At 38.8% G+C, this 67,094-nt stretch overlaps 2 pseudogenes; one reads left to right on the forward strand and one right to left on the reverse strand.

Annotated features, from left to right (window-relative positions):
• Positions 1-35,403: 35,403 nt before the first annotated feature.
• On the forward strand, positions 35,404-50,037 carry LOC126708450 (plastidial pyruvate kinase 2-like; annotated as a pseudogene).
• Positions 50,038-51,686: 1,649 nt separating this feature from the next.
• On the reverse strand, positions 51,687-52,347 carry LOC126708451 (hevamine-A-like; annotated as a pseudogene).
• Positions 52,348-67,094: the final 14,747 nt, after the last annotated feature.

A 67,094-nucleotide genomic window follows, 5' to 3' on the forward strand; every position in this document is an offset into this window, starting at 1 on the left:
AGACCTTTTGCCTCCCTAGTAATAATGTCTCAAAAATATTATGGGAGCGGCCGTGTGAGAGAGAGCATCTCATGTGTTTGGTATTTTGTGTGTAGTGGGATTGGGATTTTTTTTTTAATATTCCTGTGAGAATGTGGGTTTTGGATTTGTTGGCCCCAATTGAACTCTTTTTTTTTTCGGTACATATATTTGTCACTCACCCTTTGGGACTACCCTCTTTTCTTTTTGTTCTTCAGTACATGTATATATTTTGTCAACTCACCCTTTGGTCTGGTTTGAACTTTGAAGTGATGTGATGTCCTACTTTAGTGGTGCAGAGTGGTTGAAGGAAGAATGGAATGAATGAATAATATTTGACAGTAAAGTATGGGAAGCCACCATGACCATGAGTGAGTTTCATTGGGTGGATTAAGGGTTTTATTGAAAGAAACAAATCAATAACTTGATTGATTGGATGGCCAAAACTTTTTTACTTGGAGACAAGGAATTGTCTCCCGATTTCATCAAATCGTCGGTTATTATAATTTTTTATTTATTTTGGGTTTTATTTTATATGATTCCTTGGTAATAATAATTTTAAAATGTTTTAACCAAAAAATAATAATAATAATAATTTTAAAATGAAGAAAATATCTTAATTAAGAAATATGTTAAAACTACAAATTTTAGAATTAAAAGCTTAGAACTAGTTTAAGGCTATGATTAATGACATTTTTTTTTTTGAATTCATAATTGGTGCCACTTTAAATAACATAATAAATAAATGTATGACGTATATTTTTTGTGATTCTCACATTATTTTGTAAGTCTATATAATAAAAATTTTATAATCCTTAGTACTACTTCAAAATATTTGATGGTAAAATTAATTATAATAAACACATATAAATTCAATTTACACCTAGTATTTTAACTCGTGTTATGCACAAGATATGATAAGCATGTAAAAATGTAAACTTGTTTTAATTGTTTGTTTAAATAGAATGGTACATTGTATCAAAAAAGAGAGAGAGAGAGAGAGTGGTACATAATATTGCTCAAGATTTTGAAACCAAGTAGGTTGAGAAAAAACACCCAATTTTGTTGGTAACCTTTTGTATTAAATTTTTATTCTTCAAAAAAAATTTAAAAAAAACAAACAGATATAGCAAAAATTCTATCAAAAAAATTTTGTGAATTTTGTTGTATTGCTTTTGTATGACAAAATGTTTTGTCTAACGGTTTAAAATTGGTTGAATCTACAAAATGTACACATATAAATTATAATTAAAAACAAAAATAAACATTAGAAATAACTAATAAATGATACCAATAAACAAGTTTAGCAAATTTTATTGAAAAATATTTACCTATTAATTCAAAAGAAGCACCATGAAGTTAATATTTGTGACCCCATTTTACTCATTTTAATGACGCAGAAAAAATTTAGGATACAATGTTCTTTCGAATCCCCAATAGACAATGTATCAATTGTTTCCTTCTATATTCCTTAAGAGCATATTCCACATTTATATGTTTTTCTACGTTCTCAACATTCAAATTTTCCACCCAAAAAAAAAGTTCCCTAAATAAACTTCTTCTTCATAATCCTTTCCAAGCTGCCTGAAGACTTCGATATATTGAAAAACAACACAAATTCCTTCATGAACCACTGTTAACAATTGCAAAGGAAAAGCCCTCCCTAGGCCAAAATTGGCAAATGCCTTTTTTCACACAAATTTTTCAGTATTTTGCCATATTTTCTAAACTAATTAGGGAAATGTCCCTGTTTTGAAACTCAATTTTCTAAAAATCGAGTTCCAAATGTAAAACTCGATTTTTAGAACATCGAGTTATAGCGAATGTGGACTTAGAGAATTTTTTTTTTTGAAACCCAAGTTCCATTTAAATTTTTTCAAGGAACTCGAGTTCAATGAACTCAAGTACTTCACATGGAACTCGAGTTCCAAAAAAAAAAAATTAATTAAATTTTTTGGTTCGCTATAACTCGATTGTCCAAAAATCGATAAATTGAAACTCGATTTTTAGAAAATCAAGTTTTAAAATAGGGGCATTTCTCTAATTAGTTTGTGAAATGGGATAAAATGCTGGAAAGTCTGTGTGAAAGGGGCATTTGCCAATTTTCTCCGCCCTTCCTATTTGAAGCCTATATAGTATTCAAAGCAAGGTCAACCATCATAATTAAACAATGGTTTGGGGGGGAAATTAAATGCAAAAGAAAATACTAACTACAATGTTTCTCCAATGGATTTGAACCAAATTGTTGATTATAAGACCAACAAAGAAAGTAAAATAATTGAACTCAAAATTTACTTGTAGTTGTTGGACTTCACATACTTCTAATAAGAAAAGGGAAATTTTAACCAATAATCTAAGGGCATTAGTTTAGGAACTATTTTTTTAAACATTTTATTGGGAGAATGATAAAACAATAAATGTTGTTGACAGTGTCCCTAAAAAAATATATATATTGTTGACAGTTTTTTATTTTCCCATAAAAGTTGTATCAAAATTTTTCTACTATAGTTTATTAACAATCGTCTTAAGGGCTAAGAGTATCCATTAACATGACTCAAGAAAATGATTAATGCAAGAAGTCAAAATTTTCTACAAAGAATGAATGAAAGTAATACTCACCAATAGTCACCATGATGGATGAGCTAAAAACAAAAGATTGTATGTAGTAATGGGAAGAATATGTTCTTGGCCCACAATCTATAGGAAGTAATTAAAAATATACAGGGCACAAAACCAAAGCATAAATACAATTATATGAGCATGTCAAAATAAACATATATTGGAGAATCTGGAGAGAAATATACGAGAAAATATGCCTTATTATAGGTGTATGAGTCTTCTCTTTTACAGCTAAATGGAACCCATTAGCTTTAAAGGAGAGGACTCATAACAAGATATATTTTTCCTTTATCTATAGCATGTTGGTTGAGACTTCAATTCCATCGTCATTATTTTAGCTTATAGGGATTAAAAATTTAAAACAAATTAAATAAGAAGAGAAAAACTTCCATCTAGTACTACATTTGCAATTCATCCAAAAAAAAAAAAAAAAAAATCCTTCTAGTACTTTTTACACGTAAGATGACCCAACTTGTCAAACAATCAGATTTTGAAGTTTTTAGCACATTCAAAACAAACACAAACATATCATGGCTTTTGAGTGGGATTTTTTAAAAAAAATAACATCCATTTTCAAACAATTTTGTTAGTTAGTATCGTTTCTAAACTATTTAGGAAACTAACATCTCAAGTCTTTTAGACTCGAGTTCATTGTAGCAAATTGAGTTTGTAGGAATCGATTTCCTGTGGAACTCGATCTGCATAAAAAAAGAGAGAAATAGAGGGAAAACGACCTTCGTCTAAGGAATCACACATTCGTGGGTTTAGTCCGAGCTTGGATTCATGGGTTTCGCCTCTTGGGTTTGTGGGTTTGCCGCCTGGGTTTGCTGGTTCGTGGGTTCACTGACTGGGTTCATGGGTTCGTCGACTGGGTTCGTGGTTCACTGCTGGGTTCATCAATTGGGTTTGTGGTTTCTGTTTTCAGTGTTTTGATCTCTTGTTTTCAATGTTTTGCCAACTAGGTTTGTTGTTTCTTTGGTTGTCGTGGATTTTTTTTTTCAAAGGAAGAAGAGGAAGAAGAAGAGACTGAGGTTTCTTGGGTTTCTTTTGTGGAAAACTCGAGTTTCACATGAATTTTAATAGAAATCGAGTCTATGATACTTGATTTGCTACAGTGACCTTGAGTCCTTTAGCCTCGAGATGTTAGTTTGTTAAATGGTTTAGAAATTATGCTAATTAACAAAATTGTTTGAAAATGGGTGTTATTTTGAAAAAAAAAAAAAAAAAAACATTTTGAGTGGAGTTATGATATGCCTCTGTGTTAGATTTCATTTCCCTCTCCCTTGTGTGTATTTGTTTCTCAAAAAAAAAAAAAAAAAACACTAACATAAAAGATAGGTCCATCTTCCCACAAAATTTATCAAGAATTTTCAATTGTAAATCAGATGGAGAGAAAGGTGCACCTAACAATTGGTTCCAAAAAAAAAAAAAAAAGACAAATCAAAAGAAAATCCTTTTTTTTTTAATTATTAAATACAATTAGAGCTCAATAGAGAGAGAGAGAGAGAGAGAGAGAGAGAGAGATACTGAAGAAGCGGTGGTGCATGGAGTTGGGAGAGTCTTAAATCTTAATAAGACTTGAGACTTCTTTCGCTCTCTCTAATCTCTATTTTTTATACTGTATAAGACAAATAGCAAGTCAACTTAATATTACGGGTTGATTAAAGAGAAAAGGAAAAAAATAAAACAATGTTAGAAATCAAATTTCACTCATTATTTTCAATGCACCAAATATACAGTCAACCATGAAGGTATAGATGTGATATGAATCGCATACAATTATTTTATCTTTTGAGAATCTAATCGCATACAATTGATAATAATTGTCCTTTTTGGCAGAATAATTAACAATTATAACTTATATAAGCCATACACGTGACCCTTCAAAGTAATCCAATATTGCCTATGTCACCAATCAATTATTATAATTGAAAAAAAGGATTGCGTCTCTCATTGCACAGTGTAATTCATTATGCAACGAGATAATTTAAGACAGTTTTGTAAGAGATTTTTAATAATATTGTTATTATTTTATAGAAATATATGTAAAAAATATATAAAAATACGTGTAATATTATTTAAATACTAAAAAATGTTATTTAAATAAGAAAAATGCTAATGAGAGCTCTTAGAGTATTGGTTAAGAATCCAATTAAAGAAAGTTTTTATGGGAAAAGGGAAAAAAAACAATTAATATTTTGACAGTTTTTTTTATTTCCTATAAAAAATGATGTCAAAACTTTTATAAAATGAATTGTTAACAAATGTTCTTAGGACACTTGTTAACATGACCCTTTAAATAACAGTACCAAACATCCTGATATTTGAAACTTGCTTGGAATCTTTATGTATTGAGAATAAGAATGGGCAAACATTTAAGAGTTTTTTTTTTTTTAAAGATTTAAGAGCATTGTTAGGAATACAAAACTTTTTATTTTTATTTTTTTCAGAATCTCCATTTTTAAAAAAAAAAAAATTTCTTACAGTAATATATTAAAAACAAGAGGGGAAGTGAAACCTCTAGTTCTTTCTTTCATATGAATGTGAAAGAAAGAAGGATTTTGATGACATCTGTATCAATCAAAGAGGGGGGGGGGACCATGTGAGTCGTACGAAAACTAGAATTGGTGACCCAGATAAGACTTAAAGTATAGATGAAATGTCTATTTCAAGAGATTACCAAAAAAGTCTATTTCAAATATCCAAATATGTCGAAAGGTTTTAGTACCCAAATGGTAATCTTTCAATTGAATCAGACCCACTTTTGTACATATATTCAGAGAACTTCATTGGCTATTTGATGGTGAAGCTTATAACAGTCCTGACTTCTGACTTCTGAGCCCTGAGCAACAATATTTATTCATTCAAATCGGTTGCGCAAGTACCCCAACTCATATTCGCTGCAGAATATCAGTTGGCAATTTTCGGAATTACAGGCATTGAAGGTGTCAATAATTAAAAGGTTCTGTGTGGCATTCATTAATAAATTATTTTAAGAAAATGTCGATATAATTTTTATAAAAAATATATAAATTTTTTAAAAGAATCAATTGTTTTTTTTTCCTTTTTTTAATATTATAAAAATATTTTCTAAATAAATTTCTTTAAAATATCTATTAACAAAATTCATAATTAAAACTCAATGTCAGTTATTTGCGCCACCATTAAATTATTGCTTACTATATATTAGCAAAATCCTTAATATTGCTTACTATGCTTAATTGCATCAATTGCTTTAGCCATTAGCTAGCAAAATAGGAAATGATAAGGGTGTGCAGTCAACCCACTGATTCACTAAAATCAATCCGATCCAATCCAATCCAACTTGTCAAGTTGGGTCGGTTTTTAGGAGTTAGTGGGTTGGGTTGGATTGTTAAAATCTTTTTTATAGTAAGTTTAGGTTCAGTGCAAACCAGCAAATTCACAAATCCACCAAATCCAACCTGACTCACCTATATTTAAAATATATATTATATGATTTTATTATTTACTTTTTTGTTTATCAATTAAGTTGGGATAGAACTATATAATATCCTACTAATTATAGAATAATAAAACTAGTTCATATTTATTTTGTTTCTCAACTAAGTTGAGATAGAGCAATTTGATATCTTACTAAATAAGTGAAGTGTCATTTGATTTATTTATTTATTTATTATTTTTATTTTTTGTGTTGGTTTGATGCACTACCAATATAAATTTGTTGTTATTTGTGTTAATATTGTATTAATGCTCAATTAAAAAAAAAATTGTCTAACTCAATCTAGGTGGGTTGAATTGGGTTGAGTTAGACCCCTATGATGGGTTGGATTTGGTTAGATTTTTTTCAACCCAACAATAGTGGTCAAATTGAAAAAACCACTTAACCCGCCCCATGCACACCCTAAACAGGATAATTAAGGGAAACATTTCTTTTTCTTTTCTTTTTTTTCCTGATAGCATTGTTGGAGATTTTTTTAAAATTTTTTTTTATAGAAATACTGAAATTTTATTAGAAGAAATTAAAAGACATTACATCATTTTGAGAGAACATATGTTAAAAATAAGAGTTTCCTCTCAAGTGACATATGTTTAATATTTTTTGTCAAAAAAATAGTATTCGAAATTTTGAGCATGTTTTGCTATGGGTGAATGTATTGATGCTATATTAATGTGTGTCCTTAGGACACACATTAACCATCTATTTTAAAAAAATTATTATAAAAAATTGAAAATAACTATTAATTAGGACACACATTAACCATCTATTTTAAAAAAATTATTATGAAAAATTGAAAATAACTATTAAAGTAATTAATTACCTTTTTGTTTTTTCATAAATTTTTTTTAAAAATAATTTACTAATATATGCCTAAGTGCACACATCATACATCTCATTATATATACAACTCACAAGTCACAACGTCTATTCTGATAATAATGTTAATTAATGACCCTTCAATTCAATGTCTTTCTATTTATTAAGTTGATAATGACTGAGCGTTTTGTTGCGATGGTGTGGAAAGCTGAAAGTGGTAGTGCCTCTCACTGGGACATTTTCCTTCTACTTGTTGACTTGATGATGACTGATCGTTTCATTACAACTTTTAAGTTACCTGCTCTTTTTTCATTTATCGAGGAGCATTGTCACCTTTGAATAATAATATAATATATATATGCTTTATATTTATATATCCTTCGAATTATATGCTTGAAACTTAAAAGAAAAGAAACAATAACAAATAACAAATAATACTACTTCATTAATTCTCAAAATGTACGTTTAGTGCCAATGTGCCACAATCATGACTACAGCGTCCAACAAAAAGAATACAAATTGTAATAATTAACTAATTAATAACAATAACGTAAATGTACACAACATGGGATTAATAAGATAATACATGTGATGTACCAAATAACCAAATCCCCCTTCCTCAGCTTCACCCCTCGCATACGTTATCTTTGGTATATAATCGATTACTTTCTCTCTCATTATCGCGTCCTCTTTATTATACCTCTTTAATTAGCAGATCCTTGACTAATGTACCATTTTAAACCGTGTTACGGTCTATAAAAGCTGAGTAAATCGTTGATTTACTGCATAAAAACCAATTACATTGGTAAAAAGTGGTTTGCTTCTCCAAAAAAAAAAATCCAATTGGCAACATGCAATCAAAATTCAACCCATGGGTGAAACTATCATCCCTCGGCTATAAACAAAAATTGGACCTCAAATAGCCGAGGCATTGTTGGAACATTTCAACCCATCGTCATTAAGCCCATTTGGTTTGGACAAGTGGTCTCCGCTCCCAAGTAATTATTAAAAATATGAGTTTATTTGTCAAGTTTATACCAAATTTATTATCATGCCCATAAATGAGTTTAAACTCAGTTTTTTTTTTTTTTTTTTTTTTTTTTTAATTTTTTATTGAGCTATATTCACAAGCATGTTCATGAACAATTTTTATTTGCTTCAGCTTGTCTCATTTATTAAACAAGCCTAAAAATAAGACTTAAGCTTAACTTGTTAATAAACAAGCGTACATGAACAAGCTTTTTATCAAGATAAGTCCAAGTTGTTTATAACCAGTTTGATTCATTTATAATCACTTAAAGTTTTAGTAAGATATGAGTTTAATTGTCAAGCTCACATCGAGCTTATTAACAAGCCTATAAGTAAATCTAAGTTCAAATTGATTTGTATCGAGCCCTAATCTTCGTGAACACTTTTTTTTTTCATTTGGGATTGGCTCGTTTATTAAACAAGTTTAAAACTAAGGCTCAAGTTTGGTTTGTTTATAAACAAACAAACATGAATGAACTTTTTAGATGGCCAAAACTTTTTTACTTGGAGACAAGGAATTGTCTCCACATTTCATCAAATCGTCGGTTATTATAATTTTTTATTTATTTTGGGTTTTATTTTATATGATTCCTTGGTAATAATAATTTTAAAATGTTTTAACCAAAAAATAATAATAATAATAATATTAAAATGAAGAAAATATCTTAATTAAGAAAAATGTTAAAACTACAAATTTTAGAATTAAAAGCTTAGAACTAGTTTAAGGCTATGATTAATGACAATTTATTTTTTTTTGGATTCATAATTGGTGCCACTTTAAATAACATAATAAATAAATGTATGACGTATATTTTTTGTGATTCTCACATTATTTTGTAAGTCTATATGATAAAATTTTTATAATCCTTAGTACTACTTCAAAATATTTGATGGTAAAATTAATTACAATAAACACATATATATTCAATTTACACCCAGTATTTTAACTCATGTCTTGCACAAGATATGATAAGTATGTAAAAATGTAAACTTGTTTTAATTGTTTGTTTAAATAGAATGGTACATTGTATCCAAAAAGAGAGAGAGAGAGAGAGAGTGGTACATAATATTGCTCAAGATTTTGAAACCAAGTAGGTTGAGAAAAAACACCCAATTTTGTTGGTAACCTTTTGTATTAAATTTTTATTCTTCAAAAAAAAAAATTTTAAAAAACAAACAGATATAGCAAAAATTCTATCAAAAAAATTTTGTGAATTTTGTTGTATTGCTTTTGTATGACAAAATGTTTTGTCTAACGGTTTAAAATTGATTGAATCTACAAAATGTACACATATAAATTATAATTAAAAACAAAAATAAACATTAGAAATAACTAATAAATGATACCAATAAACAAGTTTAGCAAATTTTATTGAAAAATATTTACCTATTAATTCAAAAGAAGCACCATGAAGTTAATATTTGTGACCCCATTTTACTCATTTTAAGGACGCAGAAAAAATTTAGGATACAATGTTCTTTCGAATCCCCAATAGACAATGTATCAATTGTTTCCTTCTATATTCCTTAAGAGCATATTCCACGTTTTTATGTTTTTCTACGTTCTCAACATTCAAATTTTCCACCAAAAAAACAAAAGTTCCCTAAATAAACTTCTTCTTCATAATCCTTTCCAAGCTGCCTGAAGACTTCGATATATTGAAAAACAACACAAAATCCTTCATGAACCACTATTAACAATTGCAAAGGAAAAGCCCTTCTTAGGCCAAAATTGGCAAATGCCTTTATTCACACAAACTTTTCAGTATTTTGCCCTATTTCCTAAACTAATTAGGAAAATGTTCCTGTTTTGAAACTCGATTTTCTAAAAATCGAGTTCCAAATGTAAAACTCGATTTTTAGAACATCGAGTTATAGCAAATGTAGACTTAGAGAATATTTTTTTTGAAACTCAAGTTCCATTTAAATTTTTTCAAGGAACTCGAGTTCAAAAAACTCAAGTACTTCACATGGAACTCAAGTTCCAAAAAAAAATTAAATTAAATTAAATTTTTTTGTTCGCTATAACTCGATTGTCCAAGAATCGATAAATTGAAACTCGATTTTTAGAAAATCGAGTTTTAAAATAGGGGCATATTTTTAATTAGTTTGGAAAAGGGAGTAAAATGCTGGAAAGTTTGTGTGAAAGGGGCATTTGCCAATTTTCTCCGCCCTTCCTATTTGAAGCCTATATAGTATTCAAAGCAAGGTCAACCATCATAATTAAACAATGGTTTGGGGGGGGGGGGGGGGCCCAAATTAAATGCAAAAGAAAATACTAACTACAATGTTTCTCCAATGGATTTGAACCAAATTGTTGATTATAAGACCAACAAAGAAAGTAAAATAATTGAACTCAAAATTTACTTGTAGTTGTTGGACTTCACATACTTCTAATAAGAAAAGGGAAATCTTAACCAATAATCTAAGGGCATTAGTTTAGGAACTATTTTTTTAAATATTTTATTGGGAAAATGATAAAACAATAAATGTTGTTGACAGTGTGCCTAAAAAATATATATATATTGTTGACAGTTTTTTATTTTCCCATAAAAGTTGTATCAAAACTCTTCTACTATAGTTTATTAACAATCGTCTTAAGGGCTAAGAGTATCCATTAACATGACTCAAGAAAATGATTAATGCAAGAAGTCAAAATTTTCTACAAAGAATGAATGAAAGTAATACTCACCAATAGTCACCATGATGGATGAGCTAAAAACAAAAGATTGTATTTAGTAATGGGAAGAATATGTTCTTGGCCCACAATCTATAGGAAGTAATTAAAAATATACAGGGCACAAAACCAAAGCATAAATACAATTATATGAGCATGTCAAAATAAGCATATATTGGAGAATCTGGAGAGAAATATACGAGAAAATATGCCTTATTATAGGTGTATGAGTCTTCTCTTTTACAGCTAAATGGAACCCATTAGCTTTAAAGGAGAGGACTCATAACAAGATATATTTTTCCTTTATCTATAACATGTTGGTTGAGACTTCAATTCCATCGTCATTATTTTAGCTTACAGGGATTAAAAATTTAAAACAAATTAAATAAGAAGAGAAAAACTTCCATCTAGTACTACATTTGCAATTCATCCAAAAACAAAAAAATCCTTCTAGTACTTTTTACACGTAAGATGATCCAACTTGTCAAACAATCAGATTTTGAAGTTTTTAGCACATTCAAAACAAACACAAACATACTATGGCTTTTGAGTGGGATTTTTTTTAAAAAATAACATCCATTTTCAAACAATTTTTTTAGTTAGTATCGTTTCTAAACTATTTAGGAAACTAACATCTCAAGTCTTTTAAACTCGAGTTCATTGTAGCAAATTGAGTTTGTAGGAATCGATTTCCTGTGGAACTCGATATGCATAAAAAAAGAGAGAAATAGAGAGAAAACGACCTTCGCCTAAGGAATCACACATTCGTGGGTTTAGTCCGAGCTTTGGTTCATGGGTTTCGCCGCTTGGGTTTGTGGGTTTGCCGCCTGGGTTTGCTAGTTCGTGGGTTCACTGACTGGTTCGTCGACTGGGTTCGTGGTTCATTGCTGGGTTCACCAATTGGGTTTGTGGTTTCTGTTTTCAGTGTTTTGATCTCTTGTTTTCAATGTTTCGCCGATTGGGTTTGTTGTTTCTTTGGTTGTCGTGGATTTTTTTTTTCAAAAGAAGAAGAGGAAGAAGAAGAGACTGAGGTTTCTTGGGTTTCTTTTGTGGAACTCGAGTGTTTAAAACTCGAGTTCCACATGAATTTTAATAGAAATCGAGTCTATGATACTTGATTTGCTACAGTGACCTTGAGTCCTTTAGCCTCAAGATGTTAGTTTGTTATATGGTTTAGAAATTATGCTAATTAACAAAATTGTTTGAAAATGGGTGTTATTTTGGAAAAAAAAAACATTTTGAGTGGAGTTATGATATGTCTCTGTGTTAGATTTCATTTCTCTATCCCTTGTGTGTGTATTTGTTTCTCAAAAAAAAAAAAAATAAAAAACACAAACATAAAAGATAGGTCCATCTTCCCACAAAATTTATCAAGAATTTTCAATTGCAAATCAGATGGAGAGAAAGGTGCACCTAACAATTGGTTCCAAAAAAAAAAAAAGACAAATCAAAAGAAAATCCTTTTTTTTAATGGAGAGAAAGATTCACCTAACAATTGGTTCCCAAAAAAAAAAAAAAGGACAAATCAAAAGAAAATCCTTTTTTTTAATTATTAAATACAATTAGAGCTCAATAGAGAGAGAGAGGGGGAGAGAGAGAGATACACTGAAGAAGCAGTGGTGCATGGAGTTGGGAGAGTCTTAACTCTTAATAAGACTTGAGGCTTCTTTCGCTCTCTCTAATCTCTATTTTTTATACTGTATAAGACAAAAAGCAAGTCAACTTAATATTACGGGTTGATTAAAGAGAAAAGGAAAAAAATAAAACAATGTTAGAAATCAAATTTCACTCATTATTTTCAATGCACCAAATATACAGTCAACCATGAAGGTATAGATGTGATATGAATCGCATCCAATTATTTTATCTTTTGAGAATCTAATCGCATACAATTGATAATAATTGTCCTTTTTGGCAGAATAATTAACAATTATAACTTATATAAGCCATACACGTGACCCTTCAAAGTAATCCAATATTGCCTTTGTCACCAATCAATTATTATAATTGAAAAAAAGGACTGCATCTCTCATTGCACATTATAATTCATTATGCAACAAGATAATTTGAGACAGTTTGGTAAGAGATTTTTAATAATGTTATTATTATTTTATAGAAATATATGTGAAAAAGTATATAAAAATACGTGTAATGTTATTTAAATACTAAAAAATGTTATTTAAATAAGGGAAATGTTAATGAAAGCTCTTAAGATACTGATTAAGAATCCAGTTAAAGAAATTTTTATGGGAAAAGGAAAAAAAACAATTAATATTTTGACAGTTTTTTTTATTTCCTATAAAAAATGATATCAAAACTTTTCTAAAATGAATTGTTAACGAATGTTTTTAGGACACTCATTAACATGACACTTTAAATAACAGTACCAAACATCCCTGATATTTGAAACTTGCTTGAAATCTTTATGAATTGAGAATAAGAATGGGCAAACATTTAAGAGTTTTTATTTTATTTTGTTTTTTTTTTTAAAAGATTTAAGAGCATTGTTAGGAATACAAAACTTTTGATTTTTATTTTTTCAAAATCTCCATTTTTTTTTAAATTTCTTACAGTAATATATTAAAAACAAGAGCGGAAATGAAACCTCTAGTTCTTTCTTTCATATGCATGTGAAAGAAAGAAGGATTTTGATAACATCTGTATCAATCAAAGGGGGGGGGGGGGGGACCGTGCGAGTCGTACGAAAACTAGAATTAGTGACCCAGATAAGACTTGAAGTATAGATGAAATGTCTATTTCAAAAGATTACCAAAAAAGTCTATTTCAAATATCCAAATACGTCGAAAGGTTTTAAGCCGTGTTTTATAAATGCGGCTAAAGTATGTCCTATAGCCGCGTTTTTAGAAACGCGGCCATTGGTCCTGGCTTATAGCCGCATTTGTAAAAACACGGCTACAGACCCCTCAGGACTATAGTTACAGGTTTTAGGCCATGGCCACATTTTCGAGAGCTATAGCCGCGTTTTAAAAACGCAGCTATATGACTTTTTTTTCTTTTTTTTTTTGTAGTGTACAAGGAAAAAAAGAAAAAGATTGCAAATAAGTGAAAAAAAATATTTCAAATCAAATTGTTTCAATGATATCTTCATTGTAATAGATAATTGCTTTATATTTGTCATTGCAATAAATTATAAAATAGTTGATATCTGGTTATTGCCATAATATCTTATTGCAATTTTGTGTTTGCCATTACAATAGATTTTAAAATAATTTATATTAAATTATTATTGCAATAAGCTATTAGTTCAAATTTTTTGTTGCAATAAGCTACCATTTCAGAATTTTTGTTGCAATAGATTGGAAAAATAATTGGTATCAATTTATTGCAATGATTTTCAAGGAAGCTACTAGTGCACTTACTAATAATACGATCATGTAAATTTCAGTAGCAATCATGATTATTTTGTTCCAAGTTCAGAGATTCGGGACAGATAAAATTGGCTATAGTTTTGCTCCAGTACTAACAATTTGGTTTCTTTTCATCGAAACTATTGGCATGTACAACTTTGTGAAACATGATCCCGGGGTTATCAAGATAGTCAATCCAATGTATATTGTTGAATATTTCATTAGGAATAAGAAGAATGCATGGATTTCTCTTGGAGGTGTGACAATGGTATTGTGCTTGTATGAATGCTTGTGAAATGTTGTCTATTGTGCTATGGCTTGCATGTTGTCCATCTTAAAGTTTTGTTGTTCAACTAGTTTTTTATTTGATTCTCGTGATTGTGGTACATACTTATAATATTTCTAGATTGTTGTTATAGTATAGAACACAAATTATAGAAGTGGCATAAATACTTATATATCCAATGCATTTGCCATCTGGCCAGGAAAAAAAAAAAGGTTATAGCCGCATTTTAAGATGTGGTTGTAGCTGTCCTCTATAGCCGTGTTTTATAAATGCGGCTAAAGTATGTCCTATAGCCGTGTTTTTAGAAAAGCAGCCATCAATCCTAGCTTATAGCCACGTTTGTAAAAACACGGCTACAGACCCCTTAGGACTATAGTTACAGGTTTTAGGCCATGGCTAAAAAAAAACGCAGCTATAAGCCGAATTGTCCTATAGCCACATTTTTGAGAGCTATAGCCGCGTTTTAAAAACGCCGCTATATGATTTTTTTTTTTTGGTAGTGTACAAGGAAAAAAAGAAAAAGATTGCAAATAAGTGAAAAAAAATATTTCAAATCAAATTATTTCAATGATATCTTCATTATAATAGATAATTTCTTTATATTTGTCATTGCAATAAATTATAAAATAGTTGATATCTGGTTATTGCAATAATATCTTATTGTAGTTTTGTGTTTGCCATTACAATAGATTTTAAAATAATTTATATTAAATTATTATTGTAATAAGCTATTAGTTCAAAATTTTTGTTGCAATAAGCTACCATTTCAGAATTTTTGTTGCAATAGATTGGAAAAATAATTGATATCAATTAATTGCAATGATTTTCAAGGCAAGCAAGTTTTTAATCGTTGTGTATTTGTTTCGTGTTTTCGGGTTTTATGTTTAGTTAGTACACCATTTTGCATAAGTAAGTGGGTTTTGGCATTTCTTGGATAAAAACTGACAATTGCATATTAACTAAATGTTGAGGAGGCTAGTTGTGATTTGTGCAACATTACTTTTACATGGGTACATCGCTGACACGACTTTTATTGTACACTGTGAGAGTGCCCTTTTTCGTGACACTCAGGCCCAAGGATCCCGGGCCTAAATGAAAAGGAGGATTTGGTGGACCGGGCCTTGACTCACCGCAGCTAACGAGCTGTTTAAGAATCAAGTGAAATGCAGAGAGTACTCCTGACAATATAAAGAAAATGACAAACAAGGATATCGTAGAGTGCCAAAAATTAACAAGGTAAATTCAGAAGGAAAGAAATAGGATTAACAAAGTGATAAAAATTAGTGCTGTGGGGATCCTGGGAAATATGAAGCAATGTTTCATTAATACATTATCTGTTTGATTACAGAAAGCTCACTAGGACGTGATACAAGGTTCAATCAAGCTCAAAAATTGCAGTCTTGAATGACTATTTCAGCCTTCAAAACTTGCAAAGTTTGATTCTCGTTGAATCCGAGTATGTGCAATAGTGGCTTTTACAGGATACCGGGAAGCAATATTTGTTTTCCCTTAATATTTTCTCTTCACTCTTGATTTTTCTGATAGTTCTTTTTCTAGAGAATTTCTTCTTTCTTTCTCACTCTTTTCGTCGTTTTTCTTCACAACCCATCCCCTCCTTTTATAATAGAGTTTTCTGGGCTTCTCGGGGAACCATTGGTTCCCCTGTTTTGCTCTTTTGCAAACAGAGCATGTCCTGTCTCCATCGTCTCGGTAAGTCCCTTTTCCGTTTCTTATCATTCTTTCCTTCTCTCAGTTCTGATTCTTTTGAAAGCTTCTGGTTGGCCATCTTCTTTGGGACGTGCTGAGGTATGCCCTTCTCGGCATCCCCATTTCTGGGGTCTTCCACTTTTCTTTTTCTTTCCTATTTGGGCGGAATCCTGTTCTGCCATTTTTGAAAGTCATTTTGTTATCATTCTTCTTCCCTGTCTTGGTTCCCCAAGGCCTTTTCTGTCTGTGCCATGAGAAGTTGCTCGCGTTTTGCTTTTATTTCTTGTTTTCTTCTTCTGTCTTCTTTCTATCGATCTGTCCCATTCTTCCTTTTTCTTTGTGCCTGAAGGGATCCGTGCTTATTGATGGTTCCTGAGGATCCTTGCTTCTTATACTTTGCCGTGGTCCTCTTTTTTTTTGGATGCTTCTTTTTTTCTGGGCTTCAGGATCCTCTGGGCCTTTCTTTTATTCCCTCATGGGTCTCCCGTATCTATTTCTTTGGGCTCAGCTTGAATTTTCCTTTTGGGCTGGACTTGTTCTTTTTTGGGCTTATTTCACCTATGACCCCTTTTTTTTAGACCTCAACATACACCATTCACAAAGTGCAAGTCGTGTATTCGTTTCGTATTTTTCACTTTTATGTTAAGTTAGTACACCATTTTGCATAAGTGAGTTTGGCATTACTTGGATAAAAAACTGATAATTGCATATTGTTGAGGTCTAAAAAAAAGGGGTCATAGTGAAATAAGCCCAAAAAAGAACAAGTCCAGCCCAAAAGGAAAATTCAAGCTGAGCCCAAAGAAATAGATACGGGAGACCCATGAGGGAATAAAAGAAAGGCCCAGAGGATCTTGAAGCCCAGAAAAAAAGAAGCATCCAAAAAAACAGAGGACCACGGCAAAGTATAAGAAGCAAGGATCCTCAGGAACCATCAATAAGCACGAATCCCTTCAGGCACAAAGAAAAAGGAAGAATGGGACAGATCGATAGAAAGAAGACAGAAGAAGAAAACAAGAAATAAAAGCAAAACGCGAGCGACCTCTCATGGCACAGACAGAAAAGGCCTCGGGGAACCAAGACAGGGAAGAAGAATGATAACAAAATGACTTTCAAAAATGGCAGAACGGGATTCCGCCCAAATAGGAAAGAAAAGGAAAAGTGGAAGACGCCAGAAATGGGGATGCCGAGAAGGGCATACCTCAGCACGTCCCAAAGAAGATGGCCAACCAGAAGCTTTCAAAAGAATCAGAACTGAGAGAAAGGAAAGAATGATAAGAAACGGAAAAGGGACTTACCGAGACGATGGAGACAGGACATGCTCTGTTTGCAAAAGAGCAAAACAGGGGAACCAATGGTTCCCCGAGAAGCCTAGAAAACTCTATTATAAAAGGAGGGGATGGGTTGTGAAGAAAAACGACGAAAAGAGTGAGAAAGAAAGAAGAAATTCTCTAGAAAAAGAACTATCAGAAAAATCAAGAGTGAAGAGAAAATATTAAGGGAAAACAAATATTGCTTCCCGGTATCCTGTAAAAGCCACTATTGCACATACTCGGATTCAACGAGAATCAAACTTTGCAAGTTTTGAAGGCTGAAATAGTCATTCAAGACTGCAATTTTTGAGCTTGATTGAACCTTGTATCACGTCCTAGTGAGCTTTCTGTAATCAAACAGATAATGTATTAATGAAACATTGCTTCATATTTCCCAGGATCCCCACAGTACTAATTTTTATCACTTTGTTAATCCTGTTTCTTTCCTTCTGAATTTACCTTGTTAATTTTTGGCACTCTACGATATCCTTGTTTGTCATTTTCTTTATATTGTCAGGAGTACTCTCTGCATTTCACTTGATTCTTAAACAGCTCGTTAGCTGCGGTGAGTCAAGGCCCGGTCCACCAAATCCTCCTTTTCATTTAGGCCCGGGATCCTTGGGCCTGAGTGTCACGAAAAAGGACACTCTCACATTTTGGCGACTCCACTGGGGACTGGGCAAAGAAGAAGGAAGAAGCAACCCCTTCACAGAGAATGCCTCCAAGACAAAGAAACAGCAAAGGAACTAATGTGCCACCTACGGCCTCTGAGCCCGTAGGAGAAAACGAGGTAGCTTCCAGGCAAGGAGGTGGGATACCCTTGGTAGAACAGGAGGTTGTGTCAGAACAAAGACACGCAAGGCAGGAACCAGACCTTATGGCCAGGATGACAGCAATGTTAAAGGATCTGGAACAAGAAGTTCGTCTTCTCAAAGAGGGCAGGACACAGGAAATCAGAGACAATGTTCCCCCTACTGGCCACCAAGACGGGACGCAGCCAGAAGGAGGGTCAGCAGTGGGAGGAAGAGCCAACCCTCAATACTTGACACTGGCAGATGTCAATGCCCTCCTGGAGCAAGAAAGGGAAAAACTCTCAGGGATCCCCAAGCAATTCTCTCGGGATCCCCCGTTCCCTCCAGAACTTCTTGGCAAACCATACCCTAAGGGATACGAACCCCCAAAGTTCCATCCTTTCGACGGGAGGAATGGAAGTGCCGTGGAACATGTGAGTAGGTTTGTCCACACTATGGGCCCCTATGCAGGAGACAGAGAATTATGTCTGAGGGAATTCGCCAAATCCTTAGTGGATAGGGCATACACTTGGTACACCACGCTGAGACCCGGGTCCATCAAAACCTGGGATGAGATGATGGAAAAATTCTGCGCCAAATATTACCCTGGTGAAGACAAAATCACTTTCCAGAATCTGCAAATGGTGAGGCAGAGACCTGGAGAAGATCCTGTTCAATTCATCAAAAGATTTAAAGATGTGTCCCTAGATTGCTATGGGGACCATGAAGAAAAGGAGCTCGTGGAAACCTGTATAGCCAACATGCTTTTTGATTATAGGCTCAACCTTGAAAACCTATGTATCGCGCAGTTTGCGGACCTGTTGCAGAGAACCAGAAGGACGGCACAAACCATGAGGTCAAAAAGGCTGCCCGCATCCCAAGCTATGACAGCATCAGTAGGAGAGAAAAGGAAGAGACCAGATGGGAAGGTGTTCGAGGAACCACCAGTGATCCCTTGTACAGCTGAGGAGTTAAGCCATGTCCTAGACAAATGGATTGGAGATGGGGTTGTTAGGCCATTCACTGTGTCCAGACCACCAACTGAAGAAGAAAGGAAGAACCCTTTATTTTACAGAATCCATAATTATGTCAAGCACTCCACCAAGGATTGCTGGACCCTTCGCAGACTCTTCCACAAAAAGTTGAGAGAAGGAACCCTGGAGCTCACTCAGAAGGAGCCGTGGAAACCTGTATAGCCAACATGCTTTTTGATTATAGGCTCAACCTTGAAAACCTATGTATCGCGCAGTTTGCGGACCTGTTGCAGAGAACCAGAAGGACGGCACAAACCATGAGGTCAAAAAGGCTGCCCGCATCCCAAGCTATGACAGCATCAGTAGGAGAGAAAAGGAAGAGACCAGATGGGAAGGTGTTCGAGGAACCACCAGTGATCCCTTGTACAGCTGAGGAGTTAAGCCATGTCCTAGACAAATGGATTGGAGATGGGGTTGTTAGGCCATTCACTGTGTCCAGACCACCAACTGAAGAAGAAAGGAAGAACCCTTTATTTTACAGAATCCATAATTATGTCAAGCACTCCACCAAGGATTGCTGGACCCTTCGCAGACTCTTCCACAAAAAGTTGAGAGAAGGAACCCTGGAGCTCACTCAGAAGGAGCCGTGGAAACCTGTATAGCCAACATGCTTTTTGATTATAGGCTCAACCTTGAAAACCTATGTATCGCGCAGTTTGCGGACCTGTTGCAGAGAACCAGAAGGACGGCACAAACCATGAGGTCAAAAAGGCTGCCCGCATCCCAAGCTATGACAGCATCAGTAGGAGAGAAAAGGAAGAGACCAGATGGGAAGGTGTTCGAGGAACCACCAGTGATCCCTTGTACAGCTGAGGAGTTAAGCCATGTCCTAGACAAATGGATTGGAGATGGGGTTGTTAGGCCATTCACTGTGTCCAGACCACCAACTGAAGAAGAAAGGAAGAACCCTTTATTTTACAGAATCCATAATTATGTCAAGCACTCCACTAAGGATTGCTGGACCCTTCGCAGACTCTTCCACAAAAAGTTGAGAGAAGGAACCCTGGAGCTCACTCAGAAGGAGCCGGAAGTGCAGAGGAACCCCTTGCCTAACCACAAAGGAAAAGGGGTGGTAGCAGTAGTAATACATGGGAACCCGGCAGAAGCAGGAGAATCTGAAGGATCCTTCCACCCGAGCACAGTCAGGACCCCCCAGAAGAATCCTAAGTTCAGGTCACTATTCAATCAATTAGGATTCGGACCAGAAGTAAGAAGGGTGGCCATAGAGTCTCTCATGAGCATAGCAGCAGATTCAGGGATGGAATGCTTTACAGCTGAGTCACATGCTAGTCGAGCTTTCCTGGAGACAACCAATGCAATAACCTTCACTGATGAAGACATGGAGATTGAGCACCCAGACCACCGTAGACCCCTTTATCTAATGGCCACCATAAACGGTGTTCAAGTCAGAAGAGCACTGGTGGATACAGGGGCATCACTCAATCTCATAGCCTTGAGTACCCTGGAAGCTGTTGGCTTAGTTGACAGAAGGATCCTGGGGGCTCCCATGGAAATAACAGGATTTGGAGGATCGGTGGAATCAACAGAAGGATACGTGCAGCTAGCCTTAAGGGTAGGACCAATAGTAGCTTTGACAAGGTTTCATGTGATTAATGCAGAAGTTTCTTATCACGTGTTGCTGGGACGCCCGTGGCTTCATAAACATCGCCTTATTTCATCCACGTTCCATCAATGCATTAAAGGGAGACTGAATGGAAGGCCCATAAGGATCCCTGCCAACCATAATCCTTTCAGCCAGGGAGAAGTGAACTTTGCAGAAACAATATTTTATGATAAGTTGGAGCCAGATGATGAGAACCCCGCCCTAGGGACCCTAGGGGCACCTATTCTAGAAGAAGAAGAAGGAGGGAGGGACACCCGTGACCTGAGGAACCTTTTAGAAAGAAAAAGACAAAAGAGGGAGCCCAGCTCTTCAGGATCCCGAGAATGTGTGGTGGTGCGGGAACCTGGGGGAAGGCTGATCTATCGTTTGTGAAGGTGCGCGGAACCCGAATGCATTGTGCAGGAAGGTCCCGGACCACCAAGCTGCATGATGGCCCAAGAAGTAATCCCAGAAGAACCAGTTAAGGAGGCCCAGATTCAGCCTGAGGAAGAATTAAAGGAAATAGATTTGGGGACAGAACTAGGATCCCGAAAACCTGTCTTCATTAGCAGTCAATTGGTGGTTCAAGAAAGAGAACAACTGGTAACCTTGCTTCAAAAATACAGAGATGTGTTTGCATGACCTATGATGAGATGCCTGGTCTAGACCCAGGGTTGGTAGTCCATTCTCTTAATGTGGACCCAGGAATGAGGCCAGTAGTCCAACCAGCTAGGGTCTTCCACACTGAGGTAGAAGCTCAAATAGTTCAAGAGATCAAGAAATTGCTAACAACTGGTTTTATCAAACCCATCCAACACCCAAAATGGCTTTCCAACATTGTACCTGTGAAGAAGAAAAATGGTCAGATCCGTTGCTGTGTAGACTTTCGTAACTTGAACAAGGCATGTCCTAAAGATGAATTCCCCTTGTCCAATATCGACCTCCTTGTAGATTCAGCTGCAGGAAACTCAATGTTCTCATTTATAGATGGGTACAGTGGATACAACCAAATCCGCATGGCAGCCAAAGATGCAGAGAAGACGGCATTCAGAACTCCGATTGGGAACTTTTACTACACTGTAATGCCCTTTAGCCTTAAAAATGCGGGGGCTACATATCAGCGGACCATGACAGCCATTTTCCATAACATGATGCATGAGGAGATGGAAGATTATGTAGATGATATTGTGGTCAAGTCAAAAACTAGAACAGGACATTTCCAAGTACTTGAGCAAATCTTTGAAAGATGCAGGAAGTACAAGTTACGTATGAACCCCATGAAGTGCGCCTTTGGAGTGTCTGCTGGAAAGTTCCTTGGGTTCCTGGTACATCACAAAGATATAAGCATGGACCCAGCCAAGGCCACAGCTATCGCCACGATGAGAAGACCAACTACTGTTAGGGAACTCAAAAGCTTCCTGGGAAGGGTCTCCTATATTAGGAGATTTGTGCCTGGTTTAGCCTCAGCTACCGTAGGCCTATCCAAACTGTTGAAAAAGGGGAATGAATTTACCTGGGGGACAGAGCAGCAGGAAGCTTTTCAAAGAATTCAGAGCATCATGAATCATCTGCCCACCCTCCAGGCACCAGTACGTGGGCGACCTCTGTTGCTATACTTAGCATCAAACTCTCAGGCAATAGGAGCTTTGCTGGCACAAGAAGATGACCAAGGAAATGAGCAGCCTATATATTATGTAAGCAGAACACTTAAGGATACCGAGACCAGGTACCCCAGAATAGAGAAAGCTTGCCTAGTGATCATTTATGCATCCCAAAGGTTGAAGAGGTACTTCTCAGCTCACCAAATCCTCTTGGTAACCAAGTCCCACCCCATAAAAGCGCTCCTGCACCACAATATGATATAGGTATAAGAACTCCCAAGGCTGTCAAAAGCTAGGCCATAGTAGATTTACTAGCTCAATTCCCAGGAAAGGAGGAAGACCCGCTGAGCGAAGAAATCCCTGGTGAGGTAGCAGTGATGGAGATCCCAGGGAAGAAATGGACCATGAGGTTTGACGGGTCGGCTACAGCAACTTCAAATGGGGTAGGAATTGTACTAAGCTGTGAAAATGGGGATATCATGCCCCTGTCTTTCAAGCTTGGTTTCTCATGCTCTAATAATGCAGCTAAATATGAGGCATACTTAACTGGGTTGAATATAGCACTCAGCATAGGAGTGAAACATATGAGAGTGTTGGGAGATTCCAATCTTGTAGTCTCCCAAGTGAAAGGTGACTTTGCATTACGGGAACAAAGTTTAGCAGCCTACAGGACTTGGGCACAAAGGCTGGAGATGAAATTTCACACCTTCAGCATAGAATACACTCAAAGAAGTGAAAACAGGTTTGCTGATGCGCTCGCCACCATGGGATCCCAAATACCGCTTAATGGGAGGGATACGCTGATAAAAATAGGAAGGCAGGAACATTCTATTGTAAGGATCCTCCAAGGGATGTACCCCGGAGAGTCCAAACAGTGGGACTGGAGGGACGAAGTCAAAGAAAAGATGAAAGAGGTAGGTCCTAGAGGGAACATCAAAGAACTAATATATTACACTCAGATAGAAGGAGAATTGTATAGAAGGCTGCCAGGAGGGATACTGTCCAGATGTATCACCGAGAAGGAAGGAAAGTCGAAACTAGAAGAATTACACGCCCAAGTATGTGGAGTTGCAGAAAATGTTAGCCTATACAGAAGGATGCAACGCATGGGGTATTACTGGCCAGATATGGACAAGGAAGCAGCAATCATACAGGGGAAATGCCAGGAATGTCGTTTGGCAATTGATAAAGAAGAAAGCTACGCGGTGTTTATTGCAGAAGATTGGCGGGTTCCTTTCATAGGATACCTGGCTCAGGGGATCTTGCCAACTGACAGGAAACTGGCCCACAAGCTCAAAAAGTTAGCGTGCAGGTATTTCCTGCAGAATGACATTTTATTCAAAAAGGGATACCATGGGGATCCCCTCAGGTGCCTGGGACCAAAGGAAGCTAGAGAAGTAGTCAGAAAGGTACACTCTGGAGATTGTGGAAGTCACCCAGGGAAAAGAAGGCTGTACAAGCAGTTACTGTTGTTGGGATATTACTGGCCAACGATGAAAAGGGACTCTGAGGAGCTGGTCAAAACATGTCATGCTTGCCAAGTCCTGGGAGATGCAATTCACACTCATCCAAATGTCCTACAGGATATGACAACGCCATGGCCTTTTCATACTTGGGGGCTCGATCTCATAGGGCCTATAAACCCTCCATCCAACGGTTATATATGGATCCTGGCAGCCACGGAGTACTTTACAAAATGGGTAGAGGCCATCCCCTTGAAAAAAGCTATTGGAGCAGCTGTGGCAAATTTCATTCCAGACCACATCATTACAAGGTTCGGGATCCCCAGAAGATTGATCAGTGACAATGGAACCCCATTCATAAACAAAGATATGAAGGGATTAACTGAAGCATACCACATCAAGCATAGAAGATCTACCCCATATTACCCACAAGGAAACGGCCAAGCTGAAGCTACTAATAGGGTAATGTTGAAGATCCTTAAGAAAATGAAGCATGAGTATGGAAGGAAATGGAGTGACCATCTGGCAGATGTGCTTTGGGCATGTAGAAGCTCTGTAAAGACAGCCACAGGATTTTCCCCATTCTCCTTGGTCTATGGAACAGAAGCCATCAGCCCCGTAGAGTTAGTTATTCCTACACCAAGGGTAATTCTAGAGGAAAATCAAGGAGAAAGTGAGGACGCAAACAATGAAAAGAGGCTAGCAGATCTGGAAGGGGTAGAAGAAGAAAGAGAGCTGGTCAAGAAAAGGAGCCAGAGATACCAGCAAAGAATAACCAGAGCATATGCACAAACAGTACGCCCAAGAGTGTTCACTGAAGGGCAATTAGTACTAAGGATGGCGGAGCACGTGAGGAGGAACCTGCCAGGGCCTTCCAAGTTCACCCCAAAATGGGAAGGACCCTACATCATCAATGCAGCTCATGAGAGTGGGTATTATTACCTTGCCAAAGAAGACGGGACAGTCCTGACAGAACCCATAAACGGGAAATGGCTGAAGCAATACTATGCATAAGGACAAGGGGATCCCGGTACCTCAGGGTCCTTTTACCAGCTTCACTATCTGCTAAGTTCTTTTTTTTTTTTTTTTTTTTTATCTTTTTTTTTTTCAGCCTTTATCATGAATTCTGGTCTAAGATAATTTTGTTCAGGAACATGTGATAGATTGACACTTTGTGGTCAATATTGCACCAAATGATTTTTTTTTTCTTTTGTTCCTTAAAAATGACCATGTTTTAGTGAAGTTCCTGTTTCTTCAACATTTAAATCTTTCTTTAAATACTGCAAAGACCAAATTTGGATAGATTTAAGGAAGGATACCTGAGTAAAAAAAAAAGGGAGAGTATGTAATGCCCTTTTACATATGGCCCAGGATCCACCTCACAAATAATTTCAGATATCCCACAAACAGTTCTAAGTGCATAGGTCTAGGATCACAGAATAAAAGCAAAGTATCTAGGATACCTAGCCTAGCACTTGGCAAAAGGGGAACCTGTCAAAGTTCATGAACTGGGACCATATCTCAAAAAAAAAAAAATACATAGGAAAGGATACCAGCGTACCCAGTTCAGTACTTGCATAATAGATTGCCTGGTACCTAGACCAGAACTTACAGTGAAGCATGTGGAAACCATGGTCCAGGACTCAGGAAAGAAAAGAGTCATAGGAAAGAAAAGGCAATATATCAAAGAAAAAGGCAGATTCACATACTAAGAAATGAGAAGCAGTTTTGAAACACAAAAAAAAAAGAGAAAGCAAAGAGTAGAGCAATGTTCAAAAAAAAAAACTTATACAACCCCAAATTGTTTATGTAAATCTAAAATAAGCTAAGGAATGAGGCCGGCCAACAGGGAGGCATCCGGAGAAATAACAGGCACAGTCAAAGTAGAAAGGATCCTCTGCCGCTTGACCTTCAAGTCTTGTAAAATCTTGTGAGCATGAGCCAAAGCTTCCTCAGCAGCAGCTATCTCAGTGTCTATACTCTTGAATGATTGCCTCTGAAACAGCATATGAGCCAGCAGACGCAAGTGATCCAGCAGAAAAGACAAATTGAACTTGGCCTTCAGAAGGTCTTGCACCACACCTCTCCACTCCAGAAGCTTTTCTTCAGACAAAGAATCTACAGAGGAATTCCTCAGGGAAACCAGCACGGCACATAGCAACTCCATCAAAATATTGCTTAGAAAGATGCCTCCCCTAAAGCCACTGGTGAAATCCCCGCGACTCTTGAGCAGACTCTCTAGTAGCGGCAGGCCTTCCACAGGAACAGAGAAGCGTAGGAATCTGCCATAAGAAGACCCAAAAACATGGAAGTGGCTGGCAGGAAGACTGTTAAATTCCAAGAGATCAAAGTGAGCCAGGAAGGAGAAAAGCCCTGAATCAAGATCTGAGGCAGCCACTTTTGAGGCATCCCCCATCACTGTGTCACCACTTGCAGAGACAGGGGGACTTGCAGCCTTTCGCTCTGGATGAAGGTCAGCAACTTGAACAGGTCTCACAATTCCTTCAGGGATAACAGGCTCAGAACCTGCAAAGCCTGTATCAATATTCAAAAAAAGAAAAGAAAAGGAAGAACAGATTTATTCTTAAAAAAAAAAAGGAAAAAAGGAAAAAGAAGGACAAACCAGTTCTGGCTTCTTGGGACAGAGCCTCTTCTTCCTGATCCCCTGACTTCCCCGAGGATTCTGGGAAAGAACATAAGGCAAGTTGAAGAAAAGGTGAAGGACCAACGGCAAAATGGCTAAAGGAAGGAATAGATGCAGGGGGCTTCGCCATAAAAGAAAAGGAAAGAGAAGGGCGAAGGGAAGGAAAGAAAAGAAAAGGAAACACAATGGGAGCAGCTCGCACTCACCTTCTAAGCTTTCTGATTCTAAAGAAGAGGCAACACTAGGAGCGGATTTCTCACTGGTTTGACCTAAAAGGGAGAAAGAAAAGGAGGAACTCAAAAAACTGGAAAAGAAAATAAAGATATAACGCTATTTCAAGGAAACAAGGCTTACCTGTTTGTTTGGATAAAGGAGTGTCTCCCAAAGCGCCTTTATCTGACAAGGATTGAGGAAACACAGTCCTGATAGGACTAGGAGTACGTTCAAGATGGGGACTTTGAGATGAAGGGATCCTAGAGACTTTGGGATCCTGAGAATCCTGGGAATCTTGCATCGGTTGCCCGGTTTCCTCAGCTGAACCACCAGTAGGGGACTCCTCCCCCACAGCAGGAAAAACAACAGAAAGAGCTGTGATAGCTTCCTCTCCCAGAGCCTTGCCAATCATAGGAGGGGATACCTCCACCTAAAGGAAGAAGAAGAGGAAAAGGCAGCGCCAAGTAAAAAAAAACAACAACGGGAAATGCTAACAACACAATGTTAGAACAAAAGGGAGAAAACAAAAAAAAAGGGGGACACACATACCACATCGTCACCAGAAGATTGGCTTTTACCCTTCTTGTGATCAGACTTGCGCTTGGACTGTAAAGGAAATCACCACTCGTCAGCAAAATAGAAATAAGTGCAACAAGGTGAACAGGTAAAAAAAAAAAAAGAGAAGAAGGAAAGAAGTCTTGCCCTTCTCTCTCTCTCTACAGATTCTCTGGAAGTCTTTTGCTTACTACGAGTACGCCCAGAGGGTCCTAAAGGAGGCTGGGATACCAAACCAGAGGATCCTAAAGAACCATGGACTGAAGCAGTCACAGGAACCTGGGAAAAAGAAGACTCTACCTTGGTCTTCTTCCGAGTCTTTGAAACCAAAGGTTCCCTGACATCCTTGCCTTCCTAAGATGCCAAGTGTGCTTGAGATTTCCCAGTTTTTCTTCTTTTCGCCTCAAAACCTATCTCCACACCCCCTATACTTTCGCCAACATTAACAGCTTTCATTTTCTTCGGCCTGACGTCCTTACCTTTACTCGGAGCAGTGGCAGCACTTATTGTCTCCATTGCACCTTTCTTGATGGGCACTCCAGAAGAAGCGCCAATAATGAGACTATCACCCAGCCAAGTCTCAGGAAAGTCCTGTCCATAAGCCACCCAACCTCCCCTGGAGGCATGCCACTCTGCGAACCCAGTCTTGCTGCTTACAGCAGCAGAAACAATCCCAGCAGTAGGAAGGGATAAACGTCTATTGGATGTCGGAGCAGAAACAATGCTAGGATTCGGGGCTTCCCGAACTGTACGAGAGCCAACATAATCAACAAAAGACTTTTGTACTCTTCTCCAATAACTGGTATAGCCGCTAGAAGCAAAGACTCCTCTCTGGGAGTTAGGCACTGCAAATTGGGGGCTCCTCCGTGACCAATAAGAAAAGGCCTGCAACCTCAGGAAAGGATCCAAGGAAGGAAGGGATGGCACCACGTCCTTAAAGACTGGAGGAATGTCTTGGTCAAAACCAAATTGTCGAAGCACCCGGTGTGCTGAATAATGAGTATATTTTGCGCCACTTGAAGAAGGCACAGGAAGCCAGGAGGGGCTAATGCAGGCAAGATAAGCCAGACTGCCTTCATCACCACGGCGCAAGTCAAAGGTATTACCTGTAGAAGATAAAAAGGAAGACAACACAGAATCACACGCGAAGCCAGGACCAAACTCACGAGGGGATCTCCAATGTAAGCTCCCTGCTTGATCAAATAACTCCACAAGATTAAGGCCACCACCTTTCAAGCTAATCCAACGAAAAATGATGGGAAAGGCATCGGTAGAATTGCCACAAAGACCCTTCACTATGTCGGGGGATCCTTGGAACTTGTCCTTCACAAATTTCAAATTCCTGCACTTGGCCAAAGTAGCTGCAGAACGGTCCCACATGAAAATCTGAAGAATGGCACAGTGAAGAGATGAAGTGATCACATAACAAGAATCACCCTCAGTCTCATCTCCATGAAGCTGGTCCAATTGAGAGTAAACATGACCCAAAAACAGAGGGGCCAAAGGATACTGGGTGCCTCGAGCCAACTTGATTGCCAACGGAAAAAACGAAGACTTAACACCTTACCCAGGGAACTCACTAAACAAAAACTTACTAAGCCAAAAAGCCAGAAAACCGGCCCACCTCACTTCCTTATCCTTCTCACGAGAAAGGGTCATCACCCATCTCCCCATCCTAGCCGGCTTACCACCAGAAGAGGCAGCGCGACCACCAAAATGACCAAACAATTTATCCTCTACCACGAGATCCTCACCAGAAAGGTTAATATCAAACGGGCTCTCTTCACCAAACACTGGGAGGAGGAAGTTATTAACCACATATTCCAAGGTGATCGTCAATTCACCAGCAGAAAAGAAAAAAGTATGAAGAGAAGGGCACCAACGACGTACCAGATGCCTGAGCCCTTTGGCGTCTCTGAAGCCTTTAAGGTTTCTGGAAATAGCCACTGCCTTTAGGATACCGGCGCGCTCCAAGCGACCCACAAACTCAGCATCAGACAGTTCCTTGTCTACCCATATAGGCCAGCCCTGAATCTTTCTCGGAACAAAATCAAAGAAAATAGGAACTGCCTCTCGGATTCCTTGTCTAATCTGGAGATCGAAAATCTCTCTAGGGTCAGGAACCTAGGCAGAACCAGCGAAACCCGCTTGGCCAGAAAACATCCAAACATGAGGGGATGGAGGAGCCTCACCATGAGATATATGAGGGAAAAATAAACTGGGAGAATACCAAGGATCTCATAAAGGGAAGGCCGGACGTTCGGTAACCTCGTGAGAATCACTCGGAGCAGAACCAGAAGAACCTTCACCCTCTGAAGGACTGGGAGTACGCTCTCTCCTCTTTCGAGAAGAAGAAGAAGCCATCGGAACAACACGTACTATGAGAAGAAAGGAGATTGAAAGTGCGAGAAGGAGGAAGACCAGAGTAACAAAGAAGAAGAGAAAAGGAAAGAGAAACTCAAAGAGTGAAAGACTCAGAGAAGCAAAGTGATAAGATGAAACGGCTATAATAAAGGCGCAAATAGCAGTTGGGGAAAACAGTTCATGGAAAGACGCGCCAGTTGCAAAAAGATATTTAATTTGAAGAAGGGATTAATCAGCGGTTATTAATGAGAAGTAACGGGAAACGAGAAAAGTGGGTAGAGGAATTTTACCTCAAATACTCAACTGCCACGTCCCGTGTAAAGAGGAAGCTGCAAAAAGTAATAATTATAAGGGAGTGCGACACACAAAAAGGAGGTGACCAAAAGCAGCAGAAAAGGGCCAGGATTCCCAAGTAAAAAGGGAAGAGAACCCAGTAGAAGTTGAGAAAAAGGGGATCCCACGAAAATCTTAGGAAACCTAAATCACTCACGCGTGGGCTTCAGGAAACCCACGAGCTCGGGGGGCTAAATGTTGAGGTCTAAAAAAAAGGGGTCATAGTGAAATAAGCCCAAAAAAGAACAAGTCCAGCCCAAAAGGAAAATTCAAGCTGAGCCCAAAGAAATAGATACGAGAGACCCATGAGGGAATAAAAGAAAGGCCCAGAGGATCCTGAAGCCCAGAAAAAAAGAAGCATAAAAAAAAAAGAGGACCACGGCAAAGTATAAGAAGCAAGGATCCTCAGGAACCATCAATAAGCACGGATCCCTTCAGGCACAAAGAAAAAGGAAGAATGGGACAGATCGATAGAAAGAAGACAAAAGAAGAAAACAAGAAATAAAAGCAAAACGCGAGCGACCTCTCATGGCACAGACAGAAAAGGCCTCGAGGAACCAAGACAGGGAAGAAGAATGATAACAAACAACTTCCAAAAATAGTAGAACAGGATTCCGCCCAAATAGGAAAGAAAAGGAAAAGTGGAAGACGCCATAAATGGGGATGCCGAGAAGGGCATACCTCAGCACGTCCCAAAGAAGATGGCCAACCAGAAGCTTTCAAAAGAATCAGAACTGAGAGAAGGAAAGAATGAGAAGAAACGGAAAAGGGACTTACCGAGACGATGGAGACAGGACATGCTCTGTTTGCAAAAGAGCAAAACAGGGGAACCAATGGTTCCCTGGGAAGCTCAGAAAACTCCATTATCAAAGGAGGGGATGGGTTGTGAAGAAAAATGGCGAAAAGAGTGAGAAAGAAAGAAGAAATTCTCTAAAAAAGAACTATCAGAAAAATCAAGAGTGAAGAGAAAATATTAAGGGAAAACAAATATTGCTTCCCAGTATCCTGTAAAAGCCACTGTTGCACATACTCGAATTCAACGAAAATCAAACTTTGCAAGTTTTGAAGGCTGAAATAGTCATTCAAGACTGCAATTTTTGAGCTTGATTGAACCTTGTATCACGTCCTAGTGAGCTTTCTGTAATCAAACAGATAATGTATTAATGAAACATTGCTTCATATTTCCCAGGATCCCCACAGCACTAATTTTTATCACTTTGTTAATCCTGTTTCTTTCCTTCTGAATTTACCTTGTTAATTTTTGGCACTCTACGATATCCTTGTTTGTCATTTTCTTTATATTGTCAGGAGTACTATCTGCATTTCACTTGATTCTTAAACAGCTCGTTAGCTGCGGTGAGTCAAGGCCCGGTCCACCAAATCCTCCTTTTCATTTAGGCCCGAGATCCTTGGGCCTGAGTGTCACGAAAAAGGGCACTCCCATAATGTTCATAATATTCACAATGAGAAAGATATTGAAATAGAATATTTAAGGCTTATCTTTTATCGTATAAACATTTTAAAGAATTCCTTCACTTGGTACCCCGGGCGTACTGTCGTGAGATCCCGGGACGTACTGTCATGGGATCCTGAGCGTATTAGGCCTGTAAGAACCCAGAATCTCTGGTTCTCTGCACTATATATATATTAAGACATATACATATATGTAAATGAATTTCATGAGAATGATTTAGCCACGAGGATCCTGGCCCCAATTCTCACAGACTTATGCTTTTGCACAAGACTTGTGGGATTTGAAACTCAAGTCTGAGTGGCTTTGCTTGGGTAGGGACTCAACTTTACAAGTAAGAATATATATGTATTGAGCAGCAAGAAGCAGTAAAGAAATATGCAAAGTAATTGTTAGAAATTCTCAAATCAATATGAGATATTTCATTATTTTTCTTGATTGTGGATTACAAATGTGCTCACTAAGACGTGATACAAGGTTCAAATAAGCTCAAAAATTACAGACTTTGATGGCTATTCAAGCCTCTAAGACTTGCAAAGTTTGAATCATTTTGAATCCAATTATGTGCTATAGTGGCTGTTTCTGGGATACCGGGAGACATTCCTCTGTTTTTCTTAAATTTTACAGAGTTCTAATGACTCTGTTATGATATTCTTCCTACTGAAAATCCTCCCCCTTTCAACATGGGTTTTCTCTTCCTTTTATAGTGTGTTTTCTAGGGCTTCATAGTACTAGTGATTTCTCTCTTTTGCCCCTCAGAGCTCGTGCTGTGACAGTTGCTCAAGGGCTGGTCTCTTCCCTTTTTTCTCATAGTTTTCATCTTTTATTGCTGTTTCTCTAAAAGTCATTTGCTGACTTTCCATTTCGGGGCGTCCTCAGCAATTAGCCTTCTTCAATCTCTCTTCTTTCAAGGTTTCTCATTTTTCAGACTTAGCTGTCGGTGTTATTTCCTTGTTGTCATCATTCCCAAATAGTTGGAATCTTTTACTGCTGGGTTGAAAGTTCTCTTCCAGTTGCTTCTGCGTATGATTTTCTCATTCTTGGTTCCTTGTGGTACAGCTCCTTTTTTCATGAATGTTTGCTTTATACTTTCTGATTCTTTGCTGCACCAGTGGGTACTTGAGAAGGACATCTCTGTTCTTCATTTCTTGTATTTCGTGGTACCTTTCTTGAGTTATCTCAATCCTACAGTAGCTGTCCTGCATTACCTGAGGATCCCGGGCATCTGGCAGCCTCTGGGTATCCCGGCCCAGTTCTTTCACTGAATTTTGCTGGACTTTTTAATGACCTTTTTGTTGGAAATCTGAACATAAATAGGGCCTTAATGTTGATTCTTCTTGCTGCTTGAATTGGGTCTTCTTTACTTTTCATGGAATGGGCATTCTTGTGAAATTTTGGCCTTCAACATTAGCCCCCCGAGCTCGTTGGTTACCTGTAGCCCACGCGCGAGAAAATAAATTGTTTTTGGACACTTTTCTGGTTTGTAGAATCAATGTGTAGATCAAATAATTCTTTGAGGGAAACTCCAAAGGAATTGCTACATTTCCTTCATGGGATGTACTAACATGTTGTGAAAGATTAGAATTCACCTTCATATTAGTATTAGGCTGTAGATTGGTATTCAATAAATCAACTTTGTCAAACTATCAATAATATATGCAGATATATATGTATAACCAAATTATATTGGTATCGCATTTGATACTAAGAGTATATTTCTAGCACTAACGTTTTTTGCTAGCAATTCTAGGATATGCTTTTTTTTTTTTTTTTGAAAGTAGCATACAAAAATCATGTTGAATGCATATTAAATCTTAATATAAGATAGCACAACTTTGTCAACAAGATTTTGTTTGTTTTACAAAATAGGTTGAATGAGGGGATCCCCCATGAACTTTGCCAAAGATATTCTATGCATTGTAGTACATGCTTGCTATGGCTTGTACCTATTGCTAGTACGTGCTACAGTTTGTACCCAGTGCTAGTATGTGCTACAAGTTGTAGCCAAGACTGGGATATGCTTACAATCTGCACTGGTATGTGCTACAGCTTGTACCCATAAACTTTTGCTTTTGACCATTTTCTTAGTCGTACTTGGAAACTTTTGCTCTCGGCCAATTTCTGGGCCATGTATTTAGAAAAATTGTTCTAGGCCAAGTCTTGGGCCAGGTACATGGAAAATTTGCTATTACCAAGTCCTAGGCCATGTTGCTTGGAAAAATCTGTTTTGGTCAAGTCCTGGGCTAGGTACATGGAAAATTTTTCCTTTCCCAAGTCCTAGGCCATGCCACTTGGAAAAATTCTGTTTTGCTCAAGTCCTGGGCTAGGTACATGGAAAATTTTCCTTTTCCCAAGTCCTAGGCCATGCCACTTTTAAAGTTTCTGTTTTGCTCAAGTCCTGGGCTAGGTACATGGAAAATTTGCCTTTTCCCAAGTCCTAGGCCATGCCACTTGGAAAATTTCTATTTTGCTCAAGTCCTGGGCTAGGTACATGGAAAATTTTTCCTTTCCCAAGTCCAAGGCCATGCTACTTGGAAAAAATTCTGTTCTGCTCAAGTTCTGGGCTAGGTACATGGAAAATTTGCCTTTTCCCAAGTCCTAGGCCATGCCACTTGGAAAATTTGCCTTTTCCCAAGTCCTAGGCCATGCCACTTGGAAAATTTGTTCATGACCATTGAATTTTTCGATCTTCAGAAAAAGTTCCTTCATAGCCCCTCGTTTTCAAGTGGGCTCACTGAACTGATTTATTTTTTTTTCTTTAAAGGGTTGAGGATTTGTTTTCTTCTCCGAAGATCTTCTAAAATATCCTCTCTTAGTTGTGAACAAATCCTTTATGGAAATAATCTTCTTTTATGAGTCATCTAAGGTTGCTCTCACTGGTGGACTGATGGCTAGGAGCTCCACCAAGATGATTCTGTCATGGTATTTTCTTCAAGTGGGGGATCTTCTTACGGGGATCCTGGAAGAGGATGGCTTCCTCTAGGCATGCTCGTTGAAGGCTGTCTTCACAAACCTCATAGTCTGTTTCTTTACAAGGATCTCTGCCGCTACTACTTTTTCAGAGATCTTCTCATTTAATAGGTATTTCTCATCATCGGGGAACTGGGTCAGTGAGTTTGTTATAGCTTAGCTCTTGATAGCTCTGGGGATCCTTCAGACCTATGTTGTATTGGGAAATTAATATTAATCACCGGGCTACTCTTCAAGATTGCAGGAGTTGATTGAGGAGGGCTTTTATTGGATGAGAGCTTGTCACCAATAGGATTTGGTGGGATGAAAAGTAATGATTCAGTTGTTGAGATGCATGACTGCCATACACACCCTTTCTATGTTGGGATACCTCATTTCAGTGTCCTTCAATGCTTTGTATGCTTGGGATCAAGATCCCAGGTACAACAATAGTGATTTTGCCATGGACTAGTACCCATATAGTAGGCAAATGACTCATGATCTGTTAAAGTTTTATGAAAGACATTTGGTTGCTCAACTCCCCATATAAAAACATTCTCCTTTTTCAACAGTTTGGATAGTCCACTAATGACCAAGGTTGGTCTTGGTGTGAACTTCCTAATGTAAGAAACTCTTTCTAAGAAGCTCTTGAGTTCCCTGATCGTGGTATGCCTCTTCATGGTTGATATTGTTGTTGCCTTAGTTGGATCTATGAGGAGATCGATGTTAGGCAAAGGAAATTTATCCTTTGGACGTGCCTTATTTAATTTGAAGGAGTTCACGCCAATAAATCTTCATATTTTTTCAATAGCTCCACCAGTTGCTCTTTTTTCTGTACTGACTGCTGATTAGGATGGGTCCTGGGTTCCTTGCGTCAGCCCCCAAGTTTACCTCTTCTAGTTTTTCCTTTGGTAGGGTTTATCTCTTCCTTTCCATATCTGTAAGTTTCTCCAGGATCTTCGTAAACAGTATATTAGCCTTCCTCCTTCTTTCTTTTTCTGTCCAAGGAATCCCTCAAACCATGGGCATTGCTTCCTTCTTCTAGGATGGGAATCCCTCGGGATCCTGGAGATGGGAAATTCTGACTCATCGTATCCCCAGGTTCCTCCAAGATCTCTTCTTGGGCTATCATGTAAGATGGTGGTTCGAGATCCTCTTGTAGGCTACATTCAGGTCCCGCGTGCCTTCATAAGCAATATTCTGCTTTCCCTCCAGGTTTCTTCTTCTTCTGCGATAGGAACCCCCGGGATCCCAAATATGGGAGCTCCCCGGGATCCTAACAATGAGATATTCTTCAACTGGAGCCGATTCATCATAAAGTATATTTTTCACAAAGTTTACTTTGTGCTGGATGAAATGACTAAGATTGGCAGTGACTTTTGTGGGGTTCCCATTCAATCCCTCTTTCACGTACTAGTGATACATTGAGAGGATTAGGCAATAGTTGTGATGTCATGGTTGGCCTTTAGAGCTAGTTGTAGGTGTCTTCCAGTAGTCTCTGTATCTCCTCCAAATCTTGTTATTTCCATAGGTGAGCCCAATTATTGAGCTGTAAGAAATGATAGATGTATTGTATAGTTGTTGAGCTTTCAATAATGTTGATTTTGCTACTGACTTGCAATATAGTGTTTCTATTGATTTTCTTCAAAATATATTTAAGGTCCACTGCATAATAGGCTTTAGCCCCCAAGACATGAGGCGGTTGTTGAATCATGCTTGATCCACCTTCTCTTGATGCTATTATGGAACTTCTATCCATTTTCTGGATGCCTCCATTTTTTTTTTACAACCATTTTACTTTGCTGGATTCGTGGAAATACTTCGCCTTTGCTGGAACTAACGATCTTTTAGGCTTTGTTGAAATTGAGGGTGTACTTAGCCTTGCTGGAATTAAGGATCTCCTCAACTTTGTTGGGATCAAGGATCTCCCAGGCTTTACTTTCCTGGAGTTAAGGATCTCTTAGACTTTGCTGGAATTAAGGATGTACTCAGCCTTGCTGGAATAAAGGATCTCCTCAGATTTGTTGGAACCAAGGATTTCTTAGGCTTTGCTGGGATCAAGGATCTCCCAGGCTTTGCTTTCCTGGAGTCAAGGATCTCTTAGACTTTGCTGGAATTAAGAATGTACTCAACCTTGTTGGAATAAAGGATCTCCTCAGCTTTGTTGGGATCAAGGATCTCCTCAGCTTTGTTGGGATCAAGGATCTCCCAAGCTTTGCTTTCCTAGAGTCGAGGATCTCCTAGACTTTGTTGGAATTAAGGATGTGCTCAGCCTTGCTGGAATAAAGGATCTCCTCAGATTTGTTGGAACCAAGGATTTCTTAGGCTTTGCTGGGATCAAGGATCTCCCAGGCTTTGCTTTCCTGGAGTCAAGGATCTCTTAGACTTTGCTGGAATTAAGAATGTACTCAGCCTTGCTTGAATAAAGGATCTCCTCAGCTTTGTTGGAACCAAGGATTTCTTAGGCTTTGCTGGGATCAAGGATCTCCCAGGCTCTGCTTTCTTGGAGTCAAGGATCTCTTAGACTTTGTTGGAATTAAGAATGTACTCAGCCTTGCTGGAATAAAGGATCTCCTCAGCTTTGTTGGGATCAAGGATCTCCCAGGCTTTGCTTTCCTGGAGTCAAGGATCTCCTAGACTTTGCTGGAATTAAGGATGTACTCAGTCTTGCTGGAATAAAGGATCTCCTCAACTTTGTTGGGATCAAGGATCTCCAAGGCTTTGCTGGGATCATGGAACTACTCCATTTTGCTAAACCTGTGGGTGGAGCCAAGGAACTTGTCCATTTTGTTAACCTGCGCCATATGATATTATTATCAAGTTGCTGCAAAATTATTTAGCCCCACAACGTGAGGAAATTGCTTTGCTATGTAATTTACATTTCATCAAATCTCTTTGATTCACTTACTTCTCTTTCTTCTTTTTCTTTTTAAACAAATGAAACAATATCATAATTTTTTTTTTTAAAAGAAAGAATACATTAGCCCCCAAATGTGGGGCCATTTGTCTATTATGTAGCTCATACAATCTTCATTTCATCAATATACTTTATTTGTTCACTTCTCCATTTTTCTTTAAAGTAATGAGACAATATTATAATTGTTTAAATATTACTACATGACCCCCTGTTTTTCTTTTAAAAAGCAGGGCAATGATCTATTATGTTCAAATTGTAAAGCAGAGAAAATAATAACGCATAAAACTTATCTTGTGTTGGGAAATTCCCCAAAATTCCATATAGAGTCTCTCGGTAGAACGTTCGTTGGAGGAACCCACACTTTTGGGATCTTGATGTTGAATGCACTAAGAGGAACTTTCCTTCCTCTAGGTGTTTCCTAGCTTTGGAGCCATGCTTGCGAAAGGACTACTTTTTCCCTCTCCTTTTTCCCAGTCCCCAGTGAAGTCGCCAAAATGTGAGAGTGCTTTTTTTCTTTAGCACACAGGCCCAAGGATCCTGGGCCAAATAGTTGTATTTTGGTGGACTGGGCTTGGTTCACCGCAGCTAAATGGGGGCTGATTACGAACCAAGTTGTGCGCAAGTCACATAAATCTCCTCAAGGCAAAAATGCGATTCCTCCTAAGCAATAAAATACCATTATAAGTGTTTTAGTATCATAAAATGACCCTTTACTCTTACAAAATAAGTAAAATAGATGTTCATAATATTCACAATGAGAAAGAGATTGAAATAGAATATTTAAGGCTTATCTTTTATCGTATAAACATTTTAAAGAATTCCTTCACTTGGTACCCCGGGCGTACTGTCGTGGGATCCCGGGACGTACTGTCGTGAGATCCCGGGGCGTATTAGGCCTGTAAGAACCCAGAATCTCTGGTTCTCTGCACTATATATATATTAATACATATACATATATGTAAATGAATTTCATGAGAATGATTTAGCCACGAGGATCCTAGCCCCAATTCTCACAGACTTATACTTTTGCACAAGACTTGTGGGATTTGGAACTCAAGTCTGAGTGGTTTTGCTTGGGCAGGGACTCAGCTTTACAAGCTAGAATATATATGTATTGAGCAGTGTTGAGGTCTGAAAAGAAAGGGTCATAATAAAATAAGCCCAAAACAGAAGAACAAGTCAAGCCCAAAAGGAAAAAATTCAGGCTAAGCCCAAAGCAATAGATACGGATGACTCATGGGGGAATAAAAGGAAGGCCCAGAGGATCCTGAAGCCCAGAAAAGAAAGAAGCATCCAAAAAAGAAACCACGGCAAAGTATAAAGAAGCAAGGATCCTCAATAAGCGCAGATCCCTTCAAGCACAAATAAAAAGGAAGACTGGGACAGATCGATAGAAAGAAGACAGAAGAAGAAAAACAAGAAATAAAAGCAAAAGACGCGAGCGACCTCTCAATGGCATAGACAGAAAAGGACCTTGGGGAACCAGGACAGGGAAGAAGAATGGTAACAAATGACTTTCAAAATGGCAGAACAGGATTTCGCCCAAAAAGGAAAGAAAGGGAAAAGAGGAAGATGCCAGAAATGGGGATGCCGAGAAGGGCATACCTCAGCACGTCCCAAAGAGGATGGCCAACCAGAAGCTTTCGAAGGAATCAGAACTAAGAGAAGGAAAGAACGAGAGAAAACGGAAAAGGGACTTACCGAGACGATGGAGACAGAGTATGCTCTGTTTGCAAAAGAACAAAACAGGGGAACCAACAGTTCCCTGGGACGCCCAGAAAACTCCATTATAAAAGGAGGGGATGGGTTGTGAAGAAAGCAGCGAGAAAAAAAGAAAGAAACACAAGAAAGAAGAAATTCTCTAGGAAAAACTATCAGAAAAATCTGTGCAGAAAGAAAATACTAAGGGAAAACAAATACTGCTTCCCGATATCCTGTAAAGGCCACTATTACACATACTCGGATTCAACGAGAATCAAACTTTGCAAGTTTTGAAGGCTGAAATAGCCATTCAAGACTGTAATTTTTGAGCTTGATTGGACCTTGTATCACGTCCTAGTGAGCTTTTCTGTAATCAAACAGATAATGTATTAATGAAATACTGTTTTATAATTCCCAGGATCCTCACAGCACTTTTTTTTTTGTCTCACTAATCCTGTTTTTCTTTCTTTCTGAACTTACGTTGTTAATTTTTGGCACTCTTCGATATCCTTGTTTGTCATTTTTCTGTATATTGTCAGGAGTATTCTCTGCATTCACTTGATTCTTTAACAACTTGTTAGCTGTGGTGAGTCAAGGCCCGGTCCACCAAATCCTTTTCCTTTTCATTCAGGCCCGGGATCCTTGGGCCTGAGTATCCCCGAAAAAGGCACTCTCACAAGCAGCAAGAAGCAGTAAAGAAATATGCAAAGTAATTGTTAGAAATTCTCAAATCAATATGAGATATTTCATTATTTTTCTTGATTGTGGATTACAAATGTGCTCACTAAGACGTGATACAAGGTTCAAATAAGCTCAAAAATTACAGACTTTGATGGCTATTTAAGCCTCTAAGACTTGCAAAGTTTGAATCCTTTTGAATCCAAGTATGTGCTATAGTGGCTGTTTCTGGGATACCGGGAGACATTCCTCTGTTTTTCTTAAATTTTACAGAGTTCTAATGACTCTGTTATGATATTCTTCCTACTGAAAATCCTCCCCCTTTCAACATGGGTTTTCTCTTCCTTTTATAGTGTGTTTTCTAGGGCTCCATAGTACTAGTGATTTCTCTCTTTTGCCCCTCAGAGCTCGTGCTGTGACAGTTGCTCAAGGGCTGGTCTCTTCCCTTTTTTCTCATAGTTTTCATCTTTTATTGCTGTTTCTCTAAAAGTCATTTGCTGACTTTCCATTTCGGGGCGTCCTCAGCAATTAGCCTTCTTCAATCTCTCTTCTTTCAAGGTTTCTCATTTTTCAGACTTAGCTGTCGGTGTTATTTCCTTGTTGTCATCATTCCCAAATAGTTGGAATCTTTTACTGCTGGGTTGAAAGTTCTCTTCCAGTTGCTTCTGCGTATGATTTTCTCATTCTTGGTTCCTTGTGGTACAGCTCCTTTTTTCATGAATGTTTGCTTTATACTTTCTGATTCTTTGCTGCACCAGTGGGTACTTGAGAAGGACATCTCTGTTCTTCATTTCTTGTATTTCGTGGTACCTTTCTTGAGTTGTCTCAATCCTACAGTAGCTGTCTTGCATTACCTGAGGATCCCGGGTGTCTGGCAGCCTCTGGGTATCCCGGCCCTCTGGCAGCCTCTGGGTATCCCGGCCCAGTTCTTTCACTGAATTTTGCTGGACTTTTTAATGACCTTTTTGCTGGAAATCTGAACATAAATAGGGCCTTAATGTTGATTCTTCTTGCTGCTTGAATTGGGCCTTCTTTACTTTTCATGGAATGGGCATTCTTGTGAAATTTTGGCCTTCAATAGAGTGATATTAGATATTCCACCTTGATGAGATAGCCTTTGGCTTTTTGAATAAACAATCACTTGAATTTTAGGTCGCTTACCCTTTTTCCTAGTCAAATACTAGAATGTGTGACAGGCTTTTGCAGCTCAATATTTCTTTTCATTTGGAGATTTACATTTGGTAAGCTCTTTTTAGCAAAAAAATAAAGAGTGGGAAGATATATAGACACAAGTCTATGCATGTCTCAAGATCATTATAATCATTCACTAATTACTCATGACAAGTTTGAAGATCTATTTACAACAATCACATAGATTTCAAGATTTCTCCCACAGTGATATGAGTGCAATGAAACAAGCTCTACTCGAAAATGCACAAAACCATTAGCACAAAGGTACAAGGCAAAACAAGTTATTAGACATAAACTCAACAATGTCAATCAAACTTTTTGATTTTCTAATTTTTATGTAATTTTTGGATTTTTGACACAAGAAGAAAAGAATTGATCAAAAACAAAAGAAAACCAAAAGAGTGCACAAATAGACAAACAAACAAGATCATGCTGGACAAAAATTAATAAAGTAGTGTGTGCCCCAACACAAACAAACTTATCATATCATAAATATGTGAAGCACACAACACACAAGAGAGTCAAGGAATTGTACCAACACCAATGGTCTTACGGGGTGATTCAAACCGTGGACCATCGAGAGGCTTGGTGAAGATGTCCGCCTTTTGATTGTCGGTGTGTATGAACTCAAGACACACAACTTTTTCTTCTACTAGATCTCGAATGAAATGGTAACGTATCTCTATGTGTTTAGATTTTGAATGCTGGACAGGATTCTTGGAAAGATTGATGGCACTGGTGTTGTCACAGAAAACACACATTGTCTCTTGAGGAATTCCATAATCATGAAGTAATTTCTTTATCCAAAGAAGCTGAGTGCAGCAACTTCCAACGGCGATGTATTCTGCTTCAGCAGCAGATAGAGACACAGAATTTTGTTTCTTGCTCATCCACGAGACAAGATTGTTGCCAAGGTAGAAGCAGCCTCCTGAAGTACTCTTCCGATCGTCTACACTACTAGCTCAGTCAGCATCTGAATACCTAGCAAGACAAGCATTTGAGTATTTTGAATACCACAGACCATAGTTTGAAGTTCCATTAACATATCTAATGATTCGCTTGACTGCTGTCAGGTGAGATTCCTTTGGATTAGCTTGATATCTGGCACAAACACCAACACTGAATGCAATGTCTGGTCTACTAGCTGTAAGATAGAGTAAACTCCCAATGATACTCCTATATAAGGTAGGACTTACTTCTACTCCAGAAGAATCAACATTCAGTTTAGTAGATGAGCTCATGGGAGTGGAAGCATGTTTTTTGGAGTCTAGTCCAAACTTCTTGACAATGTTTCTAGCATACTTCTCTTGTGAAACAAATATGCCCTCCTTCTGCTATTTGACTTGTAGACCCAAGAAAAATGTGAGTTCCCTCACCATACTCATCTCAAATTCGTTCTTCATCTCTTCAGAAAATTCAATAGTACGATCTTCAATGGTAGCCCCAAACACTATGTCATCAACATAAACTTATGCCACAAGGAGATAATCTTCATCATTTTTGACAAACAAAGTTCAGTCAGCATACCCCCTTTTGAATCCTCTATCTAAGAGGTAATGAGTAAGCCGATCATACCAAGCTCTAGGTGCTTGTTTTAAGCCGTAAAGGGCTTTCTTCAGTCTCAACACATGATTAGGAAAGTGAGGATCCTCAAATCCTTTTGGTTGCTCAATAAACACTTCTTCATTTAGATATCCATTCAGAAATGCACACTTAACATCCATTTGGTAAAGTTTGAAGTTCATAGTGCATGCAATGGACATCAGAATTCGAATGGACTTGAGTCTTGCCACAGGAGCGAAGGATTCATCAAAGTCTACTCCTTCTACTTGAGTGTATCCCTGAGCTACTAACCGAGATTTGTTTCGAATTATCTCTCCATCTTCATCAGTTTTGTTTATGAAAATCCATTTTGTGCCTATGAAATGAACATTTTCAGGCCTTAGAGCAAGTTCTCACACATCATTCCTCACAAAGTGATTCAGCTCTTCATGCATTGACTTTACCCAATTCTCATCTTGAAGAGCCTCTTCTACCCTTTTTGGTTCAAATTGAGCAAGATAGTAGTGATAGGGTACATGATTGGCTAGCAGGATGTTTCCTTTTCTGAGGCGAAGACCTTCATCTAGAGACCTTATGATGTTGCTTTCCGGATGGTTCTTAATTACTCTTGAAGATGGCTTCTTTGATGTGGAGACTTCATCACTTCGAGAGATAGGAGGATGGACTTCAGGAGGAGTAAGAGGACTTGATGTTCTAGACATCGATCTCGTTTCCATTCTTGGGTTGATGGGAGTCGATTCTTTTTCTGGTGTAGGTTCTTCACCTTCTATATCAAGAGCTTCGACCTTAACATCGGGTTCTTTGGTGCTCGGCACTTCACCATTATCAATCATCTCCACCGTAGGTAAGGCATCATCAATCTTGACATTGATGGACTCCATCACTGTCTTAGTTCTCTTGTTAAAAACTCTATATGCCCGACTTGTAGTAGAGTACCCAAGAAAAATACCTTCATCACTTCTCGCATCAAACTTCCCCAGATTCTCCCGATCATTTAGGATATAACATTTGCTTCCAAACACCCGGAAATACTTCACTCTAGGCTTCTTTCCATTTCAAATCTCATAGGCGGTCTTCTTTGTTCCTACTCGAAAAAATATTCTATTGCTAATGTGACACGAAGTGTTGATAGCTTCTCCCAAAAACTTTTGAGGTATTTGCTTGTTAAACAACATGACTCTTGCCATTTCCTGAATAACCCAATTTTTCCTCTCTACCACTCCATTTTGTTGAGAAGTTTTGGGGGCTGAAAATTCTCTCTTGATTCCATTCTTTTCACAAAAAGACTCGAATCTTGCATTCTCAAATTCCCTCCCATGATCACTTCTAATTTTGGCAATAGAGACCCCTCTCTCATTTTGTAGTTTCTTGCACAGAATCTCCAACTTCTCACATGCTTCTGATTTTTCTCTAAGGAATTCAACCCAAGTGTATCTTGAGTAATCATCCATAATGACCATAATGTATCTCTTTCCTCCTAGATTTTCAGTTCTGGTAGGCCCCATTAGATCAACATGAAGTAACTCCAAACACCGAGAAGTAGCAATCACATTCACCTTGTGATGACTTGCCTTTGTTTGCTTTCTCATTTGGCATGCACCACAAACGGTCTTCTTCACCTTTCCAAACTTAGGAAGTCTCTCAACTGCTTCAAGTTTGAACACTTTAGCTACTTGTTTGAAATTAGCATGCCCAAATCTGTGATGCCAAAGTTCCAACATATTCACCCGAGCACTCCTACAAGAAATGGGTGCCGTGGGAACTACTCCATAACAGTTATCAGTAGTCCGATTTCCCTCCAAAACCTGAATCCCTTCTTCATTGATGATCAAGCATCCCTTCTTAGAGAATTGTACCAAGAAATCATCATCACAAATTTGAGTGATGCTCAACAGATTTGCCTTCAGCCCTTTTATGTATAACACATCTTTCAACAACGGTAATCCAGGTATCTCGATAGTTCCTTTGCCTAGGACTTGAGCATGACTTCCATCACCAAAGGTCACATAGTCACCAACCTTTTCTTTGAGAGTCTTAAACAGTGACTTATCCCCTGTCATATGGCGAGAACAACCACTGTCAAGATACCACAAATATGCATTAAACACCTTCAATGAGGTATGCACAAATAAGCTCACATGTGACAAACATTCTTGACCTTCAAACAAAAATTCATCATCAGATTTCATGCTTCTTTCAGATTGACCTTTCAATTTCAGATTCTCAATCATCTCACACAACATTCTATTCTTTCTTTTATATTTCTTAATCAATGATTTAGATTCAGATATGCTACTGTGTAAGACATGATTCTGATTTTCAAAAAATTCCAGCATATGAACAAATATTCTGGCATGTTTCTTAGTTTTTAATAACTCTACAAGATCATTGGTAAAACACTCTTCAGACATGTGCATAGAATCATTTTCACAAACACTTAGACCATAATTCAGCATGGTATTTTCCATAACAGCTACCACAACCCGGGTCTAGGATCACACTTAGGTAATAAAACCACAATAAGTGTACCCGCTCTGATACCAATTGAAAGTTCAATTTTGTGTATAAACACCCTTGAACGTTTAGACCCCCAATTTACAAATTAACCAATTCAAGCATTATGTCAAACAACTAGTGTGCGGAAAATGAACATAAGCTATAATATAAAATTGGATAAACTATCTAAGCCAAATTAAAATTACAACCTACAACAGATAATAAAAAGGCAAAGATAAAAGGGAAGGAAGATGCAAACACAAAGACAACACGCGATGTGTTATCGAAGAGGAAACCGAAGCCCTCGGCGTAAAACCTCTCCGCTGCCCTCCAAGCGGTAAACAATTCACTAGAAAATGTAGTTGGGATACAAGGACAGCAATAGACCCTCCAAGCCTAATCTACCCAGTGCACCTAAGTCCTCCAAGCTTCTTGCTCCAACGAGGTTGCGTCGAACCTTTTTCTTTTCTAGCTTCCCGGATTCCGCTACTAGACCGTAGCATCAACCAATGTAGATTGGTTCCTTCCTAACTGCTTCCCAGCAAACCAAACAACCCTCTCACAGTGATGAATATGGTGAGAACAAGATTTTGGTAAAATGTCTCTCAAGGATTTGAAAATGGAGAGGAAGAGAGTTGAGGAATTTTAAGAGACTCTAATGTATAGATTGTTGGTGAATCAATCTTGTTTTTCTTTAGGGTTTCTCTCTCAAAATTCTCTCTGGAAGCTCTCTTACATTTGTGGGTATAAGGGGTATTTATACTAGAGTGAGAGAGGAATGTGAAACGTCAAATTTTACAAAACAAGAGTGGCTCACGGCTTGGCCTCGCGGCTTGACTAAGTCACAAGATCCAGTCGCGAGATAACCTTATGCCCAGTTGTCCTGTAGTGCTCCAGCTAGCATGACTGTTCACCTTCTGGCACGCTTGGCACGTGTGCTGCGTTTGGCGGCTTAGAGCCGCGAGCTACCAGTGAGAGCAAGCCGCGAGTCTCTGTTTTCTTGCACACTCTTGAGCAATCAACACTCTATCTCACTCACTACCCTTACAACAAACCCACTTAAATACAGGGTTACTAAATGCTGAAATACAAGCAAATTTGACACGGAATAAAGCCAATAAAATGGTTGATTAAATTCAAACTTACACACTTGAGATGAATTTTCATAACAAGTTCAAATTAGTACCTGTTTCCACCAGTTCAGACTCTTCAGAGCCTTTAAGAACCACAGATTTTAAGCTCACTGTATATTCTGTTGAGAGATGATTGTCTTTGGATTGCAAGTGTTATTAAAGAGGCAAGCTCTGTTCTCTGTATACCAGATTAGAATTAGGAATGATGTAACATTTGCTTTTATGACATATGCACTGCACGACTGACTCTTGATCTATGCTATAGGTGGTATGATGTCGTTGATGGTGAAATCCAAGACAGAAGATTCAGTGAAATGTGTAGTCGTTGATGGAGGAGAGCTCAAGTCTAGGCATCACTTAAATGTTCGAGGAAAGAGTGCAACACTACCTTCCATCACTGGTTAGACCTTGAATCTTTATGCCCTCTGTACTATCCTACTGATTTGCCTTTTCCTCTCTCTCTCTCTCTTGGTGAGCAGTTACTGAAATTTTTTCATTTTCCAAATGGACATAAATGTTTATATTGGTTTGTTGCAGAGAAGGATTGGGATGATATCAAATTCGGAGTGGACAACAAAGTTGATTTTTATGCCGTCTCCTTTGTTAAAGATGCACAAGTAGTTCATGAATTGAAGAATTATCTGCAAAGTAAACATATAGACAAAATACCTTAATTTAAAAAAGAAATTTGAACATGCTTGTTGGGCTTCCCTGGAGTACCAATTATAATATAATTTTTCCATTTTCTATGGCAAGCTGTGGTGCAGATATACATGTCATTGTCAAAATTGAAAGTGCAGACTCTATCCCAAATTTGCATTCCATTATCACAGCATCTGATGGGGTGATCTCCCTAATCCTTGCCTTTCATCTTCTAGTTGCTGCCCCATTTGATGGACAGTTATCATGTAGACCTAGAATTCCACTAGTTTTCTTTAATATTGATCTAAATCTGGCTTCTTACTTATCAATAAAAAAAATAAAAAAATCTAGATTCTTGCTTGTCTTGTGTACTACCTGGCACCTGCTTCAAGTAACACATGCTTTTCCTATTCCAGGCAATGGTTGCAAGAGAAGACCTTGGTGTAGAGCTCCCTATTGAGGAGGTTCCACTTCTGCAGGTATTTTACTTTTAAGTTTTAATAGAATAGCAACAAAAGGGATGTCATTGCCTGTTTTGGTGGCCTTTTATAGGAACTTTGAAGAGGTCAAGTTGAGTTACTCTGACATTCAGAACATTTCAATATGAAATGCAGGAAGAGATAATCAAGATCTGTCGTAGCATGGGGAAGGCTGTTATTGTGGCAACAAATATGCTGGAAAGCATGATTGTACACCCAACAACAACCAGAGCGGAGGTATCAGACATTGCCATTGTTGTCCGAGAGGGTGCTGATGCAGTAATGCTTCCTGGTGAAACTGCTCATGGAAAGTAAGCTACTTCTTTTTGACTTTGTAGTCTGTTACTTCGGATTTTTTTTGGATAAGTAATTAATTTAATTAAAAACAGAGAAAGTGGTACCCAATTTCACTAGCTGTATACAGTTAGACACTAGTCTGTTACTTTGGATGTGATTGGAGATTATTTTTTTTGAGTGTAAGCATCATGCACAATGAGAAGTATTTACTTACTTCTGATCAATCCTTGGTGGGTACGGAGAGATTTGATGTCCCTGGAAAAATACCTAAGATTGAATGGTTTGGTTCCTTGCTGTCAAATTTTGTTCACTGCAGATTTGTGTTTCAGTGGTGTTGCTCAGGTTGCAATAGAGCAAGTAAAATCCATATTGCTTACCAGCCACTATGGGCTTAAATAATATAGATTATTTATGTGTAAACTTTTACACCTTAATGCACTCAAATGACATGATTTCACTGCCATGCAGGTTCCCTTTGAAAGCTGTGAAAGTCATGCACACAGTTGCATTACGGACTGAGGCTACAATATCAGGCGGTGAAATGCCAGCTAATCTTGGTCAAGCTTTCAAGGTTATTTTATGCAAATTTCATATGTTTTGATGTTTCATGGAGTCTCTATCTGCACCACCTCCCCCCCTCCGAAAAAAAACCTATTTGATTTTTAACACTGAATACTGACTAGAAGTTTTTTTGTTGTGTGTAGAATCATATGAGCGAAATGTTTTCTTACCATGCAACCATGATGTCTAACACTCTTGGAACCTCAATTGTTGTCTTCACCAGAACTGGTTTCAGGGCTACTCTACTGAGCCACTATCGGCCTTCTGGCACTATTTTTGCTTTTACAAATGAGTGAGTTTCTTCTATACTTAAGTCCCAAAACTGTTACACAATGAGGATACTGTTTACATTGGAGGTTATGATACAGTATTGCATATTGGACCTCATCATGCTGCAGGCATATTTTCTGTCTCTATTATATTTTTCTTTAGGCATTAGTTTACTCTTGACAAACTCTTAGCTGGTCATTGTGATGCAAACTATGGCATAATAAATGTCCTATCTTGTCTTAGTTGACTGTATGGCTGAAAATATAGAACTGCTAAGTTCGTTAGTGTCTGGATTAATTACTGAAATCCAAAATTAACCTGGAGCTGGGAAAATCAAATTATTTTCCTGAGATCAGCTACTTTTGAGAGTTTATTTCTATTAATTGACATTTTGTTTAAATATCGTTGAGTCAGAAGTTCATGAATGAGGTCTATTGTCTGCTTGATGAGTTAATTGAGAGTTCGGAGAAAAGCCAAGGAATGTAAATCTAATAATGTGGCTGATCACATAACTTTGATGGCCATGCAGGAAGACTATTCAACAGAGGTTGGCAGTGTATCAAGGAGTCTGTCCTATCTACAGCAATTCTCAGAAGATGCTGAAGAGACATTTTCAAATGCCTTAGCTTTATTACGGGTAAAGGTTTTCACAAGTGAATTCACTTGCATCATTTGACTTGGCCAGTAATGAAGATGTTCTGGTCTGCTCAAATTTAGCTAACAAAGATCAGCATTAAATAATACAATAGAATTATAAGTTCAAGCTTCAATGTGTTTCTCTTTGAAACCCGAACATAGATGGGTTGTGGTGCATCTGGCTTTCAGGGTCAGAACTTCAACCTGGGAACAATCCATATTTAGATAGGATATATATATATATATATATATATATATATATAATAACCTTTGGGTTTGGCTTGCATCAAATGCTCCTGTGCACTGGACGCAACATGTGTCCTAAATGGCCATGTGTTGGTCGTGTATCTTGTCTTGTGCATAGGAGCATTGGATGGAAGCCTTACCCCAATAACCTTCAACGTGGGCCCAATATCTCTTGCCCTGTGACATTTGTGCTTTTGCTTTTCCATGTATCTTACATGGTATACTTTATGACTGACCATGCTGTCCATTTAGACTGATGAATGACATTTCAATTTAGAGGGTATATCTCTATAAAAGACAACTGGAGATTTGGCACTCCCAACCTTAAGTGGACTATCCTTACGCAATCTTTATAGTTTTCTTGGAAATCAGAGCTTGTTGAATTGTGTAAGCCCATAAGGTGATGAATAGATGCTATCCATAATTCAACCAGTGTTCTTGCCATTGAGTGCTAGATTTCACTGACAGCTAGATTTTCTGAATCCGAAAATTCAAATTATATAGGTTTCATATGATCACATCTTCATCATTGTAATATACTTTTTTTGGTTTTCATGTACAGAAGCAAGGGATGGTGAAGGAAGGAGAAGAGGTAGCACTTCTCCAGAGTGGAAGACAACCCATCTGGCGGTTCCAATCTACCCACAATATCCAGGTTCGGAAAGCGTAGATGCCTGTGATTATTTTGAACTGTTAGGGCACTCGAATCTGTTCTGGGGTTTCCCTCTGATGGATAGACGTGAATTTTGCTTGCATTATTATTTATGTGTGTTTCATGGTTCCACTTGCTTCTCTTTGGTGCTTTGTTCTGTTTTGTTTTTGGTAGAATACTGCTTTTTAAATTTCCTGATATATGTTCAGAAATCTATAGAGCTTGCCGTTTTATCTTGTTAAACACCAACACAGTACTTAACACAATTTGGTCATCCAAAATATTAATCACAATACAATCACTATAGAAACCAGATGATATAAAATTCGATCACTAATGTCAACCAATCATGCAATGGCATAAAAACCAGATTGTTTTTAATAAACTAATATTTAATATATATTTTCTTGAATTTTCATTTTGTTCCGGTTCAAATAAAGAATATTATCTCTAACTTATTTTCAAGGAAAAAAAAAAACAATATAGAGTATATTCTCCATTTCCATGTACACACTATATGGCAAATAAAGTATATTCTCCATGTCCATGTGCATACTATAAGGCATCCAATATCCACTATGATTATAATAATGTTTCAAGTTTTCATACGGGCATGTATCAAACTGAAGGAAATATCCAACCACATCCACATCTTTGATTCTTTGTGCTTGTTTTCCAGAAAAACTAAAAGGTATAGATGAAATCACAACACCGTGACTGAAAAAATAGTCCAAGCCAAGAAAGTCAGGCTCAACATTCAAATTTATGTATAGAATCATGCCAAATAATTAATCCGTACTAGCTTAAATCTCAATTTTTTTTTTTTTTTTCCCTTCATGGCTATCCGACCACATCCACATCTATTGTGTCATACAAGTCAATGTATAGGGGTGGCAAAATTGGATACGACCCGCGAACCCGACACGACATGATATGAAATTAGCAGGTTATAGGTTGAGACTTAACAGGTTCGTGTCATATTCGGGTTGACACAGCTGACTCGTTTAATAAACGAGTTGGGTTAGTGTTGAATATATAGATCCCGTTTGACCCATCTGACTCGTTTGATTAAATGACATTTTACCAATATACCCTTCAAACTCTAGATATATAAACTTATTAGTTGTTGTGATTTATTTTCTTTGACATATTGTGATTGATTATTTGTGATATTGTGATATGCTTTAGTTTTGAATGATTATTTGTGATGCAATTACTTGTTAGTTCTGAAATTTATATTAAAAATATTTATTTGTTTGTTTTTTTCATTTTTTTTTCAATTTGATAAAATCTGATAAACAGGTCGACACGACTGACTCATTTAATAAATAGGTCGTGTTAGGGTTGAGGAATCTTGACCCGTTTAATAAACATGTCGGGTTAGTGTTGACCTATATCGCCGAATACTCATGAGTTGACACGACACGAACCCAACATGCGAACACGAATTGCCACCTCTCGTTATGAATACGGTTTTGAACTCTGTTTCAGTTTTTCTAGTGGAATAAAATATTTTTGTACTGGCCGATTTTGGTGTACCGTTTTAAAGTGTTTTGGGGTTCCTAAAAAATAATTTATATGTATTCTAGTACAACATAAAATTGTCAATTCAAATAAATAAATAAATAAATAACTAAATATCTTTTTAGGTTAAATAAATAACTAAATATCAAATGATACAAATCATTTAGTCTTAACTCTTTAGTCTTAAACATCAATATAACATCACATAATAAGAAGATTTACAAGTCAATAACAAAATATCAAATAATACAAAACATTTAGTCTTAACTTTTAAGTCTTAAACCTCAATATAACATCAAACAGTAAAAAGATTTATAACAAGTCATTACTCATTACATAAGTCCATAAAAACCATCAAGAAATGGACATTAAGGAGCTGCACTTAAGTGCACAACTCTTCCTGACTGACTATATGCCTTTAGGTACCTAGCAAGATCATCCCAATGAAGTGTTGAGCCAAGCTCTATGTCAAAATCTATGCCATCTAATATTGCATCACCTTGTGGACGTGAAGGTGACTGTCCATCCAAGAAATTGTTCCATACATAATCAGCTACATTTTTGGCATCCATTGAAGAAGCTAGAGAGTAGCTTCCAATGTCACCTCCAATTGAGAGTATCACCTTAATTCCTTGGCTTTAGCAATATCTTATGCAAGGGCTGACCATGGTGCACCCATTGGAAGCTGGGTTACAATAACCTGCAAGGCTGATTGCTGGGGTTCGACCATTGCCAAAATGGTTCAGAAAAGATATGATTACATGGGAATATTTTCCAGTGGCACATGTTTCAGTTAGAGTTCCTTCATGGCCACTCTGACCCCAGTAAACGGCAATGCCACCAGCTTGAGAGGTTCTGATGAAAAGACTAGGGTAGGGAGAGGAAGGAGTAGAGCTGTAGGTAGAGGAATTTTAGCCATTTCATTTTGCTAGTTATCAATATGGCAATGTCTTTGGTTTTTGTTGCTGCCATGCTATGGGGGGTTGCTCCCTTTTATAGGATTCAGGAATTAGGATATACGCACCTCATTTTTAAAATTTGACAACGACATGTTTTGCTTCAAAATTTCAAAACATTTTACTTAATAATATATTATGCCCCTAATATTTTGGTAATTTGAAGTACATTTCATGTTAATTTGATGTGTGTTTACCATTTAATTCAATTTTTTGTAGTTTACTAAATGTTAAAATATAAAAAATTATAATTTTAAATATTTTTATGGATAAGGTCTTTTATGTGGCAAGTGATCTCTTGGAAGCCAAGTTTTGACATCATATATAATCCTAATGCAAAATCTCTTTTTTTTTTTTTTTTTTGGGTGCAAAGTCCATATTATAAATTGTTTAGACACTAGCAACTTTGATATTCCAAAGAAGGTAGAGAGAAAGCTTGTGTATTGCCTTATGATTAGTTGTTAGTTTTTTCCTTGTTTGTTTGTTATTTGAATTTTTCTGTGAATTGCAAAGCAATTGATATCTTAGGACTACATGCAAACCATAGCTTTGTTGCCTTAGCTGTGAAATGAGTGTTAGTCACGCATCACATCCTATCATTTCTATAATATTACTGAAGCTAAATCCTTCGTTACATTATAGTAATTACAAATCTACTGTTACAGAAAACTGAGAAAGAGAAAGGGAGACAATTATTGCGGCTGCTGAAGAGAAGAGAAAGAAAGAAAATATGGAACAACTAGCTGAGAAGAGAAGTTACTCTAAAAGACAGCAACTTTATTGTATTATATATACCAGAAATTTCAAATATGGTAGGAGAGAGTGCGTACCGTATGGTTAAAAAGACTTACAAGGAGATTTACTTGTGAGTTGTGGCAATAGAAGTAACTATCTGTAAAGCTTTCATCAGTTCATGTCTCTCTTCTTTTTTACGTACACGTATATATCTGATGGTCCAGCCATATTAACTTATTATCATTTTTATTAGGATAAATTACAAATTACACCCTTAAAATTTGGATTTTATCTCCTGACATTTGGGAATATTTGGATTTTACACCCTCACATTTTAAAATTTAGATTTTACCCCCTATATTTTAGGGGTGATTGGATTTTACTTCTTAAAGTTTGGGAGTATCTGAATTTTACACCCTATTGTTTCAAAATTTGGGGGTCTAAAATCCAAACATTCCCTAACTTTAGGGGGGTAAATACAAAGTTTGAAATTTCAGGATGTAAAATCCAAACATACCAAATTTTAGGGGGTAAAATGCAAACACCCCCAAACTTTAGGGGTGCAATTTGTAATTTATCTTTTATATTATTATATTTTCTCCAAAAAGAAGATCTTTACAAAAAAATTATTGTACCAAATATTTTTGTTGAGCATATTAGAAGTGCCATCTACCCCACCTTCCCTCTCTATGAAATATCTATTTTTTTTATAAGAATTATTGAATATTGACTATAAAATTATTTTATGCAGCACTTTCAAAATTTATGTACAATTTTTAGATGTTGCACATTAAGTTGACCAAGTCTTTGGTAATGTCCCAATCTTTAGTTAGGATGATTCATTCCCTACCATGAGACATCTCAGAAAGCTCATGAACTGATAATGTGATTAATTGAACTTGAGAGTTTGGGTTTATATTACTCTCTAGATCAATGAGCGCACCACCCTGGTACTTCCATTAAAAATTAGGCCCTTCTGTGTTTTAAATGCTCTTGTATATATCATTTTTAAAATATTATTTAGAAACTCATATCATTCAAGTCATTCAAGAGTCAAAGTATTTTTTAGAGATGCCCGGTTGATTCCAAAAGGTCATGAATTTCGTTCAACTTCTTAACAAGTTGTCTATCACTTCAACACATGTGCCACACCTGTTTTAGAGGAAAAGCAATCATCCTCTGTTACATAGGCTTTGGCAATGTTTAATTTTAATCCCCCAAGAAAACAACAATTTTAATATCAGATATCCAAATGAATAAATCCCTATAACATAAACATTATTCTCTTGGACTTACCCTTTAACCATCAATGAAATGGCTCATTTTTCTACACAAACCTTTCCTCCCAAAGCATCAATGAAGTGGAATTGATTGAAGTGGATTGAAATAAATTGAATGGATCGAAATAGACAAAATGGACTGAACTAGACCAAAATAGAGTAAATGGGCCAAATAGACCGAAAATGACCGAATTGGACTAAGGTGGACTGAAATGCTAAATTGATGTTGCTCAATAGGAGTGTACATGGGTAGCTCCACATAGAGTTTAGGATGGTCACTAGACCACCCTAACCTCGAAAAAAAAAGTAATTATTATGTATAAATTTTAAAAATTTATAATTTTTTTATCCTTAAAAAAATTTTGTGACCGCCCTAATTTTTTTAGGCCCAACATAATTAAAATTTAGACAAAATTTGGCAACAAACTTAGTTGTAGACTAGTCTACAACTTTATTTAATATTTTTTTATTAGATATGAATTTTGATAAATCCACCATTTAATTACATTTTTTTTTTATATCCTCCATAATTGCAAAATTTTAAAAAGATTAAACATTAATAACTATGTCATCAATCAAATATTTAAATTTTGAGTTTTTGTAGTCTAAAATTATACATAAAAAATAAGTTTATGGATCGAACAGTAAATAATATCCGATTAGTATAAAATTTGACGTGTTTTAAGAACATAAAGAACATGCAATCCAATAGTTAGATTTTCAAAATATGTTGCAATGTTTAATTTGTTTAATGAGAGTTGTAGCATTAGGCTACAACTAAGTTTGTCCTTATACTTTGGTTCCCTTAACAATATATTTCGTCCTTACAAACAAAAAGAAAAAGTTCAAGAAAAATTTTATTTGATTAAAATTTTGAAAGAGATGTAGTTTGCAATATTAATAATAAGATTATCATGTAACGATTTCAAAATAAGAAAATTTGTAGAAGGAAATTGTAAGACTTTATGTGTTTGTCTATGTGTATCTTTTATTTTTGTTGCCAATATATGAAGTTTTTATTATTATTTGATTTTGTATAATTTAAGTTTCTTAATAACCACTCTCAAAAAACAAGTTAGCAACAATAAACACCACACTTCAGTTTTTAGATATTTATAAATTATATTTTTTAAGTAAATGTCTTATAATATAGGAGTATCAAAATTGAATTAATGTCTTATTATATAGATCATATTGTGCATAATACAGCGATACTGATATTGTCCTTCATTGTTCGTTTAGACCCTTCAAACAGATTTTTTAACCTAATTTATTAACCAAGTGATTACTTAGACTAATTTTTAGATCTAGGTTAAACACAAATAAATCATATCATGCAAAGATGCGGAAAAGTAAATAACATCACGATAAGAAAAACCGATGAAATGAACTATTTCAAGGTAAAAACCTATGGAGGATTTGACCTAACTATTTCCAAGGTAAACAAATCCACTATAAGAGAATTGAAGTTTTTACAATCAGATTTAACCCTAAATCTATTGCTACCTCTAGTAATAACTTACTAACACAACCACATGCAAGCTCTGAATTCACAGACTCCTTTTCTTCTTGGATTTACAGCAACACAAGCCGCCTTGCTTGTGACTTTGAGATCCCACTCAAAGGTTTCAGATCACCTTCAGTAATGATCTTGATGCAGCAACTATGTTCTACCAATACTTGATTGTAGTTTTGGCTCCAGTAGATTCTTGTGTAATTAGAAGGTATAAAACCTCTTAGATCTCATAAAGAGTAACACACAAGTCTTTTTAGTAGCTTCAAAACTTGGCTAGGGTTTCCCTTTTATATGTGGAGAAGTTTAGACGAAACCCTAAACATTTTTGCGGGCTCGGGCTTGTTTAAAATTATGTAGAAAAAAGCTAGACTTGCGATTTTCGATTGGTCGAGTAAGGCAAAACCATACTTCCTTTTCTACAATCAGCTGGACTTGAACCTTGAAACAACCACTTTTAAGCATTGCCTAAAAACCTAGACTGGACATCTTTTGTTCTCGATTTGCCAACACAATACAAATATGATTCTAAATATTTAAATCTAAATCTTTAGAACCTAACAATCCTTAATAGTTAAACTACGCTTTGTCAAACCATGTATTTCATAGCATGATCGATCCCTCCATAGTTAGCAGAACCTAAACCTTTAGTTCATCTGCAGAATTCATCCATGCTAGTACCATCAAGAGAAGCAACTTGCAGGAATCCCCAAAAATGGCTACTTATCTTGGAATGAAATTAGTGTCCATTGGTTTCAAGACCTTAAAAGATTTGCAGCATTGTTCCTATAATGAATTATTTGTTGTAGATTGCACCTAAACATAATCAAAGAAATACTTTTTATGGCACTACCTAGTGGAGCCGCAGAAATGCAGACCTTTCTTTTTGGATCTACAACTATGAAATAAGAAAACAAATTAAGATTTGAATTAGTACAAAAGGTTGCAAACGTCCGTGAATATGTCACAATTTTGAAAGGTTAAACATTTTGCACCCCGATTGTTACTTACACCAAAGAAACCTTCAACCCTAAACCAACCAAAATTTAAAAAAAAAAAAAACAGAAAGTAAAAAAGGAAGCTTCCAAGTTGCCAATATCCTAACCTTATTACATGAGGCTACAACTACCACTTCAAATAAAATAATGTTGTCCCTAAAAATATGGACTTAGTCGTTGTTCCCATTGCACAAAAATACATTGACTTTGGGCCAAAACACAAAAAAAAAAAAAAAAAAAAAAAAAAAAAAAAAAAAAACCAAAACATAAGAAAGAGAACACAATCATCATTATAATTGTTAAAGATATATTAGCCCATCATCAAAGCGAGCTCAAATTAGTGCACTAGAATGCTCAAAATTAATAAGGGTACTTGTGATGATAAACCCTTCTCTAACAAATAAGTACATACATATATATCTAAAAGTCGAAATAGCAAAGAAAAGCAATAACCAGTACTTTCGATGAAAAACACTATTCATAAAAAAGAAAAAGATAAAAACACATAAATATACGAACCCTACCAACAATACATTAGCGTCAACAAGATTCAGAGGCATGCCATGAATGGTTGTGCAACGTCTCCATCAAGCCACGTGGCACCGTCACTGGTAAAGGACCACCCACACGACCCAGAAGAAATCATGAGCTCTGGCAATTCAATCTCGGCCCAAAAATCATCGGCATCCGAATTAACAACGTGGCTCTTCTTATTCTTAATGTTCTTCTTCCTAGTTATCTCTGAAGCGACCATGTGCGCTGCTTTGGCTGCTGCTGCCTGAAAAATATAAGGTATTGCAATTTATTATTGTCGATGCAATAATTTATCACTTTTAAATTACTATTGTAATGGTTTTTCCAAAAAAAAAAAAAAAGTTACTGTGGGGCCCGGCCCAAAAATGATGGGCTATTTCAAATTCAGGCCCGTCCGATGAGCGTCCTGTCCGAAGAAAAACCACATATGAAGCATTACTCGATCCCAATAACGCCAAGGAAACCTGTCCGAGGAGTAACTCCTCCTCGGACATCACGAAGCCCAGACGAGGAACTCTCCCCAGCCATTTCAGTTCATCCTCCCAACATATAAAATGAATAAAATCCAAAATATCTCATGGAAAGCTACCACCACATTAATTGCGCCCCAACCACCCTCTTGGCCGCATTAATGAGGAAAAGACCCCTAAACAGTACCACCTTGGCCTCTGCAACTCACAAAGGGAGTGATGAGGGCGTCTGATGGGACAGGTGCTCAAGTAGATGCTTAGATGATCAACAGGTGTAAGGTTGAGATGAGAGGAGGAGAACTATATAATGTAGTGGAGTCCCTCAAAGAAAGGGACGGAAAAAACTGTATCAAGAATTGAAGAAATAGAATCATACGTGAGAGATCCATTCTTGTGTTTTTATTTTTTGCAAACAATACTGTCCATGTATCAGACCGAATAGGTTCACTGAGGCTAAGTTCTTTGACCCATCCTCTACAAATATTTATTGTGGGTTGCGCTTTGGGCCAAGGCCTGATCAATAGAAGTTGGGCCAGGAAAATCGTGCGACCACAATTGGCGCCGTCTGTGGGAAGAACTAAGGCATCAGCTAATGCAACGGTCGAGCATGGCAGAACTAGGTCCGCACCAGGAGGATCCTCACCAAGCTAACTCCCTACGGACACAACCCACCGAGTCCCAGAGGCAAAATAACCCAACCAACCCAGGCGGTAGGGGGAATCGTGAGGGAAGTGTGCATACTATCCGGACGAGCCAGAGTCACACTCAGATAGGAAGTCACGTGTCTCAGAGGCGAAATAGTCACCAGGCCATGCAGCGAGAGATAGATGACCTAAAAAGGAAGTTACGACGTGTGCAGCGAAGACGATCTCCCTCTGACTCAGGCGAGTCTTCTAATGCGGAGGATGCGAGTTACAGACAAGGTCAAGGACCCCCCCAAGTGAAACCTTTTCTTACGAAAAGGAACCACGCCCTGTACGGAAGTATGAGAGCCCATCCAGCAAAGGTTCGGGGAACGACGCCATGAAGAAGGCGCTGGATCAGGTCTCAAGGTCACCCTTCACGAATAGAATCGAAGGGGCTAAGCTGCCAAGACGCTTCAACCAACCGGTGTTCGCCATCTATAACGGCAGAGCAGACCCGGTAGAGCACGTGAGTCAGTTTAACCAGAAAATGGCGATTTATTCGCAAAACGAAGCCCTAATGTGCAAAATCTTCCCATCGAGCTTGGGATCGATGGCAATGAGGTGGTTCAACAGCCTGAAGACAAACTCCGTAGGCTCCTACAAGCAGCTCACTCAAGCTTTTTGCTCCCGTTTTATTACAAACACCAGAGTCCCTCGACCTCTCAGTTCGCTACTATCCTTATCCATGCACGAAGGAGAAACCCTGAAAGCGTACTCAGATAGGTATTGGGAGGTGTATAACGATTTAGATGACAACCATGATAATGTTGCTATCAGCACGTTCAAAAGCGGTCTCCCCACCGAGCATGGCTTAAGGAAATCCCTCACCGGAAAACCAGTTACTGACGTCCAACAGTTAATGGATAGGATCGACAAGTACAAAAAAGTAGAGGAAGATCAGCTGCAAGGGAGGGGAAAGGAGAAGGTTATCCCCCCCAGAGCAAATGATTTCAGGTCGGAACGTCACAATCCTGGTCAGCCGAGGAGAGATTTTCCGCGACAGGCTAGGCAGAGCAACCCGCAAACAGTGAATGCCGTATTCAGAGAGCCAATACAACAGGTACTGGAGAAAGTAAGGGATGAACCCTATTTCAGGTGGCCGGGAAAGATGGCTGGAGACCCTTCCAAACGTAACCAGAACCTGTACTGCCACTATCATCAGGACCATGGGCATACTACTGAGGACTGCAGGAATCTGTGGAATCACCTAGATCAATTGGTCCGAGAAGGAAAGTTACGTCACCTGCTGCACCCATCGAGCGGCCATCCCGGCCAAGCAACACAAGAGCCTCGAAGGGACGTGTCTTTAAGACCCCCCACCGGGACGATACATGTCATCCTCGCTGCACCAAGAAGAACTGGGCCACCCATCCCCAGGGTATTTGCTGTTGATCGGCTCCCCTCCGAGGGCAGGCAAAGGGAGCCCAAAAGGTCGAAAAAGGGAAGCTCTTTGATACTGGGATTCTCGGATGAGGATAAGAGAGGAACTGTTCAACCTCACGATGATGCCTTGGTGGTCACATTGCGGATTGGGGGCTTTAATGTGAAAAGGGTGTTAGTAGACTCGGGAAGTGCGGTGGAGATAATGTACCCTGACCTATACAAGGGGCTAAACTTGAAGCCGGAAGATTTGACAGCTTACGACTCCCCCCTTCTCAGCTTCGAGGGAAGGATTGTTACGCCAAAGGGGCAAATCCGATTACCCGTACAGACTGGGGCAGAAGTGGTGGAGGTGAATTTTATCGTGGTCGACGCTTATTCACCCTACACCGCGATAGTTGCAAGGCCATGGATCCACGCCCTAAAGGCCGTGACCTCCACGCTTCACCAAAAAGTAAAATACCCATCCAGAGGACAAGTAAAAGAGATCCGAGGAGATCAGGCCGTGGCCAGGAAGTGTATGGTGGCCGCCATTTTACATCGGCCCTTAGTCGAGCCCTCGGTCCCAAAGAGCTTATAGCAACCAGCCTCCTCGGCAAAGCGAGACGATGGGCTGGCCGAGGAGATAAGGTGTGAAAGTTTAGATAAGATTGCTGTCAACGATGACCCGGAGAAGTTCTTTCAGGTCGGCTCTGAATTGCCCTCTCAAGAAAAGGAGGAACTGGTCAGATTTCTCAGAGAAAATGTCGACGTATTCGCATGGGACGCCTACGACACCCCGGGAGTTGATCCTAGCCTCATTTGTCACCACCTGAACGTCCACCCCTCTTCCACTCCGAAGAAGCAGCCACCCCGACACCCTTCAAAGGAACACGCTAGTGCCGTAAGGGACGAAGTGGCAAAATTGAAAAGAGCAGGGGCTATCAAAGAGGTCTTTTATCCCGAATGGTTGGCGAACACGGTGGTGGTAAGGAAGAAGATAGGGAAGTGAAGGGTCTGCGTGGACTTCACGGACCTGAACAAGGCGTGCCCCAAGGACCCATTCCCCCTACCCCGAATCGATTGATTGGTGGATGCAACCGTGGGGCACCCTCGAATGAGCTTCCTGGACGCCTTCCAGGGCTATCATCAAATACCCCTTGCGCTAGAGGACCAAGAGAAAACGGCTTTCATGACGCCCATCGGAAATTATCATTATAAGGTGATGCCGTTCGGGCTAAAGAACGCGGGCTCAACCTACCAAAGGATGATGACTCGGATGTTCGAGTCACAACTGGGCAAGATCATTGAGGTTTATATAGACGATATGGTTGTGAAGAGTAAAAGGGTGTCCGAGCACTTGAAAGACCTCGGAATAGTCTTCGCTATCTTAAGGGAGCACCGGTTGCGGCTGAATGCCTCCAAATGTTCATTCGGGGTCGGGTCTGGGAAATTCCTAGGGTACATGGTCACCCACAGGGGAATAGAAGTAAGTCCCGACCAAATCAAAGCCATTAACAGCCTACAGACTTCTCGAAATCCGAAGGAGGTGCAGAAGCTCACTGGCATGATTGCAGCATTAAACCGGTTCATATCGCGATCGGCGGATCGATGTCGGCCTTTTTACCTCCTGATAAACAAGTGGAAAGAGTTCGAATGGTCGGAGGATTGCGTTCAGGCTTTCCAGCAGCTTAAGGACTACCTGTCCCAACCACCCATCATGTCCAGTCCTGAGGCAGATGAGGTGTTGTTTGCCTACATCGCCGTGGCCCCCCACGTTGTAAGCCTGGTACTAATACGGGATGATAATGAGGTGCAGCGACCGGTGTACTATGTGAGCAAATCACTACATGAGGCCGAGGTGCGATACCTACCTTTAGAAAAGGCAATTCTGGCGATAGTGCATGCAACCCAGAAGCTTCCTCATTACTTTCAGGCGCATACGGTCATCGTTCTAACTCAGCTTCCCCTTCGAGCCGTGCTTCGAAGCGCTGACTACACAGGAAGGATCGCCATGTGGAGTGCTCTTTTGGGGGCCTTTGATATTAAATATATGCCCAGACCCTCCGTCAAAGGACAGGTCCTCGCAGACTTGGTAGCGGAGTTTGCTGAACCCTCTATAGAAACAATGACCGAGAAGAAAGACCTGGGTGGAAAATCGGTTGGCGCAATTTCAGTAGGGGGGACCATGCATTGGAAGGTCTACGTGGATGGCGCGGCCAACCAGAGAGGATCAGGAGTTGGGATAGTTTTAATATCGCCGGACGGCGCTGCCATTGAAAAATCGTTCAGACTCGGATTCTCGGCTACGAACAATGAAGCCGAATACGAAGCCTTACTTCAAGGGATGGCGATGGTTCAAAGATTGGGTGGGAGAATAATAGAAGCATTCTCGGATTCTAGATTAGTGGTCGGACAAGTGATGGGCGAGCTTGAAGCTCGAGATACTAGGATGTAAGAGTATCTGGGACAAGTCAAATGGCTACAGACGAGTTTTGAATCCTTCAGTCTGACGCACATTTCCAGGAGCGTAAACACCCATGCAGACTCGCTGGCCACTCTCGCCACGTCCTCGGCGCATAATCTGCCGCAAATGATCCTTGTTGAAGATCTATCACAGGCAAGTCTCATCCGCAGAAACCCGGATCAAGTCCATCAGATCAGAAAAAGTCCTAGCTGGATGGATCCCATAAAGAGCTTCCTCCAAAACGACATCTTACCGGAGGAAAAACTGGAAGCCGAGAAGATACGCAGGAATGCTCCTCGGTTCTGGCTGTCAGAGGACCACAAACTATACCGACGCTCTTACTCTGGACCGTACCTACTCTGCATACATCCAGAAGAGTCCGAGTCTTTACTTGAGGAGTTACACGAGGGGATTTGCGGAAGCCACACCGGAGGAAGGTCGCTGGCGCACAGGGCACTCACCCAAGGGTACTGGTGGCCGAACATGCAAAGAGAGGCCCAAGAATACGCTAAGAAGTGCGACCAGTGCCAAAGATTCGCCCCGAATATCCACCAACCCGGAGGGGTTCTCAACCCCCTCTCTAGCCCATGGCCGTTCGCACAATGGGGCCTCGATATAGTCGGACCTTTCCCCAAAGCTGCGGGGAACAAGCGATACATAATAGTCGGAACTGATTACTTCACTAAATGGGTGGAAGCTGAACCCTTGGCCAACATTAGGGACGTAGACACCCAAAAATTCATCTGGAAGAACATCATCACCCGCTTCGGAACTCCGCGTACACTCATTTCCGACAATGGTCTGCAGTTCGACAGTAGGAACTTTAGGGAGTATTGCCGCGAGTTTGGAATCATTAACCGATATTCCACCCCCGCCTACCCTCAAGGAAATGGGCAGGTCGAGGCCGTGAACAAGGTCATAGTGAACGGACTGAAGAAGAGACTGGACGAGGCAAAGGGGAGATGGGTAGAAGAACTCCCCCACGTCTTATGGACTTATCGGACGACGCCACGACGATCGACCGGTGAGAGCCCCTTCTCGATGACTTATGGGGCTGAGGTCGTGCTCCCGATCGAGAACAACTTTCCCACACTAAGGTCTAGATCGTTTACCCCAAACGATAACGACGAGTTATTGGAACGGGGTCTGGACCTAGCTGAAGAAAGAAGGGAAAAAGCGATGATTCATATGGCCTATTATCACCAGAAGCTGAGACAAGGGTATGATGCTAACGTCAAACTGCGGCCTCTGGGTCCAGGTGATCTCGTGATGAGGAAGATTCTTGGCAGCGCAAAGAACCCCTCTTGGGGCAAGTTGGGGCCCAATTGGGAGGGACCATACCGTGTCACATCCGTGGCCAGAATAGGCGCCTACTACCTAGAAGATTTGGATGAAAAAGCTGTACCTTGACCATGGAATGTAAATAACCTCAGAAGATATTGTTATTAATGAGAATGGCTTAGCATACGTTTTCTTTCATGACTATCCGCTGCTTGCTGATCTACTGACAACTATTCATAAGTTTTAAACAGAACCTAAGTCCTGCATGGTTCCTCGGACCACAGACTTAGGGGAAATTAATACTTAAGGCAACTATTCATAAGTTTTAAACAGAACTTAAGTCCTGCATGGCTCCTCGGACCACAGACTTAGGGGAAATTAATACTTAAGGCAACTATTCATAAGTTTTAAACAGAACCTAAGTCCTGCATAGCTCCTCGGACCACAGACTTAGAGGAAATTAATACTTAAGGCAACTATTCATAAGTTTTAAATAGAACCTAAGTCCTGCATGGCTCCTCGGACCACAGACTTGGGGGAAATTAATACTTAAGGCAACTATTCATAAGTTTTAAACAAAACCTAAGTCCTGCATGGCTCCTCGGACCACAGACTTAGGGGAAATTAATACTTAAGGCAACTATTCATAAGTTTTAAACAGAACCTAAATCCTGCATGGCTCCTCGGACCACAGACTTAGGGGAAATTATTACTTATGATAGATTGGGAGATTATTACTTGAAGGAAATCATTTTAATGCATGCGCGCAGTCTAGCACCGTCGCAACCCTCAAATGCGCAGCCCAAAAACCCATTTTATTTTGACCGTTTACCTGCATCTACATCGTTGCAAATGTTTAAAAAAGAGTGCTACTGACATACATCCATAGTAAGCAAAACGAACATTTTGTATTAATATTCCGAGTACATTAGAAAGAGAGGTCCTTACAAAAGAATGGAAAAATAAGACGACTCTCATTCAAAAAAAAAAAAAAAGCCTAAAAGGCTAAACCTTAGCAGGAGGATCTTCTTTCTGCTCGGGCTGAGGAGGAGGAACCTCGATGGTAGAGTCTGCGGCAGGATCCTTCGCCATATCAGGCACAAGGATGGCATCAGGCACCGCCAGGTCCTGCTCTGAAGCGACTTGGGCGTCATCAGGATTCTCTCGGATCTCCTGAGGATAGAAGATGCTCTCGGGCAGTCTTAGTGCCGAATCCACAGGAACTCCTGCAGCATCGAGAGCATGAGCCCATGAAATACTGCAGTAATCCCTGCACACCTCGGGGATCTCCTCGGATAGCCTGGCCTCCGTCTCTTCGGCCCCGAGCTGGCGAGCAGCATTCTTCTCGGCCTCAGTAGCCTCTCGGATCAGCTGGGCCTCCTCTTTGACCCGCCTCAGCTCATCCTCGACTTTTTGCAGGGCAGTCTTGAGATCCTGCACTGCCTGCCTCTCGGTGGCGAGGTTAATCTGTGTCGAGTACAGCTCTTTGCGCTGGTCCTCCGCCTGGGTCTCGGCACTCTTCAAACCAGCCTCTGCACTTTTGCGCCGGTTCTCCGACTCCTTGAACTCGTCCGTGAGTTTAAGGTGATCGTGCTTGAGGGACCCCAAGGTTTTCTCCATCTCCGTCCGAGCCTGGGTCTCAGCCTCAACCCGACTACGGTTATCACGGCAAAACTCCTCAGCCACGAACACCTGCTGAGTAATCTACGAACGAAACAAGATTGTTTTAAAAAAAAAAAATCTAACTGGGGTAAGTAAATTAATAAAACAGTAAAAGGATTACTTACCATTGCGAGATCCCTTTTAAGGGATAGGAAGAGCTCGGGCTGAGAGAACCGCCTATAGGCCTCCATGTCCCGAGGGAGGAGTAGGGGTTGCTCTAAGGCATCCGCCACATACCCTGCCCGGCCTCGGTTATACTCTCGGACCGAAGCATTGAAAGGGATGGCAACCCCATCCAGCTCCAACTTGGGGTTCCATGCACGAGAGGTAGCGCGCACTTCAGCAAGGTTCTCCTCATCCCGGATCTCCGAGGAGTTACCCTTTCTGCTCCTTGGCGCCCGTGTGATTTTTTGCTGCTTGGTCGGCTGGGCAATCACCTCACCTTCCTCAGGAGTGTCAACCGGCCTCTTCTTCCTCAGGTCCGGATTAACCTTAAGGCTAGGGTCCGAGACGCCCTGAGGGACCACGGGGGGGAGGGTTTTGACCTGTGATGGAGTTGGTCCCTTCGATGACTGACCCTTCGATGACTGACCTTTCCCTCGGGAGGACATCAGCTCCTTTAGAGACTTTCCCTTTCCTGCCATGGGCTCTGCCTCTTCGTCTGAAGTATCGTCCGAGCAGATAATGATTGAGGGAACACCAACTGCGGAATGTTGGTCCTGCTCTGCTTCGGGATTAGAAAGTTCCACCAAGGGGTTTTGCTGAATTTCCTCCTCGAAGTAAAACTCGTCTATCTCTTCCTCAAGGGAAAGACGAGATGATTCAGCTTCTTCTTCAACCAAAACAGCAGCGCCAGGCTCGTTTACCGGAGGTAGCTGCTCTGCTAAGTAGGGATTTCTGACACCAGGCAACACAACTGGTGGCAGATCGTGTTGAGCTAGGAACCCGTCTTTGGACACGTCAATCCTAGCCAGCCTCGGACTGCCAGCCCTTATAGCGTGACCGATTGCCTGGAAAGCGCTGCTCAGAGGTTGATAGCCCAGAACCAGATGGGCCGCACGCAACTGTCCGTCCTCGGAAACATAAATCTTCGACCTAAGAAGATAGTTCAACGCTGGCACGTTCACAAAGTTTATCCGAGGAGCGACGTGAATTTTGTCTGCAAACAACCAAGAAAAGTGGGGTTAGTCCATGAAATTTTCCAATTACAAAGAAAGCAAGAAAAATAACCCCTCAATACTAAATCCTTTCCCAAAAAGGACCGATCCTAAAAGCGCCGCACCTGGGTTTCCTGCCCGAGTTGGACAACGAATACCGTCGAACCACTCCCCAGAAGCAATGAGGAAGTCATTCTTCACGGTCTTATTGGATACTGGGAGACAAGAGATCAACCTAACGTCCTCGTTCCGGGATTTAAGATAATACCCATCATCCCCGAGGCGGTGACATTCGTACAGATAAGCCACATCGTGCCAAGTAAGGCCTAGATTCATCCGCTCGTCTAAGACATCTACACAGCCTAGTATCTTGAACATATTCGGGGCACACTGATACGGCGTCAACCTATGGTTGAACAGGTATTCCCTTGTAATCCTACGCATGGGAAGTGTCATCCCTCCCTCTATGAAAGCAATCATGGGGATAACGACTTCTCCCTCACCTCTATCTGTCAATACTCCTTCAAGAGGACAGTACTGCAGCCCAACCCCCGGGGGAATGTGGTATTTAGCCCTAAAGGCCTCCATAGCGGCTGGAGTTTTTACTAATTTTTCGAATCTACCCATCTGAACTGAACTGGGGAAATGAAAGTAAAGACCGAGAAGAAAAGTAGAGTC

The sequence above is a fragment of the Quercus robur genome, chromosome 12 (assembly GCF_932294415.1).
Source record: "Quercus robur chromosome 12, dhQueRobu3.1, whole genome shotgun sequence".
Taxonomy (NCBI): Eukaryota; Viridiplantae; Streptophyta; class Magnoliopsida; order Fagales; family Fagaceae; genus Quercus; species Quercus robur.